Consider the following 72,089-nt stretch of genomic DNA (forward strand, 5'->3'; position numbering starts at 1 on the left):
ACTGATGCTCACATCAGATCCCTTGTGGACCACCAGACCCTTTGTCAGATTTTATCCGACAAGGTCCTTCATATTCAATAAGCTTGTGAGCCTTTCCTCGGATACATAATGCCTTTGGTAAATTGTATCCTCTGCTTTCTCAAGCATGCTCTACTATCAAGCTTGTGTTATTTATTCTTGAAATTTATGGTATATGCTCCTAAGATTCCCGATGGGTTGAACCTATGCCTTTTCCAAACCGTATGAACCCGAAAGTTTTCGCAAGTCACACTCTTTTGTTGTTTCTCCAAATAAAATTTCAACACTACAACTTTTTAGAAAACGAGAAGTGAATGAAAGGTTATGCATTGCAGAAGTGGGAGTCAACCCTGAACCTTTGTGTTCATGCCCACAGACACGGTGTTGAACTTGTCATGAAAGCTTCTTGCAAGAATATTTAATCATTTGAATAATTCTTCCGGTATCGTAAATTGGATCCCTTGTAGTTATGGTTCCAACCATGCTAACCTTATTCAATATATCTGAAAGGAAACCATTCCATTGCCTCGTCTATTCTGACAAGATTAAAGTATCTACTATCGCAAGTCTATGATACAAATCAGTTTCTACTCCGATCAACCTCTGAGTTTCACCTCTGTTATCTCGAGAATATCATCAAACTACATAATTGCTTATGAGTCTTCATCTAGTATTGCTTCTCACTGATTTCAGATTTCCCACGGGTTTTGAGTTATTAGTCACTCTAGAACACCGATAAGTGAATCAACTCTGGGCTCCAATTCAATAACTCTTAAATAATTTTTGTTGCTTACGAGTTTAATAATCCTTCAAGTCATTCCTAGCCTGATCGGCTATATCATTATTGTGCTAATTTTAACTGTGCTACCTGGTCCTTCTTCCCAGAGCACAAATTTTGATAGTGAGCTAATCTTGCGTCAATCTTCCTCGTCATATCACTTCTCCTCGAACAGCAAACTTGAATTCGAGTTTGTGTCCTACCCATGGTTCCAATAACCTTTCGCTTTCATCATTCCTTTGACTTGATGTCATCGTCAATCGATTACATCTTCTTGAAACCTCTCGACAAATTTGTCGTGATCACTGTCAACAATTTGACTTCTTCCAAGTGGTGTGTCGAATTCAGGATGAGAAATACCATCATTGCCCCTTGATGAATTGTCTTATCATCGACAACATTCTTGCCTTCTCCCAACACAAATGTGTTCATGTTTTGTGTTGTATCTTGATTTCCTTGCTATCTAGCTTATGATATGTTCTACCTTGGAGTATTACCATTTGTTATGTCGAGGATGTTGTGAGAATTGGTCCACCTCTTAATAATTCTTGGTATAGTGACGCTTCTCTTCATCACCATCCTTCTCTTGGTCCTCGTGTTCCAACTGGAATACCAATAAGTGAACTCTGTTGTGAGAATTTAATATTTCTAGCAACCCTATTGCTTCTGGTTAATGGACAACTATCCCAATTTAGTGTGTTGGTTGCTAAATCGTCATTCCAACGTTGGTCGTGCAACCCAGCCCATATTTCGGGTGCGCCTTTCAACCAATATTTAATTGTGTATGTTTTCCTCAGGCATACATCATCATATCATTTGATCTGACAAATGTTATCTCCTTGTTTACATAATTGTGGAAATCCATCCTTTTGGAAATCTCGATGAATTGTCGCTGAGTCCATCAGTCACCCCCTCATCCACTCTTGGGTTTAATGATGAACTATTATTTTAGAACTCGCTTCCATGGTTCATTTCCCGAGAATCTAACAATGTCATCTCATCAATTTGTGTCGCACCTTTTCTTCTCAGGCATCCCGAGTTTGAGGTATCTTGACACCAATCAGATATGAATCTCGATCCTATGATGGTTGGAACATATTTCCAAGAGTTATAACATTGGTCTACTATGACCCGATAAGGTGATGTCGTGCCTGGCACACCTAGCCGGAGGACCTGTTGTTATAGTTTCCTTTTTAGCAAGGTTATCTATTCTTCCATGAGGAAAATTGTAAGACTTATTCTATGAGTTGTTCCTGAATGGATCCTTTGTGTATCCAAAGTCTAACCTTCACATGATGACCATGTCAATGCTATCCCGAAGCATGTCTGTGATACTCCGATCATCAACGAGAACTTTGAGAGCACAATGCTAAATTTTCCTTATCAATTATCCAAACATCGTTGTGTGGGTAATGTCATGAAATTTCTCTCCCCTTACCTAAAAGGGTTTTCTACTTTATATCATGTCATGGATATCATGCTCTGCTTGTCCTTGGGAAGGGTATACCCCTGAAATATGTGTTTAAACACATTTTCCTTTCCATTGTTCTATTTAATCTGATGATCACCTTTTCCTTTCCATTGTTTTGTTTAACCTTTCTGGTGATCTATATGATCTAAGCAGTAATGTTCTTCAGCTTATGTAAATACCTAGGTGTACAATCGTGCCGGTAAGACCCTATTACTATTGTTGGTGACATTCTGGTAACCATCGATGAACGAGGACTTTGCCTATTGGTTCGCCTCGTTCAATGAGCAGGAAAATAGTTCTCTTCGTCCCTCGCCCTTGGTACCGATATTGTTGCCGACATAACCGACAAACTATACTCTGACATGCCTTGCTTACATGATCGTGCAAGACGTCATCGCCCTTCCTACTTTTGATCTACATGGTGGGCCCATAACCCACAGTTCCCAGGAACGAAACCTGACTCTCTTGTACACCCTTGTGGCCAAAGATATTCCTCACGCTTGGCTCCATATCTAATTCACGAGCCACCTTCCTAGTGATCTATTCTGGTATTAGACGCAATACTTATTCTTGTTGCCTTGAAACCCTTTTCACCTTCTGATTAGGCATCGAACAATTGCCTGCCTACTTGAAACTTCCCATGGTACCTTCTTACTTTACTCTCGATAAATTCTTAAGTTTCAATTCGAGAGTTACTTTCCGCCACCTTCCCAAATGTTATCTACCAGATAGACAACCTTGTAGAGGACCGTTTTTCTGAAGTTACCCCTTGCCTTTTCGTAAGTACCGTGAAGATCCGTAAGGAAGAACGACAACTTCAACATGAGGCATTGATACCAGGAAATGAAGACATCAATTCTATGGATCAACTTCTTCGAGAAGAGCAACCAAGACCGAGAAGACCCGTTAGAATTTCGTAACCAAATCCCTTCCCCCTTACTCCCACTCCTAAATCTCGGGACGAGATTTCTTGTAGTGGAGGAGAATTGTGACGCCTGGATAATTAAGCTACCGCAACCCTCTGCTAATGATGCCACGTCACTTCGATTATTGTTGCTAATCTCGCATTAGTTCAAAACCAATTCAAATTCAAATTTGAAATCCAACAAACAATAAAAGTTTTCAGATGTTAAAACTAAAATGTTCATCATGTAGAAAATAATCCCTAACTAATTTGGTGGTGAAACCAACCTTTTTCAAAATGTTTAAATGCCCTAATTTAAATAAAAACAGTGGCTAAAATATCAATTTAATTGCTTTTTAAATTATATAAATATTTAACTAACTTGTTTTGGGTCTGAACCAGGTTTGACAGTGGCCTATATTAATGACTCTAATTTAGGTGCTAACTTGGTATTTTATAAAAGTAAAAGTAAATGAACTATAATAGAAAATAGAGAAGAGAAAATAATAAATAAAAACAAAGCCAAAAAAGGAAAAGGGGGGAAGAAGCACCCCTTTGGTCCAACTGGCCCAGGTAGCCAACCGGCCCACCTGGCCCAGCCGGCCTCCCCCCACAGCCCCACTTAACCCCCCTCCCACCGAACCCTAGCGATTCCTCCCCACTACCCAGTCGCCCCCCACGATCCCCTTCTCCCCTCCCCGTGCGATCTGGATCGGGCGCACGCTCCGCCCCCAACGCGGTCGCCCCCGCCCTCGCCCGGAGCCTCTGCCGGCGCTCACCATCGCCGCCTCGTCCCACCACCACCTCGCCGGTGCCGCCTCATTGGACCACCACCTCGCCCTTGCCACCCCGCCTAGGGCTGCCTTGTCGTTGTGCCGCCGTCCCCAACGCCCCAGGACCGCCTCGCCGTCGCCGTTCGTTGGAACCGCGTCCTCGACCTCCACCTCGACAGACTCCGTCAACCCTCACCGCACGTACCCCTACATCGGGGGTGAGCTCCTCCCCCTCGCTACTTTCCTCGCCCACACATGTCATCCGTGCGTGGCCACGCGCCCGCGTTGTCCCCGCCGCGGTCACCATTCCCTCCTGGCTCTAGCGCACGCACCGCACCAGCCGTCCCCGCGCCGAACCGCTCCGCCGTGCACTGCTGCTACTGCACCCGCCCCGCGGCCACGCCGGCGCGCCGCCCTGTGCGATGTCGTCGGCCCCGCCCTCTGCTACCGCCGACTCGCTCGTAGTCGGTGCCCCTCTCCCCCACCCCCTGACCCGCGCCTTGCCTCCGTCCCGTGTGCGGCCTCGCCCCGGCCCGCCGTCGTTGCCCGCGTCAGCCACTCCGGTGACCGCCCATGCATCCCTGTGGCCTTCGCCCACGCCCCTGATGCAGCCGTCGGCGCCCGCCGCTGCTGTCGCGCCGCTCCGCCTCACCGCCACTTCTGTCGCCTGCTACGCCAGCGGCTCGCCTCGTCGCCCGATCTCCTACTTGACGTGGCCGCGCTCCGGCGAACCACCCTGCCGAGCCCCGGTGGTTTCGCCCCCCGATCGGTCTCGGCTCCCACACGGGTTGCGCCCGCACCCACCTGCCCGCGCGCCCGTTAGGTCCTCTGGGCAGCTGACCAGTGGGACCCACCCCAGAAAACGAACACATAAAATAAATAAATAATAAACTTAAGTGATTAATTAATTAATTAGCTTAATTAAGCTGCTTAACTAATTTAACTTTAATAAACCTTCTAATTAACTAATTAAACTGTAATTACGTAAATCAAAGAATGACAGGGGGGCCACCCCTGTTGACCAGTCAAACTTTGATTGGTCAATTGGGTCCCCCTAGCCCACATGTTAGCCTCGGGGTACACATTTGTGTACACGGAGCTGGGTACCCGTAACATTTTAACATCTATTTTGAATTAAAATAATTTAGAAAATGTTTAAAACTTTACAAATTAATATAAAAAATCGTAACTCGGATGAAAATACTTTGTACATGAAAGTTGCTCAAAACGACGACACGAATCCGGATACGCAGCCCATTCGTCCGCCACACATCCCTAGCATAGCGAACACGCAACTTCCCCCCTCCGGTTCATCTATCCGAAAACGCGAAACACCGGGGATACTTTCCCGGTTGTTTCCCCCCTTCGCCGGTATCACCTCCTACTGTGTTAGGGCACACCTGGCGCCGTTACTTGTCTTGTCATGCATTCATATGCATCTGTTTTGCATTGTATTCATTGTTTCTTCCCCCCCTCTTCTCTCTGGTAGACTACGAGACTGACGCCGCTGCTGGTGCCCCGATCGACTACGTTGTTGACGACCCCTCCTTGCCAGAGCAACTAGGCAAGCCCCCCCTTGATCACTGGATATCGCCTATTCCTTTTCTCTACTGCTTGCATTAGAGTAGTGTAGCATGTTACTGTTTCCGGTGAATCCTATTCTGCTTCATAGCCTGTCATTGTTGCTACAGTTGTTACCCTTACCTGCAATCCTAAATGCTTAGTATAGGATGCTAGTATTCCATCAATGCCCCTACATTCTTGTCCGTCCGCTATGCTATATTATCGGGTCGTGGTCACTTCGGGAGGTGATCACGGGCATATACTTGTATACATTTTATGATACTTATGGTGACTAAAGTCGTGTCGGCTCGTAGAGTACCCGCAAGTGATTCCGATGTGGGGGCTGAAAGGATAGGTGGTTCCATCCCGGTAGTGGTGGGCCTGGGTTCCCGACGGCCTCCGACTTTTACTTTGTGGCGAAGCGACAGGGCAGGTTGAGACCACCTAGAAGAGAGGTGGGCCTGGCCCTGGTCGGGGTTCGTGGTTACTTTAAAATAACATGTCTAACGAGATCTTGGTATTTGATCTGTGTCTGGCCACTGGCCTATACACACTAACCAACTATGCGGGAACAGTTATGGGCACTCGACATCGTGGCATCGGTCGAAGCCTTCGTGACGTCAGCGACTGAGTGGCGCGCGCCGGGTTGGACCGTGTAATGCAACTTTGTATGTAATGGAGGTTGCTAGGTCTGCTCACCGGCCGCCCTCGCAACGTACAGGTGTGCAATGGGCGATGGGCCCAGACCCCTGCGCTATAGGATTTAGACTGGCGTGCTGACCTCTTTATTGTGCCTAGGTAGGGTTGCGATGTGTTGATCTTCCGAGGCCGGGCATGACCTAGAAAAGTGTGTCCGGCCAAAGGGGATCGAGCGTGTTGGGAAATGTGGTGCATCCCTGCAAGGAAGTTTATCTATTCGAATAGTCGTGTCCCTCGATAAAAGGATGACCCAGAGTTGTACCTCGACCTTATGACAACTAGAACCGGATACTTAATAAAACACACCCTTTCAAGTACCAGATACACCCGGTGATCGCTCTCTCACAGGGCGACGAGGAGAGGATCGCTGAGTAGGATTATGCTATACAATGCTACTTGGTGAAGTTACCATCTACTCTCTTCTACATGCTTCAAGATGGAGGCTGCCAGAAGCGTAGTCTTCGATAGGACTAGCTATTCCCCACTTATTCTGGTATTCTACAGTTCAGTCCACAGATACTACCCATTTCATTGATACCAATGCATATGTAGTGTAGATTCTTACTTGCGAGTACTTTGGATGAGTACTCACGGCTGCTTTGCTACTTCTTTTTCCCTTTTCCCGGTTATTGTGATCATATGATGGAGTCCAGGAGCCAGAGGATCCCGAGGATAATTCTACGTGGAGTTCGATTTCAGGGAGTAGTTAGGAGGTCCCAGGCAGGCTTGCCTTTTCGATCGTTGCTATTTTTGTGCTAGCCTTCTTAAAAGCATACTTGTTTAACTTATGTCTGTACTCAAATATTGTTGCTTCCGCTGACTCGTCTATGATCGAGCTCTTGTATTCGAGCCCTCGAGGCCCCTGGCTTGTAATATAAAGCTTGTATTATTTTATTTGTGTCCAGAGTTGTGTTGTGATATCTTCTCGTGAGTCTTTAATCTTGATCGTACACATTTGCGTGTATAATTAGTGTACGATTGAATCGAGGGCGTCACACTAGTTTTCTTCTGTTTTAATTTTTCACGCCACCTAGTACCCAAAATGGAGCTAAGGATGTCTTGTAATTAACCATGTAATTACTGTATAGTTTGCTACTTTATTTGACCCTCGTAGTAGGAGACTTTCCTACTGTTTCACGATCAAAAAAACAATCTTCAAAACATAAGGAGTCAAATTATTGCACAACAGTTGGTGATGATGACAGTTTCGAATTCCACTTGTCGAGGTGATGTCGCGCTAACCCGGGCTCTACCCCGTTAAGCCACGTTCCAAATAACGTGTTGACTGAACTCGGTGGAGAAATATTAAAAGCAATATGGACTGTCCTCCATAAAACTTTAGCTAGTGGGCAATCAAGAAACAGGTGTTTAATCGTTTCATCCTGATCACAGAAACTACACCTAGTAGGTCCTGTCCAATTACGCTTTGTCAAGTTGTCCTTATTTAAAATAACTTGTTTGTGTAGAAACCACATAAACACTTTAATTTTTAAAGGAACTTTGACAGCCCATACATGTTTGGAACTAGGAATCGAGTTAGAATTGATCACATCAACATACATTGATTTAACTGTAAATTCTCCCGACCTAGTGAGCTTCCAGCATACATTGTCGGGTTGTTGGGAAAGTTGAACATCCATGAGTCTCCTTACTAGATGTAGCCATTCTTCCCAACGATTGCCCACTAACGTCCGTCTGAACTGAATATTAAGGGGGGTTGATTGAAATACCGTTGCAACAAAAACATCACGTCGTTGAACAATACGATACAACGACGGGTATTGGATGGCTAGGGGTACCTCTCCGAGCCAAGTATCCTCCCAGAATCTCGTACTGGCTCCGTCACCAACAATAAACTTTGTCCTATTAAACAAGGAAAGCTTTACTTTCATAAGCCCTTTCCAAAAGGGTGAATCCGTCGGTCGTACTGTGACCTGAGACAAAGTTTTGGTTTGAAGATACTTACTACGAAGGATTTGTGCCCAAGTGGCGTCACTTCCGCTAGATAACTTCCACAACCACTTGCTGAGAAGACACCTGTTCTTGACTTCAAGATTCTCAATTTCAAGACCCCCTTGGATATGGGGAATAACAACCCGTGAGGGTGCTGTTGGAGCACCTGCCAAGCTTCTCAGCGCTGCTCCGCCACCATGGCTCATGTGCTTCTACTCAACAGCACGTTGTGAACATCAAATAGTTCACCAATGGTGACTTGGGTTTGTTCATCATGTGCAATCTTATATTCTTTTATCAGCTTGGAAGAGAACGTCCTCAACATCTTCCATTATTCGACCGTGTGGTTTTATTTACAAAGTAAGGTGAAAGGCTATTTCGAGAGTATTATTCACAAATGGGGGTGGATGCTAGCTCTCAGTTCTAATGGAGAACTCGAGACAAGAGCCATCAATCCCAATTTGATAACGCACAAGTCCAGCAATCATAGGACTACCTCTGCTGACACCTCCAGTTCAGGAAGTGCAGCCCAGTGCTGCGCAGGTAAGGTGTTGGTCTCGATTACTGCTCAGTAGAAAAGCGGACATTGCGTCGGGACCTAAAGCAGGGAGGGCGAGCTTCGTCATGCGTGTGGCTGACAATGAAATTTTCATGTTCAGTCATCATGGTTTTTTTTTGCAGGTTAGTTCAATTATCCCATTGCTGACACATGAAGCAATGTGGGTCCGTAGACATCGCTGCTACGAACCTCAAAGCATTGCTCACGTCACACGGAGGATTTGATTTAGAAAAACGCTCAGATCAAAGTAGTTGGGACGACTAGGAAGTGAGCTTAACGCGAGTTACAGAGAAACTCTAGCCCTACCCTAAAATTCAACTCCCTGTTCCATCTTCCCAAATAACTCCTCTAATTTTGAAGTCAAATTTCTGTGCACCTCCTTTCCGTAAATTTAACTCCCTGTCCCCCATTCACCAAAATATTTCTCAAACTCAACCCAAATCTTTCGCCTCCTTGGTTCAGCTTTCTCTCCAACCACAACCTCAGCGGCTTGGTTTGGAGTTTCCCATCAGAATTGCCAACAACGGGACGAGAAATCACATGTATGTGCTACAAAGACTGTGCTAGACATGCTAGCACAACACAAGGGGCATCAATTATTTACGAGAAGTCTAACGCCCACACGTGTGGATGTTCCCTAACTCGCCCACACACCTGGATCGTCGTCAATGCCTCTTGCACGAATCTTGGCACGAAAAGATTGATTTTTTGTGCCACGTAGGATGGGGCTGGTGTGTGGGCGTTGGAAAGTTTGCCCACACGCCCGCACCACGCTGTTTGCCAGCTGCGTTGTGTGGGCGAACTAGTTCCTGCCCACACAGCCACCATCTAGGTCATGCGCGTGTGGGCGAACTGTTTTTTGCCCACACGACACTCCTATGTTGTGGACGGCAACTGCAGTTACGCGAACGTGGCAACTCGGTACACACACGGCAACTGTGATTCTCTGCTACACGGCAACTGCAGTTACGCGAACGTGGCAACTCGGTACACACACATGGCAACTGTGATTCTTTGCTACACGGCAACTGCAGTTGCGCGTACGTGGCAACCAGATAAACATACATGGCAACTGTGATTAACAATACATGGCAACTATAATTGGACCACACGTGGCAACTAGGTAAACACATATGACAACTACTGTTTTGATCATATATGGCAAGTAGTTAATCACACACGGCAACTACGATTTGATTACACGCGGTAACTACCATAAATTAGACATGACAACTATAGTCAACCAAAACAGACAGAGTTGCCATGCTTTTACAACTACACTTGCCATCCCGGATAGCTACATGTGGGCATTTTTGCTTTGTGCCACATGCACGGGGTGAAGTTGAGTAGTACTTGTTGGGCGTGTGGCACGAAGTAGCCGCGCCCACACGTGTGAGCAATTCCAATGTCCGCCCACACACAGCCCGTGGGCTGCCTCCTATTTACACCACACACGGTGTGTGGGCGCATGTCGTATATGCCACACGTATGGCAGTTAGTGGCGTCCATTATTTAACATGCCCTTACTTTCTTTTAGAACTAATTAAGATACCTCTACCCTCATGACATGAGGAACATTGTTTCTATTTAAGCATCGAACATATCAGGAAACATTCCGAGTTCTGATGGAGATACAGTTTAATACCAACCAATTCATAAAATACTGCACTAGTCCTAAAGTTGATGAGCTTAGATGCACTTCTGAAGAAACTGTATTAGTTTCTCTATCGGAGCACTTTTCCTCACAAGGAAGAAAGCAGACATGCATCTAAATGCCACTCCTATCAGATGGGCATTAAAATGCCGAGCGCCCTTTAGGGTCCGACGACGGATTAGTGGAGTGGCTAGACCTTTTCCTCCTGAGGGTATTCCAGGTGAAGCTACCACCCTGCTGCAAACCACCGGCGGTGACTTCATCTTCGTCATTGTCGTCTTCGTTCTCATCCTTGCTGTAGGAAGAAACTCCAGCTCTTCCTTTCTCTGGTGTCCAGGTTGAGTTGCCTGCGGCATCGGCGCTGTCAGAATATTTGAGCCTTTTTGCCCTATCATGTAAATCAACCTCCTGTATATCGGATAAATAAGCACTCCGTTTTGCTCTTGGAGTCATCTTTGGGATGTCTTCGTATACCTCGTCAGATTTCATCCATTGATCAACATAAGAGTCCGAATAGACAACCTCCTTTCTTCGCCTCTTTGTGTTTATCACAGGATTTTTGGCTTCTTCCGCAAGGAGCTTCTCAGCTAAGGTTTCACTGATATCAAAAACCCATTCTGGAACCTCAGGTCCCTGCATCAGCCTGGATTTATAGTTTTCTCGTCGTCGCCTCTCTTCATCCATCTTCTCAAATAACCAGAACTCTTCCTCAGTTCGAGCAGCCAAACGATTTATTTCACGCTCACTAGGGATGTCAGTTCCAAGTGTACTAGTTCCTCTCTTCAAGATCTCCTGTAGCAACGCTTTCCTATCCTGAGCTGCACGAGAGATCAATACAATATTTTTGTGAGTTCCACATTTGAATACATCATGGAGAAAAGAGATACAGGAACAGGACAGCCAGCAATGGCATACAAACCTGTGGAGGTGTTGTTGAACAACCCAGCCTGGATAACTTTTGCATCAATACCCATCTTCTGTTTTGCACGATCCAAGATCTCTTCTTCAATTGATCCAACACTAACAAGAACAAATACACGCACTTCATTTTTCTGTCCTATACGATGAGCACGGTCTTCAGCTTGCTGATCCATCTGAGGATTCCAATCACTATCAAAAATAATAACTGTATCTGCAGTCTGCAAGTTCAATCCAAGGCCTCCAGCTCGTGTGCTGAGAAGAAAAATGAAGTACTCTGAGTCCTTCTTATTAAAATCTGCCAATAATTTCCCTCGTTCTTCAGTTTTCGTTGATCCATCAAGCCTCATATACTTGAAATTATACATCTGCAAATATACTTCCAAAATATTAAGCAATCTTGTCATCTGAGAAAAAAGCAGAACCCTGTGACCAGCCCTATGCAGTTTTGGAAGTAGCCGATCGAGCAATTCAAACTTCCCTGATGCTCTAACAATCTCCTCGCGCTGATACATGTTATATTGCTCTACAAATAAGTAAGGATGATTGCAGCACTTCCTAAGCTGCATCGATAGGTTTGCCACAGCCTTTGGTTTGAGTCCTGCACGTGCACATAGTTGACAATAAAGAAGTGCTTCTATTCAAGAAAGATACAAGGACAATTTAAATGCAAATATGCAATACAGGCAGGAATCCCTTGCTCCACTTAAGAATATATCATCGGTCGGTTTATTATTATTTTCAAGATGCAGTACAGGCACAAGGACAATACTATGCATTATATATGCCATCAATACAAAAGAAGACCAAGTTTGCATTGACACTATAGCATGAGTTTGAAATTTTATGCACAGCTTTCTCCAAGGATCGATCAAACATTACAAATTTATTCAGTCAGAAGTACTTCCTCGAGGGAAGAAAGAATTGGAAGTAAAACGTACCAGATCCTAGGGCAACCTTTCCCTTGCTTGCGACTTGCTCGTAGTATGCTTTTTGCCAAGCTGAAAAGTCACACTTCAGTATTACTTGTGTTTTTGAAGGGAGATACTTTTCCACTTCATCTTTTTTCCTACGGAGCAAAAATGGACGCAAAACCTGGGCAAATACCAAGAGCAAATGAATAAATATAAAAATCCCAAATATCAGAAGTAATCTTCATTTCATGTGTCACACGTGCTTACACACCGGTTGGTTCCATTGAACCGAAAAGGTGTGAATGCCAGAGAAGTGGAGGTACAAATATCATTATATCAACATGTAAGCTTGTCAAAATCACTGAGTGACTGAGGGTGGATTGGGGCAAGCATTACTCACTTGATGCAAACGATGTATGATCAATAGTTCTTCCTCATCATTAATGCTAACATCACATGCAAACGGTGCATTAAACCATTCCTCAAAATTCCCAGATGAATTAAAAATATTTGGCAGAATAAAGTTGAGCAATGACCACAGCTCCTGTAGGCTATTTTGGATTGGAGTGCCAGTCAAAAGTAGTCTGCGGCGGATCAAATATCTACAAGAAAGTATCAGCAATCTATAAGTCAGATTCACAAAAGGTCGAGACAAAATTTAACACTTCAGCCAATAAGGATGAGCAAAAAGGTTAAATCACAGAAAAGATGAAGGAAAATGAGGCTTCAACAGAAAATTGGAAAGTGGGAGTAAGCAAGTAGCCATGAAGCAAAGAGATACTGAAATGTAATGGAAATTATTCATCTTGATAAGAATATTCTCAAGAAAAAAACATTTTTCATACCGAAAGATAAATATTTACTGGCCTACCTGGAGTTCACAACGATTTACACCGAACTTAATGGTTAACTTCTAAGCTTTAAATAAACAATATGGTGACTAATTTATCAATTATCAGTTGGGACCATACTGTTGATACAGATAATGAGAGCTGTTAAGAAAAATAGCCACTGGTTTTGATTTGGAGGGGTTGGGGGGGGGGGGGGGGGATCCAGATGTCTGCCCAGAAGCCATCAGATTTTCTTGTACAGTTGGATGCACTCCCATTCAATGTTATTTTCAGCCTTTAACTCACGTTGCTTAAAATAGAAGGATAAATGCGTGTACCTTAAGTTTAAAAATCGGGTGTGTTTGGTTTGAGCCCAAGCTGCCCTAGCAAAATTTGGCTAAGCAATATTGGTCAAGGAAGTTGCACATGCTTTGAACAATGTTGGCAAGAAAAATGAACTAGAATTAGCTAGGGGGGATAGGCATGCCAAAATATTGGTTATAGCCAAAATATTGGTACGGTTAGTTTTGGTGATTATCCATATTGGTACGGTTAGTTTTGGTGATTATCCAAACATACCCTTATACCCAAAGGAAATATGCCTGGTTTTTATGCGAACACGGAGAGAAGACATAATGCTTGTGTACAAAGTAACCTTTTATATTCTGTAAAGAACACGGTCACAATTTCCTTAATTGTACTGTTAGCTACTCACGTAAGACTAATAAAACACATGTTTCGGTTGTGTGCACAGGTCTAACCTGCTAAATAGACTGTCTGAAGACCACAAACTCCAGTACGTAAGTTCCACGAACTATGATATGAACTTATCTCTAAAATATGTACATTTCAAAAAGGCATGCCTATTAACTTCTGTTCTATACACATGATTATACTTTTACACAAATTTGTGCATGCGTACAACATGATTTTGTGAGAAACCTTTGAATAAGTTCAGGTCGTGTCCTAGTCATACTAAGTTTTAACTTCGCTCTTTCTTGCTGATGAAGGGAGAGATCCGTACTTATTTTAACAAACCATTTATTGTTTGAAGAGTGTAATAACTGACAGGATAAGGTGCTTTTGAGGCTCAATTTGCCAATGCCACCTTATCGGAAGAGGAATGGAAGCTTCATACTGGTCAGCAGCACCAGCCTTGGTTTCTGAGACCTAATACTACAAACAAAGCTGAAAGGTTGGAGTTTTTCAACGGCTGTGACTGATACAAACGTGGACTGAACAGAAGACAGGTTGAATAGAATGTATCGGTTGACTGGGGGAGGTTGTGGAAACAAAGTTGGGGCATGATCGGCGAAGAAGGAAAAAGAAAAGAGGAATACTGGAGGTTTATTGCTTGCATCCCTCAATAGAGTACAGGCCCTGCCTTTAATACAGCAGACTGAACATGCCGCACGAGTTCTATGTCTAATTCTATCTTGGACACTTTTAACCAGTTACTTTCCTAAACTAATCTAATCTTTCTTCTGGACTACAATATTATTCTTATTCGGACAATAATTCATCTCGTTTTTTTAGGGACGGACAATAATTCATCTTTAATCATCTTTCCGCTGTGGCTGTTCCGCAACAGATATTTTCAAGTTTTCTATAGGACAATGAGTTATGGAGTCACTAGCGCACAGAGCCATCCTCCAACAGAGGTGCAAGTGATCACATAGAAGAAGCTTCACCAGAGTAAAGAAAAAAAAAATAACTTATGACCAAAGTGTGTACCCGGAAACTAGTGTGCGAGCAAGAGCACATTCATGATTTTTCAAGCGATGTCCTTCATCAACTATCAAATAGTGCCAGTGAACCTTCTTCAGGAACTTCTTATCTTTCAGTATCAAATCATAGTGTGTGAGCAGAACATTAAATTGTCCTCCAAAATTTGTTTCCCTGAGAGATTTCCTCTCATCTGGACGACCATCATACAGAATTGTACCAATACTGCAAACGACGAGCATATCAGAGTTAGGTTACTTCAATTTATAGCAGGACAATATAGAAATACTGATCAAGCAAATTCCAGTGAGACGATACCTGGGAGCCCATGTTTTGAACTCATTAGACCAGTTTGGTAGTACTGCTTTGGGAGCTACTATTAAGTGAGGTCCTGTGACCTCCTTCTTTTCCAAAAGATAAGCGATCAAAGCTATGGTCTGAATTGTTTTCCCCAAACCCATTTCATCAGCCAGAATGCCATTCAAATTGTTGTTGAATAAAGAAAGCATCCATTGGAGACCCTCTAACTGATATGGTCTCAACTCCCCACCTACAAGGGCTGACGGTTGTTCTGTTACCTGTAAATCCAAAACAGTAGAAAGAAACATTAGTTGCCCCAGAAGTGGAAACATAACAAATTGTATTGTAAGAACAAAATGGCAAAAACAAATTACAGAACACCATAATACTGAAAATTTTCATTCGTGGACCACTGAGCAGCGAAATTAGATCCAAATAAACTGGGACCATCAGTTATTGCAAACAGGCAATAAATTCTTCTGCAGAAAAATCCCCACATTACATGATTATAACACACTGATTTATTTAAGCCAGTAGGTATCTAGTAGCAGTAGGGCACTACCCACTGTATAGCAGTAGGGCTCTACCCACTGTATTATGGACAATAATATTATCTACCATCATCACGAATCCAAGGGGGGCATAAAATGAGTGCAGCCAAAAGGTTAATTTGTATTTGATCACACAATCTTACTTGCCATGCTACCAGATTATACAACACTAGTTGCATAGCATATAGAAATCGATTAAAACTGTGAGACCGAGACAACATCTCAAGCAACAAGTTACTAAATACTCCCTCCGTCCCAAATTACTTGTCGCAGAAATGATAGATATTGATGTATTTAGAACTTTAAATACGTCTAGATACATCCATTTCTCCAACAGGTAATTCCGGACGGAGGGAGTATATGGCTAAAAGTCGAGCTTCAATCTACCTTCTCTTCGATGGAATGGACAGTAGAATCAAGCCTACGGCCAGCAGCATTAAATTTACTAGTATTTGCAGAACCGTGTGTATCTGCATCATCATCTGAAGGAGACTCCTCGGGGGATTCATCAGATTCTGAGTCTTCAGACCCTTCAGGACGACTAACATGCTCAGCATCTTTTTGTCGCTGTACAGCTTTCCCAATTCCTTCTAGAAGCTCATTTGTTTTATCAAGGAGCATCGTAAGCCGTTCATTCTTGCTCTCCTCAACCATCCGCATATACGCTTCTTGATCACCTGCTTTCAAAACTTGCAACCTACTTTTTTCAAGTCGATTGATACGCTGGCGCGCCCGGACATGCCATGCCTACATTTAACAAGTAAAGAAAAAGTTCACGCATCCTTAGATTAGCAAATCAAGGAAAGGGGTATAGATAGGGATAAATGCATAGTTTAACCTAGGAAATATAATGGGCGGAATAAACACAATGGCGTTCTAATAAAAAAACTTAAAGGGCGGAAGGGGGCGATAAACATCTTATCTTAAGGCTTGACCATGAACATCCACAAAAAGTATGATATCTCTTGGGCATTACAACATGCACAACACATTTCATCAGATATCTTTTTTATCTGTTGTACATTCTAATGATTTCATGTATGCTACTACAATGTCCATCTTTCATGTTGCAACCAGCATCAAAAATATCATTCAAAATCATGGCATGGCTAATTGAAGCAAGACAATTGCAGATAGGCCAATAGATACAGCATAAAAAAATTGTAGAGTGATGCTAGAAAAAGCATTTATCCCTATGGGAGGCTCATCACATGAAATGGTGTTGCAGACATATCAATGAATATTGGAGAAAATAGCTAAATTAAGAAAGTCCTCTAAATATAACAAGTAGAAACTTTTGATGCATTGTTCACACCTACCAGAAACTGACAATATCAGGTTATTGCTATCAGCAAATAAGGCGTGTTTCAAATAAACATCATGAGATAAAAGAGAATCATCAGCAGAGCCGAGTTTGTAAACAAATAGGATGAGCTAATAAATCCAGTGAAGACACAAAATTAGGTGATAATTGACCATCTTGTTTGCTAATTCTGAAATAAGGAAACAAATCAAACCATACCTGAACTCCATCATTACGTTGCTTTCTTCGTTTGTAAGTAGCCGATGTTTGCACTTGATATTCCCTAGCAGCATTAAGAATTTCTGTAAAAAATCTTCTCTTCCTGGTCTCAGCCTGATTTTTTTCCTCCTCTTCAAGCTTTGAGATCCTCTGAAGTTTGGGAACGCAAAAAATGAAAATCAAGATTTCAGTTGTATAAAAATTGTCAAAACTGAATATCAAATATGTGAGAAAAAACCTCGGTGAATCTCTTTTTGCGATGGATATCATCGGTATCCATTGAAAACCCATCCCCTATTCCATACATGGTAAAAGGATATCGTATCCTCATCATCCCCCAGTCAAATAATTGCCTCTCAGGATGCGCACATTTTTTGTGTAGCCAGTATTCAGCATTGACATCAGACCGTACTTTCTTCTGCAAGTCTAGTAACTGCAAGTATACAATTAAGTTAATCAATGGTCATCAATACAATAACTCAGCGCCACTATTATACTTCTATATATAGATCTATAGATGCCACGCACATGTTATACTTCACTTCACTTCATAATCACAATGATGCATTATGAAATATATATATATAAACAACATAATACACAGTTGATAGTTCATACTACTATTTAGCAAACAAGATATGGTGCACAACTACTTGCCATATTACACTACTCATTCCTATAATTGGAATAAGTATTGAAAGTTATAGATGTCCTTTGTGCCAAACAACTCAAATATTGTTCATGTGCCCCGATCAATGAGGAAATCGACAATAAAAGATCACATCTGTAATTATTTTTCTCCGTGTTGGAGCATTATCATATTAGAACGACAATAGGTACCAGCCTCCCACAGTGATGAGTACATCAATCAAATGTTTCATTCAGAAGCATGAATATACATTTACATTACCACCTGGGAAACACGGATACAGTTGGGAACCAGTGTGTCAGGGGTTGGACACGTCATGATACCCCGAGATACATATCCTCATACATATCAGCCACTTCTCTATTTTTCAAATAATAAAAATAACCCAAACGCTAGAAAGCGAGCGAGCGCAATGGAGCGCCCGCCGTCCATCGTTTCGTGAGATCGCGCCACGTGGGGAGGGGTGGGCGAAGCGGTGGCTTCTTTTGCCGTTTCCGTTTCTTTTTTTTTTCTTTTCTTTTTTTGCAAGACGCGCCGCTCACTATTTTCTTTCCAGGTCACGCACTCGCCGGCGATTCCCCTTTCTCTTCCCTACTGAAATTCTAGGGTTGCCGGCACCTAGTCACTGGCGCGACCCCGCGCAGCAGAGCGACACAGCCGCACCGTCCACCAGACGCGGCACTGCACAGTGGACCGACATCGAGCATGGTGGATCAGGGAGCGGACGGATGAGCCCGCGAGCGAGCGTGAAGAAATTGGATGGCAGTCGGCTCCCGGGGGACCTGCGATTCACGCAGTACATCGCCATCCCAAGGTTAGTTTCGTTCTGTACCCTCCTTCTAATCGCAGTAGAAGATGAGTTCGTCGACTCGCGGTGCGGGAGTGACGACTCACACGGGGCATGAGGAAGGGTGTGCGGAGGGAAGGAGGTACCAGGCTCGGGGTAGGTGCTGCAATGGGAATTGGGGGAACTCTCACAGTTTTCTGGATGATTCCGGGGGGATTGATTCGAGGTGCTGCTACGGAAACTGCTGGGGACCACATACTGGTGCGAGGTACAGGAGAGGTAGTGAATCCTCACGCACTGCTAGGAACTTTTGCCAACAATTTTTTTGTGAAGTTGCCACTACATAGATTTCTCACGTGCTGCTAGGAATTTTTCTGCCCATCATTTTGTTGTTAAGTTGCCGCTAAATTTAGGAACACTGGGTGCCAGAACGTACGAACTTCTGAGAGCTTTCTCCAAGTATTGCCTAGTTCGGGTTCTATGGTGACTAACAGCACTCTTAATTCGCCCACCGATGCTCCTCCAAGTTGCCTAAAAAATATGTAGTTTGTGAATCTGCATCGGTGCATCCCCTGGTGCCTTACAGCTGTACTTTTTGAGCCTTTTAGAAAAGTTTGAAGTAGAAAATCAGCAGTCATTATTCAGCACCAAGTTAGAATCAACAACTTAAATCAATCCAAAATCTAGTTGTTTTTTTTTTCTTAGGAATCATTGATGAAGTAATTTAAAGTGAGCAGGGAATGGCTAATATGATGCCAGCATTTTGGGGTCATATCATGTGTCGAGCTGCTAATGGCATGTCCTCAGCATGTGGCACATTATTTTGTCATGTCGATTTTGGACTGAAAATCGATGCGAACAAACACCTGTAACCATTTTTGCGCACATGTTTGATTTTTGAAGCAAAAAGAAGTGGACCTGGGCAAGGTTTCTGAGGCATGGCTGGGCTCCCGTTTCCGGACCAGGACAATCTACTGTGTTAAATTCTCAGTTTATATTATTATTCTACCGCCCCCCACCCCCCCCCCCCCCCCCCCGCCAAAAAAAAAGCTGACATAGTTATTGGTTTTGGTTTGTCCCCCTGCCGGACACGGTTACAACCCCAGCAAGCCAGCAGACCCGTAGTCGCCAAGCCCTCCAAAGTCGCTAAACCAATGAACAGAGTTCCCTAACTCTACGATTCCCTAGCTGCTAACCCCCCTCACTAATTTGCCCACCACACGTACTAAGTTGCCTAAAACCAGCCAGCATGTATAACTAAGTTGCCCGAACTCGTTCGACTTAGCAGCTAACTTAGTCATGCCCTCACATACACAAGCCTGTCTAAACCCGCGCAATAAGTCATGCTACCCTGCCAACCTAGCCGTTAGCCTTAGTCGCATCAGCATGCAAACTAAGTCGCCAAAACAGAACACTAAAAGTCGGCTAGCCTGCCAACCTAGCTACTTAGTCACGCCGCAATGCACACTAAGTAGCCAAAACTTAGAATTCTCACTCCTAATCAGCCTAACAATTTTGTGTTAAGTTGCCTGCCCATATTAATTCACCTACCTACGCCCCTAATTCGCCTGCAACATAGAGTCCTCACTCCTAGTTCGCCTACTGAACGCTCCTAAATTCGCCTACTGAAAGCTCCTAATTCGCCCACAACATAGAGTCCTCACTCCTAATTCGCCTAATGAACGCTCCTAAATTCGCCTACTGAACGCTCCTAATTCACCTACTGAATGCTTCTAATTTGCCTACTGATCACTCTTAAATTTTCCTACTGATCGCTCCTAATTCGCCTACTGAACACTCCTAATTCATCTACTGAACTCCCCTAATTCGCCTACTGAACGCTACTAAATTCACCTACCCAACTCTCATAATTTGCCTGCAACAGAGTCCTCACTCCTAATTCACCTACCAAACGTTCCTAATTTGCCTACAACACAGCTCACCCCGAATTCGCCTACCGAACATTACTAATTTGCCTGCAACATAGAGTCCTCACTCCTAGTTCGCCTGCCAAACGCTTCCCAAGTTGCCTACATATTTTTTAGAATGCATCAACACATATTGATTTGCCTACAAATATGCACCAACACATATTAATTTGCCTACCAACACCGCTAACTTGGGAACTCTCACATATTCAACGGGGAAGGGAACTTAGATCCTGTAGATATGAAGCAACCACACTAACGCTTATTGACAATTTTTTTGCCCATGGGAACACGTTTAAATTGCTTTTTCAAATCCTGATCCTGTGCATGCAACTTCTTTGAGTTTTTGCTTCACACCATCTACTTTTTCTTGTAGGGGCTAGGTGCAAGACATTAATAGACAACAAGAATGGTCAGCAAGCTTTTGATTTTGTAGGAACTTGATGAAATGTACAGCAAAACATTAGGTTTTACAGGGACAGGAACATGAAAAAAAAATACCATATTCAAAGCAAGTTTTCTGTAGTCCGGATCATGTGACAAGTTAAGAGACAGCAACCGAATTGTTTTACCCTTCTATTTTGCCTGCTCCTTCCCCCTGGTGTATAATATTGTTGCCCAGTTCTCTTTTTTGCTTGACGTATTCTTGGATAGAAGAGGTCAAGACGACCAGGGTGGGCGAAAGTGGTATTTTCCTGTAATGAGGATCCCGTGGTGCGGGGACCAGTTTGTTTTTTCTTTTGCGGCAGCTTGTAAGTGCTATGGGCAAATAACTTCCCTTTTCCGGATCTGGGAGGAGGTCACACACGCACTTACCCAAAATAGATAGGCCGCTCCATCGCGCTAGGCAGCAAGCAATTGCTGTCTAGCAGCGTCCTAAAAATAATTCTGATACAGCTGGGATGCACCCCGATACCTGTCTCATACAGGAAAACCCAACCGCTCGATTCATACCACAAACGCACCCTGCCCATTCTCGACTCGTTCTCACACGCCCATGCCTCCATCTGACCTTAGTGCCACACGACTAGTTAGACGTGCTGACCTAGCACATTAAACCACCGGCCCGTTTATTCCATTGTCCTACTAAAGGATCCCATACGTGCACAGTCAACAGAAAATCTAGGGTTCCTCCTCACGCCGCCTTTCTCCCTCTTCCTCTGTCCCTTGCTGCACTGATGGGAACCAGCCAGTGAAGCTCGATTTCTCGCGAGAGAAGCTCAATCCGTCGCCGAAATCAGTCAATTTGTCGTTGGAGGTTGAGTCCTCGTCGGGGAGGATGAATCCTCGCCGGGGAGGTTGATTTCTCGCCTGCGAGACGGGATTCCTCACCGGAGAAGGCTGATTTCTCACCACAGCTCCCTCCCCTGGTCGGAGGGCCGCCGCACTGGAGAAGAAGGATGGCTGCTGTCAGCCTCTCACCGCCAGATCCAAACCACCACCGCAGATCCCTTCGCCGTCCGGAGCTGATCTGTCTCCTTCCAAGCCGCGGGTTAGTTTCCCCTTCTCCCTTCTCCCTCTCGAGTTGTTGTGTGCCGATTACTTTTTACCCCCCTTTTAAGGTCAGAAATGGCTAGTTCATTAAGCACTGGTAGCGACTGGTGGTTCTGGAATTGGAAGCTCAAACTCAAATGCAGGCAGTGGAAGAGCCAATGCAGTCCACGGGCTGAATGCTGCTTGTGCGATTTCTCTAAATGACGATGGCACCAGTGGGAGGAAGAGAAGGGGCTCATTGGCTATTGAAGCAAGCTTCAATCAGGAAACTCACAGCAAGCTTTGCTGCTCTGATTGCTAGGATGTTCTATACTGCAGGTGGGTAATTTACAATGCAAAGTATTTAATTACCATTTTTGCTAGGATGCTTTTAATAGCTTTCTATTTCATTTGTAGGCATTCCTTTTTAATCTTGCAGAGCTAGAGGCCTTGCTTAGATAATATTGGGGCGTTTGGACACTGGAGTTGGAGAACCAATAGACTTCTAGTATAAAAATCACTAATCTCTCTATATATACGGTGGCGCTAAACCAAGCGAGCGCGCAAAGCTCTTATTCTACGCGCCGGTCGCTAATCACCGTGCCACCAAACCAGTGCAGTCTCACTCGGCTAGTTGTGTGAGAGTAAAAGGAAGTAAGAAATATAGTAATTTCTTTAATTTCCGTTACCATTCCACGCGCCCCACCTCCGTCCCGTGGCTCCGTACCAACCCGCTAATCATGATGGTAAAACCGCATGCAAGAAAAAGTAACGGAATTAAATTCATCGTCCTCGCGCCGGCGCCCAGCGGCCCCGCCCCGGCGGCCCCCAGGCTGCCCGCCTCCGCCCGCCTTGGCCCCCGCTCGGAGGTGCACCGAGTCTCGCGCGGTGCCTCGGTGGACGCCGACAGCTACCAGCAACCGCGCCGCAGGAATCGACGTCGGCCTCGCCGCGAGCCTGCGCGGAGCCCGTCGCCAGCGCAGCCCGTCCCTCGAAGAGCTTGCCGGGCTCTATTTCCGCTGCCTCGACCCCCGCCACCGCGTCCGCGACTGCACCAATGACATTCGCTGCCGGCGGTGCCTCATCTCCGGCCACGACTCCCGTGGATGTGACGACTTCAACCGCCGCGCTGGGCGCGTTCCACCCGCCGCCCCAAGGGCTGCCGAGCACCACGCCGACCGCGACCCCCCCGCCGCCCTGCGGACTGCCGCGCCCCAGACACCGGCTCCTGCTCCAGTTGTGCAGGTCGCCCCCCAACCACCGGCCCCAGCTCCGGTCGCGCACGTGAACGCTGCTGCACCAGCACGTATCATCATGTCGCGCACCGTTGAGATGGAGGAAGCGGAGGAGGTGCTCAGCCGGGCGATGGTGGCCACCATCACTGGGACTCGTCCCCAGGTGTCCGTCGACGACGTCGCTGAGCTCCTCTACTCCACGTTCGGCTTTGAAGAAGGCGACTTCACCACCCACCTCCACAAGCCGGAAGATTTCCTAATCATCTTCGGCTCCCGCGCCTCCAAGGACCGCATGAACGGCGACCACTACATCCGCTGCCCGCGCTTCTCACTGTCGCTTCGCCCATGGTGCAAACTTGCCCACGCCGGCTCCGGTGGGTTCGAATACCGCGTCGAGCTCGAGCTCCGCGGCATCCCCGCCCATGCCTGGCACTTAGCGACGGCGGAGCACATCCTCGGGACCGGTGTCTGGATTGAGCGCCTCCATCCGCAGACGCGCTCCCGCGCTGACCTGGCCACGTTCCGCCTCTCTGGTCGCACACGACCCTGCTGACATCCGCCACGCTGCGACGCTGGAGATCGTCGAGGTCACTCCGGGACGCACCGCCTCCTCCGCCCCCACGGTCACCACCCTCACGTACCCCATCGCCATCGCCCTTGCCCGATCCGACGTCGACCGAGCTCGCGCCCCCTCCAGTCATGCAGCTCGCCCAGATGGCACGGGTGACGGGCGCGCGGCGGCTGATGGAGATGCCGATGCCGGCCAAGGCCCCGGACGCGGCCATTCGTGTCGCCGCGGCCGCAAGCGCCGCCGCACTGCCGCTGCTCAGGAGGGACGTGCCGACGGCATGGCTGTCGACGCTGCCGGCTAGACGCACCTCCGTGGCCAGCACCGCGCTGACGGCCTCGCCGTCGCCGATCGCTGGTCCGGAGTCTGCACCACCGTGCGCGCAGACACACCACCGCCCGTACCGTCGCCAGCCCGATGTATGGACGCCTGGCCCACCGCCTGCACCCAGGGCCACCCCTCTCGTCACAAAGCTAAAAGAGGAAAGAGGGGAGGAAAGAAAAAGCGTGAAAGGAGACTGCGCTCGCCAAGGCTGCGGCGGCAGCAGATCCCAGGCCGACAGGATCGCCTCAGCGGGAGTCCGTGCATGTCGCTTCCCCTGCTGGCCCCCAACCACTGGTGCCAACTCCCCCGACAAGATCGCCTCAGCAGGAGGACACGCATGTCGCTGCCCCATCTGGCCCCCAACTGCTGGCGCCAACCCCCCCCCCCCACCTCTGACGTCGGGCCAGACACGGCCCCGTCACATGCGTCGCCTAAACACCCGCGCTAGGTGCACCGCCATTCGCTCGTTGATCGTGTCTACCGACGCGTCGATCGTCTGCTTTCAAGAAACCAAGATGGAGTTCATCCACATGTCCACTGTCCTCGAAACGCTTGGTTCGGACTTTGATGACTATGTTTACCTGCCGGCGATTGGCACTCGCGGCGGTATCCTGCTGGCCTGGAAGAGCAGGATGGTGACTGTTGACAATCACATGTTCAACCCCAACACGCTCACTACCCAGGTTTCGACTCCATCGAGCGTTGACGCCCCCTGGTGGCTGACCATTGTATATGGGCCGCAGCAGGACCAGGAGAAGATCGCGTTTCTTCAGGAAATCCGCGACGTCCGTGCTAATTGCGACGTCCCTTGGATGCTTTGCGGAGACTTCAACTTGATCTACCGCGACGAAGACAAGAACAACGGGAATACTAACAGACGCATGATGGGCGCTTCCGTCGTGTTATCAACGACCTCGCGCTTAAGGAGGTTTACCTCAATGGTCGACGATACACATGGTCAAATGAGCAGACCCCGCCCACGCTGGTTCACCTCAACCGAGTACTATGCACCGCGGATTGGGAGGAGCGACACGGCGAGTGCCACCTTCGCTGCCTTGCCTCGGTTGTATCTGATCACAGCCCGCTCATGCTGGACTGCTCGCCCTCGCCCCCGGTGCACCGGCGCTTCTAATTCGAGGAATACTGGACGCGCATTGCCAGCTTCCAAGACGTGGTTGCGGCTGCTTGGATTTCGATGGACGACCCGAGCCCGTTCCGCCGCATAATGCGGCGCATGAAGGCCACCGCGCGCAGACTCATGAGCTGGAGCGCTCGCGCCGTGGGCAACATCCGCGACCAGCTCACGATCTCGCACGAGCTGCTCCTGCGTCTTGACTCGGCCCAGGAGCTTCGCCAGCTCACGCCCCACGAGGACTGGCTCCGCCGACAGATCAAGCTGTCATACCTTGGCCTCGCTTCGCTCGAGCAAACTCTGGCTCAACAGCGCGCGCGCATCTCTTCTCTCAAAGACGGCGACGCCAACACATCCTTCTTCCATCGCCAGTGCACCTATCGCAAGCAGAAGAACAGGATCCACTCCCTGTCGGTTGACGGCATCGTGCTCACCGACCAGACTAACATGGCCGCGGCGGCCTTCGCGCATTACGATTCTCTGCTCGGGACCGATCGACCTCGAGATTGCGCCCTTGACCTGCGGCATCTCATCGAGCCGGCCGCCCTCGACGACCTGGAGGCCCCATTCACTGAAGATGAGATTTGGCAAGCCATCAAACGCCTGCCGGCGCGCAAGGCGCCCAGCCCTGACGGTTTTACCGCGGAGTTCCTTCGATCCTGCTGGCCCGTCGTCAAGCACGACTTCGTCTGCGCCTTCCAGCAGCTTCATTTGCTCCATGGACGAGGTTTCGGTTGTCTGAACCAGGCGCTGCTCACGCTCATCCCAAAGCGCGCCGACGCTGCCAGCCTGTTTGACTACAGGGCCATCAGCCTCATCCACCTCGTTGCCAAGATCTTCACGAAGGTGTTACCTCTCCACCTCGCGCCCAAGCTGAATGACTTGATCAGTCCCATCCAGAACACCTTCATCCCCGGACGCAGCCTCCACGACAACTTGATCGTGCGACAGTCGGCGCGCCTCCTCCACCAGCTAGGAACTCCGCGCATCCTCCTCAAGCTTGATCTCACCCGCGCCTTCGACTCCGTCTCATGGCCCTTCCTCTTCGAGGCCTTGCGTCGATATGGGTTCGGTGATCGCTTCCTCGACTGGATCGCCATCCTGCTCTCGTCGGCCAGCACCCGAGTCCTCCTAAATGGCGCGCCTAGCCTGGCGATCTGGCATCGATGTGGACTCCGCCAGGGCGACCCGATGTCACCGCAGCTCTTTGTGCTTGCTGTCGACACGTTGGGGCGCTTGTTTCGCTGGGCTGCCGAGCTCAACATCCTGCAACAGCTGCACCCCCGTCGTGTGGTCCCCATCATCTCGCTTTATGCCGACGACGTCATCCTCTTCTGCCACCCCTCGCCCAGCGACACGTTGGCGGTCAGAGAGATCCTGCAGCTTTTTGGCAGAGCTTCAGGCCTGCGGGTAAACTTCCAGAAGAGCACGGCCACAATGATTCATTGCACAAACGAGGAGGTCGCTCCGGCCATCGCGACACTGGGATGCCCCATCGCGTAGTTCCCCATCACCTATCTGGGTATCCCCCTCACCTTGCGACGCCCGACTGCCGCCCAACTACAACCCGTCGTCGACAAGACTGCCGGGAAGCTGCCCACTTGGAAGGCGCACCTCATGAACAAGACTGGACGCCTCGCTTTTGTCAAATCCGTGCTCTGTGCAATTCCCCTGCATCAACTCCTTGTGCTCGCGCCGCCAAAGAAAGTCCTCAAACTCCTCGAGAAGATCCAGAGGCTTCCTCTGGGCTGGCCGCACCGAGGCTCAAGACGGCAACTGCCACGTGAACTGGCGCCGCGTCTGCCGCCCTACACGCCTAGGCGGCCTCGGCATCCATGACCTGGAGCGCACGGGCCTTGCCTTGCGCACCAGATGGCTCTGGTTCGCGCGCATGGACGAAAACAGGGCTTGGGCTGGCCTCGATCTGCAGTTCTCCAGTGAGGAACGTGCATTCTTCTTTGCGTCCACCTCCATGGTCCTTGGCGATGGTCGGCGAGCATTGTTCTGGGAAGACCGATGGATCAACGGGCAATCCATCTCTGAGATCGCCCCCCAGCTATACGCCCTCATCCCCAAGCGCCGCCGCAAAATAAGAACAGTGGCCGATGGCCTTCAGGCGCACACATGGGCTTCAGACATTCATGGCGCCCTTGGCATTCAAGAGATTGGCCAATACTTGCTAACCTGGAGGGCCATTGAGAATATCACTCTCTCTCTGCTGATCCAGACCAGCTCCATTGGAAGTGGAATGCTGCTGGCACATACACCGCCCAGTCCGCGTACCTCGCCACCTTCCATGGCTCTACTTCCTGCCCGGCATGGAAACTTAACTGGAAAGGCTGGGCCCCCCCGCGAGTGAAGTTCTTCCATTGGCTCGCTAGCTTGGGACGCTGCTGGACAGCTGATCGTCTCGCTCGCCACGGACTGCCGCACCCTCCTCGCTGCCCGCTATGTGATCAAATGCCGAAATCGATGAACCACCTGATCATGGACTGCCCCTTCACCAAGCAGATTTGGCACAACATCCTGTCTTGGCTGCACCTTCCTTGCAGCGCGCCTAATGGTGAAAACTCCCTGTCGACCTGGTGGCACACGGCGCGGCAGACCACGCCCAAGCTGATGCGCAAAGGACTTACATCCGCGACGCTGCTGATCCCTTGGATGACCTGGAAGCATCGCAACGATTGTGTCTTCAATGCGGCCACCCCTTCGACTAGCGTCTTGGTTGCAAAGATCAAAGAAGAAGCTACGCTCTGGGCGACCGCGGGTGCTCGAGGCATGCGTGTCATCCTCCCACAGACCTGGGATGTCCACTGAAGTTACTTTGTGTTTCTCACCTGGAATGGTGCCTCCTAGGAGGATGTAACAAACTATCTCTCTCTTTTCAATATAATGAAACGCAAAAGCCTTTTTGCGTTTTCTCGAAAAAAATTGGCTACTGCTAGTCACACACAACACTCTGCTCCGCAAACCAGTCGTTCTTCTAATCCCAGTAAAATAGCCAGCAAAAATAGTAGTAGGGTTAAATCTATTAATATGAGCCATGCACAACTCTCTGTCTCACAAACAAGCCATTCTTCTAACCCTGGTAAAATAGCTGGCAAATATGGTAATGAAATTACCACAAGTTGCAAATAGAGTAATGGAATTACCACAAGATGCAACTAAAACTAAGATGGTTACTGCTAGTCACACACACACAACACTCTGCTCCGCAAACCATCCCGGTAAAATAGCCAGCAAAAATAGTAATAGAGTTGCATCTATTACTATGTGTCATGCACAACTCTCTGTCTCGCAAACCAGCCATCCTTCTAACCCTGGTAAAATAGCTGGTAAATATGGTAATGGAATCACCACAAGTTACAAATATAGTAATGGAATCACCACGAGATGCAACTAAAACTAAGATGCAAATCAAAACCACACGATTATTTAGGTGGTAATGTATTAAAGTTGTAGGTGCTAATTAATGTGTAGTGGAGCATCTAGTAAATATAGAAGATTGTAAATGACGTTGTGATGTACAAGGCTCTAGTTTTGCAAGATGGTAAATGGAACTAGTTTATATCGTAATACAAGTTCTTGTCCTCATTATTACTAGCGTTACTACTATATGTATGCATGATTACTGTTTACATGCAAAACTGTACGCTTGAACATGTTCATTTTAGGTTACCATATATGGGCTAGGTGTGACGATCAGTTGTGACATGCGGCGGGGTACACTACAGGTTGGTTTGATCTTAACCAAACTGAGGGCGCCCGCATGATGGATCTGCACGCAGAATAAGTCAGTGTACGCGCTCACACAGTTTATATATGTTTTTTGGTATTAAGTACTCCCTCCATTCCAATATCTAGTGCGCATAGTTTTTAGCACATATACCAATGAGTGTGCTGGCATCAAATTTTGGACGAGAAAGCCCCCACTCCATCTCTATCCCAGCCCAGGTCCAAGTAGTAGTACTAGTTGGTACTCCACCCATCAGCGTTGCCGATGCTAGCTAGACTCCGGTGGTGCCGTCGTCAGCCATCTCCTCCTCCAGCGCCGCCGTTCGTTAGGCGGCGGCTCCTCCAGCGCCGTCGCTCGTCAGGCGGCTCCTTTTTTTAGCTCTTCCCCATCTTCTTCCTCCTCTCCTCCCCCTCACCCTCCTTCATCCTTGAACCAGTGTCGCCGTCGCCAGCCATACACGCACGCGGTGGCCGCCGAGAAACCGGACACGGGCGCGTTGCTTCGGCTGCTGGTCGAATCTTGCTGCCGCCCATCGATTCTCGCCGCTGCCGCAGCTGCACGTGTTGAACGGGCAGGTGGCCGTGATCCCCCCCCCCCCCCCCCGTCGGTGGAGAACATGCTCTGCCCTGTTGATGCTCGCGTGCGCGTGCTCACGCTGGAGCTCCTGTGGCTGGTGAACCTGCTCTGTGCCACTGAGCTTCACGTGTTGGAGCTCGCCCTCCGTGCGGCGTACTACGACCGCGGCGCTGGAGCTCCTGCTTGCCGATTTGTGCATCACCTCGTCCATCCACCTCGGCCCTCTTGCCTAGAAGCAACTCGATCTACTGTGTTGTCGCAATGGAGGTAGGGATCAGTGGAGATGAGCAACAGAGGTGGCAGATCGGTGGCGAGACAGGTGGGAAAAGCCGCAAGACGAAGGGATAAGGAAGAGAGAGATGCGAGTGAAGCGGTGGGCTGGGGCACTGGTTGTTCGGTTTGGTGGGAGGGTAGTTTCGTCCAAAATCGCTCCAGGAGGGAGATACGCACTACATTGCGGAATATCTCTAAAAAGCTTATACGCACTATATTTAGGAACGGAGGGAGTATATATATATATAGCCCATTTCTGTGTTTTTTATAAGGTGTTGTAGCATGGTATCGGTATTTGTATTTGTATTTGCATTTGTATGTTGGAGACCAATAGACTTCTAGTATAAACATGACTAACTTCTATAATAATATATAGAGAGAGAGACACACACACAAACATAACCCATATGTGTTTTTTAAAAGGTGCCAGAGCACAGTATTGGCATTTCTATCTGTATCGCTGTAACTTGGTACAGATTTTCCCTGCATGCTTACTCATCAAGTGTATCACTAAACCAAACACTACAACTAGTTTGCAGAAGTTGCATGTATTTACAGGTATATTCCATGAAGACGTGAGGCTTGATTCACTCAAATAAGACACCAGGCATGCTTGGTTAGCTGCCAGTTTTTGGCTTGCCAATATGTTGGTATACCCAGAAAGTAGTCATCCAAATGGTTTGCTTCCAAAAGAATTGGGAAATTGGCAGCCACCTTGTCTTTGCAAAATTTTGGCAGTGCCAAACATATGGACCAAGCAATTGACAGCAAAGCAATCACTACAATTTTGCACCAAAATTTGGCAGCAGACAGTGCCAAAATCTCGACTTACCAACATAAATGTCTTGGCAAAGTCGTTCCTATCGACCAAACATGCCAATATTTTATAAATAATGAAGTTGTTCGGAAAAAAAAGGGGACAGCAATGTATTATAAAACCAGCACACTTCAGCTTATAACATTTATCAATGTATAACCATCAAGCAATTATCTACACAAATATTAGATGGTCAGGAGAAAAGAGAAACTATCACAAATAAGAAAACCATGTAGTGGGAAGTGTAAGCATGTAAAGCAGAAAAATGCAATGCCTGGAAAATCATTGGTCCCAATAGACATTGCATTTACCTTGAGCCCATATAATTCGAGTAAACACTTCATTTGCAAATCTTCACCCCTAGTAGATGGTAACCCTGGCACATAACAAGAAACGAGATTGGCATTGGTGTACATAACTTATTAAATAACTAAATAAGTTCAGAAAAGTTGAGAAGTACTCTAAAAAGCAACTGCAAAAAAATGCAAGTACAGGAAAATTGTGTTGTGGAGACATGCCCAATAGTAAGCATCCACTAGAAATCATGTTTGAGACGTGCAATTACAAGAGTGTGAACAGAGAAATGGACATACAAGATTCTAAGAAAACCAAAAACATCAATCCTACCCTTTTGCACCGTCTTAGCCATTTTCAGAAGGTCAATTGCAGAACCAACTTTTTATATGCAAATCAAGGTAAGCAAAGATACAGAACAGAAGATAAAACAGAAAGATAAGTACCAAAACAAAATAACCAAGGACCTTCGTAATACAGAAAGACAAGGTGAAAGCGGGATAAGTACTAATGCTAAAAGCCTAATACAGTATTGATTTACTACAGAAAATGGAACTCAGAAAACTAATCAGGTAACAAGACATTGAAGGAGTTGATATCTGACCTTCGAGTTCAGATAACCGATGCTGGATGCAGGTATTGAAGCGTTCTTCTTTTAGAGCAGTCAACTTTGAGGACGACATGTGTGTCGTTTGGTTTCTATATATAGAATCTTCAAGCTCTTGAATCAAGGTGGCTTCCTAAGAGTAAGAGGAAAAGGCCATTTAAAGAATATTAACAAACACTAAACCTCCAATAATAATAGAACAAAAGAGATAATATTTATGCCACTCGTTGTGTTCCTCCTTCTAGCATTACGTGTTTCTCTAGCCATTGTCATGTGGTCCAAGCCAAACAACCATCAACAGAAAGAATAAAAGAAAATTCAGAACTCTATCAAGAAAATGCCAGATAATCAAGAAAAAAAATCATGGATTGATCTGGACTGAAACTTCAGAAGAAGAAAATCAGTCTTAAACTTGTGTAGAAAAGTGACTCCAGAATTCTCCAGGTCATCCTGTATTTTTGTTTCTTATGAACTTCATGTGATTTTGTGGTGCTTTCCTTCCTGGTAATTTCTTGTCAGGACAACAGAAAACTGGCATGGCTTTTTCCTAACCCAAGGTCGGGATCACAAACAGTGGCAGAAGGAGAAGTTTCTCGAAACAAGGGGGGTGGGGGCAGAAGTATCTCAGATCAGTTATGACGGCAAACAACTTAACATATAAAGGAAGACAAGAATTTATCCCATTTTTCATCTAATTCCCCTCATTAATGAAAATCAGCCTGATGGCAAGACAAAGTTCTCAAGGAAGTCCTAGATAAATATAGTGCATTTTGGAAATGAAGCTACATGTTTCTGATTCCATCGCAACATTAGAAGACCCTATCACCCAAACAAACAACATGACACCCAATCATCAAATGTCACTCAAGTCGTTCCAGCTGAGTGGCCAGCTAAATATATCTAGCACCAATCTTGTAGCCCCGGGATAATACAAGTTGATATGCCATAATCATGCGTTCATCTAAAGAGAATCAAGAGTGTGTCAGCCAGAGAAATTTACTAACCCAAAATCCGTAGCACGAAACCACGAACCACAGTAATTAATTATTTGGGACCACAGCTAAATCTCGCCAATTCCACAAACCCTAGCCAAACCATGCACCAGACCAAACCCCGGCACCAGAGTCCCCATCGAGCTACACGACGCCAGAGCAACCAACCGAAACGCGCCGCATAGTGGAGAAGCACCGGCACGCACCTCGGCCGCATCGACGGCGTCAGCGGGATCCCCCTCTCCGCCTTCATCCCCGACCAGCGACGGGCCCTCGGCCCCTTCCTCCTCCTCCTGGTCCGCGTCTTCGCCGCCGTGGTAGATGGACGAGACCGCGCGCAGGACGGCGGGTGGAAGCGGGAGGTTGCGCGACAGAAGGTTGAGCGCCCCGATGAGGATCCTGGCCTGCTCCGCGTCGCCCCCGCCGGCCTCCTCGGGCGCGGCGACGGGCGGCGGGGGAGCAGGCGCGGCCACGGCCGCGGCCGCGTCCACGGACGCCGCCATCGCTAGGGTTTCCGCCTCCGGCCCGCGCGGCGCGGCGGAGGCGTGGCGGTGAGGCGGGGGCCTTCGTCCCCCGCTTCCCGGTTCAAATCGGAGCGCGGCAACGCCCGCTCGAAGCCTTTGCGGGGGCTGCCTTTACGACTGGAGAGGGGGGCTGTGTTATGTTTTCGCGCGGTGTTCTCAGAGGGGAGGGGGAGCTTCTTCGGCTTCGATGGATCGATCGGGGTCGGGGAGGCAGGCGGGCGGGCGGGCGCCGGGGCGAGGTGGGGTGGCTCTGCGCTTCGGATGGGGAATTTAGGTTTTCCTTTTCTCTTTCGCTTTTGTTTTACTACGTCGGGATAATATACGCCAGATCGGGTCGGTTCGGGCCGGGTTGGATTTGTGGGACCGAAATGCGGGCCTAAGCCGGGCTAAGCCCAGGTCCACACCAGCTTTGCCATTTTTTGCGTGTGCGCTAAGGTCCACACCAGCTTTGCCATTTTTTGCGTGTGCGCTAAGGAGAACGCACGTTACACTCACAGAAAAACAAAATGGAGAACGCACGTGCTCCGTCGCGTGGTGAACGCCAAAGGTACCGATTAAGTTCTTATTTCTGTTTACATAAAAATATAATCAAATAAAAAATAAAGTTATAGAACTTGAGTGAAAATGGAGATAATCAGTGGCAGGTGGGTTTTTTTGTGTTGGTCATTTTTTAGGGGGTTTTTTGTGTTGGGCGAATGGCAGGTTTTATTTATAACTTGATGATACAAAAATCAAATGCAACCAAGAAGTTAGGTGAACTTTTTGAAGGGCTTTTTTGCAGAACTATATGCAAAGCCGGATAGAGAAACTATTTATTATTATCTTCATTGCTCATAAATAGGATTGAATTGAATGTGATTGTATGGCAAAATGTTAATCGTGCTACCTGACTTTTGAAGAAGGCGTGTCAAGTACACTTGATCGGGTTCGATAAACTTGGCATCCTGGTCGGCACAGAATTGCCCTCATGAACCTAAAGTTGTCCTCGGTCTTGAGGGAGAATAATGGCCTAGCCGGCCTTTCCTAAGGAGTCGGTGCCGAGAAGGCGCAGCGCAGCATGCAGTTTCACGTGTCAGTAAACTTGTACTCCTTGGGAAGCGTGGGTGGCATGGCATATCACCCTTATTAATTCCCTACTACACTCCCTTGCTTCCAAAACTCACATTATGTATCACGGTCCCTTCCTTGCCACATATGGCAGCTGATGCTCCACCACCCTAGTGCCCAATTCCATGTCTTCTCAGTAGTAGTTTCGCCATCGTTGGCTCGCTGTCGTTACGACTGGGGATCGCGACCTCTAGGAGACGCAAAAGATGCTCAAGGTTCCTTCTCAATTTGCTTCCAGCGGCAGTCGGCCCGTAACGAACCATCATTGTTGTCGGGACGTCAACTGCATTAGCGGGGGGCTTCAGCTGTTCACGCGGCGGGGTCTTTGGCTACGTTTGGCCGCCCACTGTCGTAGCTGCGTCGAGAATTTTTAGTCCTCGCCCTATTTTTTTTCCTTTGATCCAACGGTATCCATTCTAGCCTCGGCGACATCCCTTCCACATCCGTCGGCAGTAGTCCAACCTTGACAGAACGATGTAAGTACAACTAACCTCGGGTTTGCTTCACGCATGTAAAACGATGGACGACTCGTCTGTCATAAGGGTATTTTGGGGTGGTTCACGGCTGTTGTGCCCCGGCGAAATGTTGTGTTTTTGGCTAGGGCACAATTGATGCGAGGAAGCGCGACCACGTTGTTTGCTGAGTCGTATATTAGATTGATTCGCCAATTGGATTAGATAGCACACATTTCAAATGTGCATTTTTTGGATCATAACAATGTGCATGTCTGTCCACATTGGTAGACCGTGCGCAAATAAAATTATTTATAACACACACCGTGCTTTATTGTCTTGTTATTGTGCATCTGTAGAATCAACAATGTCTTCTCACGTATGTTGCAATGTGCATGTGTACGGCAACGCACACTGGCAATGCTCATGTCTCAATTATTCATTCCCTTGGCCTTTCATGTCCATGATCATATATTCTCAGTTGATGGCTCTGTATTTACGCATTTTAGAGCTCATTTGTTGCATGTTCTCCCCATATATCATGTCACATTGAGCCAATTACATGTCCATATGCATGATTTCTTGTATTTACTCTTTTCACCACGAGCATTGCATAATATTTATTCTTTGTTAGTTTTTATTAATTTTCTTTGTCTTCTTGTGTTTTGTAGGTGATGTGGAACTCCCATGCACTTAGCACCGTGAAAGGGATTCAAATAGAGGACTTCCAGGCACCAACTTAGGCATTTTGGATAGTGAAGAAAATCATTTTCCCAAACTGCTATGTTGGGGATGTTCCCCACGACTAAGACCCGGCTAAAATTATGACCCGACCAAGAGCATGGAGGCTCTATGGGTCACTCTATTTTATGGGACATGGAAGGGAAACAAGAAAGGTCGAAAGGCCCAGTGTGAGACTAGGCAGGAGGCCTGCTCACGGAAGAGCGCAATGGGTCGGCTCAAGAAGAAGGCCTAGAAGGAAAATTGTCCAAACTTAGAGGACACGCCTAATGAGAGTTAGAGTAGGATACGGGTTAGCATTGCGACCTGAAATCTTCTATAAACCTAGGGACAACCTGTTATATAAATGAGAGCCCCTAGGACGAAAAGACTAAGTTGCAATTTCTCAAAAGTTAGGTTAGGGAATCTTCATCCTTGTAATCAAGATCATTGTTAATATCAATCAAGCAAGAGTAGGCTTTTACCTCCACCGTGAGGGGCCGAAGTTGGGTAAACACGTGTCTTTCATTCCCGGCTAACCCCGTTCAAGCAACCACCTAGTCGTGATGGTCTCAAGACTTAGTCCTTTCATGAGGACATCTTCTGTGACAAAAACCACGACAGTTGGCGCCCACCGTGGGGCCACCGCACGGTGATGTTGAGTTCTTAGAGGGAGCTCTCCCAGGGATCGAAGGAAACATGATCGGTCGGATAACGAAGAGTCATTGTGGCAAGCTCTACATTAACGACTCGGGCTGGGGTCCCAAGGCCGACTCGATCGAGTACGGGTACCGGGTCCCCTTTGGCAAGATCCACGTCTTCATCGGCACAATTAGTGAGTCTGGTCCCAAGTCGGACATCATATCCAACCCCGTTGAGTCGCCTCATCGAACTAGACCCGACCAGGCAAGACCTGGCCGAATCCACACTTTCGTTGGTTTCACTCATGGAGTCGAGTCGTCAGGTGATTCTCCAGTTGGGGATACCGAGTCAATTCTTCCGGTTTTCGCCGACGGACTGGGGGCTACTCTGGTAACGAAATCGATCCAGAGGTTTCCGAGCCGCCCCGCCACGCGGCTGTCTACTTGGCAGGGAATCAGAACCCGGTCGAGACTGGGTCGGGTCAACTCCACGACAGCTGGGGTCGCAGCGGCGACTTCTGCTACGGTCGGCTCAAGCTAGATGTCCTGGCTCAGGCGCTAGCAGAGTTGATGACTACTCTGGGCATGCTCTTGACAGATCCAATAGCCAACGCGGAAGTTACAAAGCTTCGCGAACAGATGGCCAAGATCGAGGAGGATATTAATGCAGAGAACATATGCTTGGCGGAGACACTGGCGCACATCCCTAGTGAAACCGAGCGCTTGAAAGCAGGAGCACTTCATCTTAGTTTCCGTCAAAATGAGAATTCTATGGTACACCAGAGGAGACATCAGAGTCGGCTACCAGCAAGTTTTGAGCCTACATGGTTGTTTGATACACAGCAATATGCGCCCGCCCCAGGGGCAGGCACTGGCATGCCAGGTGAAGCACCCGCCATACCCCAATTGACCCAGAACGTACCTCCAAACACAACCCAATTGCAGTCGTTGGCTCAACAAAACCAGCTGGCTCAGCAGCTCCAGCGCAGCTCGCTCAGAAGCAGTCGTCGGTCGAGTGCCCACCTCATCGTTCTCAAATGTTGGTTGTTCATTTTTTCAACCCGATTGATAACGGGCTGGCAACTCATAATATCGTTGCAATTCTGATTACTAGAAACAGCCTGATAGAAATCAAGGTCAGGAACGCTATCTAGATGTTAAAAATTGTGGTCACGCGGTAGGCAAATTACTCCCATAGCCAGCATCGGCTTCATTCCACCCCTCATCAGACCCGCTCCAGGAGTTGGCATGCTGAGTCACTAGTAGTCTCTAGTAGTGATGATGCGGAGCATCCTTCCATCATCTTCATGGAATCTACACCAATGTATCAAGCACCACGTGGACCCATGACAAGAGTTAGAGCACACACAATGGAAACCGAGGTGAACTCATTCCTACTTGACATGCATATGGACACGAGAGGAACTTGGGTGCTACCTCACCAAAACATGCTATGTGTCCTTAGGTATGAAATCCAACGCCACCATGCAGCTAAGGGACACCCCAAAGGAGAAGGAGAGGCGCCCCAAGACCTCGAGGAAGAAGAAGGATACCAAAAGGAGCAAGGCTGCAGGTCCCAGGAGACCCCATGCGCATGGGCCCCGAGACCCCGTGCCCACGGGCTACCCAGGAAGCTGGCACTGTAGCACCCCGTGCGCACGGGCATGTACCATGCACATGGGACCCCCGTGCGCACAGGCCCAACTTACCCCATGCGCACGGGCCCATCAGGATGGTCGGCTGAAGCTGTTGTTTTGGGCCTCCACTTCCCCCTTTGCCCCCATGCCTATATATTCCGTACCTAGGGTCATGTTTAGGGTTAGCAAAGACATATGTAAGATATTTTAGAGCTTTGCTCCTTCTACCCCTCCATTGGAGATCAAGGCCTCTTAGGAGAGGATCCACTTGTGGATTTCAATACCTCCTATTGGAGAAGACTATCATCATCAAGACCTCATCTCTTAGGAGTGGGAAGAACTTTACCTAGTGCTTGTTTCCTTTGATTGTGCTTGTAATCTTATGGATCTATGTGTTTGCTATTCTAGTGGATGTGTGGTTGGATTTTGTTGGACTGAATTCCTCTTTGTGTTCTTGGTGTTCATCCCTTTTCCCCCTCCAAGTGTGAAAATATCCATCTTAGGGTTTCACCCTACAACATCTTGGTATCATGAGCAATGTTGATTCACATCTTGGAGTTCCTACCTGAAAGTGCGTTATATCGACTAGAGGGGGGGGTGAATAGGCGATTTTTATAAAAGTCTTCAGAACATGGGAGTTTTGAAGACAAACGATAAAATTAAACCTATTACCATGCAGCGGAAGGTAGGCTACACTAGGCAAACCATAGTCAAGTATTCAATGAAGTGAAAGCACAAAGACTAATAGCAGCTAGGTAGTAAGGATCAGGTAGGAAGATATTGTGAAGCCAAACAGAACACGCAGTCACTCAGTGAAGACAAATGATAGAGCAAACATACAATGACTTCACAAGGAGTAACAGTAAGTAAAGTGAAGTGAAGATGAAACCAGTGACTCGTTGAAGACAATGATTTGTTGGACCAGTTCCAGTTGCTGTGCAACTGTACGTCTGGTTGGAGCGGCTAGGTATTTAAACCTTAGGACACACAGTCCCGGACACCCAGTCCTGAACACGCAGCTCAGGACACCCAGTCCTCACCGTATTCTCCTTGAGCTAAGGTCACATAGACCTCGCCCAATCACTCTGGTAAGTCTTCAAGGTAGACTCCCAAACCTTCACAGACTTTGTTCACCGGCAATCCACAATGTCTCTTGGATGCTCAGAACGCGACGCCTAACCGGCTAGAGGATGCACAGTCCTCAAGTGTAATAAGTCTTCAGATCACACAGACAAGAAGACTTAAGTGATGCCCAATTCTCTCTGGCTCTGGTGGTTAGGGCTTTATCCTCGCAGGGAATTCTCTCTCAAAGGCTTCGAGGTGGGTTGCTCTCAAACGACAAAAGCCGTACTTTCAATTTGAGCAGCCAACCGTTTATGGTTGTAGGGGGTGGGCTATTTATAGCCACTTGGCAACCCGACCTGATTTGTCCGAAATGACCCTGGGTCACTAAGGAACTAACACGTGTCCCAACGGTCAGATTTCAAACTCACACGGCAACTTTACTTGGGCTACAAGCAAAGCTGACTTGTCCGACTCTGGACAAGATTCGCTCTCATAGTCTTCACTCGAAGACATAGGTTTTTGGTTTAGGCATCACTTCGGTCATTCTGACTGGTTCTCTTGGACCCCACTCAACAGTACGGTGGTTCCTATGACTCAACACAAAAGAAAAAGAACTACGAAAGATCTAAGTCTTCGAGCTCCATAGGCTTCATATCGTGTCTTCTCTTGTCATAGTCTTCAATGTGAATATCTTCATATACCACCTTTGACTTCAATGTCTTCATGAAGTTTTAGGGGTCATCTCTGGTAGTAAAACCGAATCAATGAGGGACTTCTACCTGTGTTATCCTGCAATTCTCACAAACACATTAGTCCCTCAACTAGGTTTGTCGTCAATACTCCAAAACCAACTAGGGGTGGCACCAGATGCACTTACAATCTCCCCCTTTTTGGTGATTGATGACAAACTAGTTGAAGTTTTCAACGGGGAATATAATCTGTGAAATTGTAAAGAATAAGGAATTGTCTTCATAAGTTGCAAGGGCTCCCCCTGAAGATGTGCATATAAGTTAATTTGCTTTTGGAATGCAAATGCACATGGCAGGTTGTACTTGTGGAGATCCACTTCAACTTATGATGACAATCCACTATGCATGTGAAAGTATATGAAGATAATGACATGCATAATGGAAAATGGATGTCTGCAGAATGAGTTAAGTGCGGAATTTATCGTCGCACATGCGGAATTTATCTTCGCAAAACAAGGTGGCAAATAAGTAGCAGACGACCATCTAGTTTAAGTGTTACAACTCATAAGAACCAAATGTAGCAAAAAAACGAGAGTTGTAAGCACGAAGCAGAATATAAGGCACCCGCCCATGTGAACCCGCTTGAAGACTATCAATCTCATATGCTTCTCCCCCTTTTGTCAGTAATGACCAAAAAGGTTTGAAGACATAGAGCCTCTACTCATTCCCATGAGGAGTAGGTGAAGTAGCAGGATTGTTGGTGTTGTTTGGCGGTGCAGAAGAGCTTGGAGGTGCTGAAGGATTTGGCAGTGAAGTAGCATCGTCTTCTTCCTCAATAATTCTGGCAGTCACTGTGGCAGCAGAGGAAGAGAACTCAGAGTCTTCAAGGGATGGAGTTCCTAGCAGCACAGCCCTTTGAGGAGGTGTGGAGTCAAACTTGAATCTCTCAGTGAAGCCATCCTCTTGAAGATCCGCTTCAGAAAGCATCATCGTTAGCCCTTTCCATGTGCGGCGACAGGTTTCATGGGCAACGAAAGCATTCTTGGTGGCAAGATTTCGAGTGCGATTAACATCCACCAAGAGGCTTTTCATCTGACGCTTCAGCCAGTCATGATGCCTATCTTGTTTCTGATGTAGGGCCACAAGAAGCTCTCAGTCATTGAGAACACGAGTGCGCTTCTTGGGTCTTGAAGCAGTGGCACTGTCAGTGGCTTCAGTGGAAGCAGGGTGTGGTGCATGTGTAGTACTAGCTAAAGGATACACCCGAGAAACTGCTTCAACGCCTTCAGCGTTCTGAGTAAAACTCTGATGTTCTGCATTCTGAAGACTTAGAGGTTGCTTGGCAGGCTCAGAATATATGGCTTCAGTAGACATGTCCACGTCAGGCAAGAAGATCCGATGGTTGCGGGCTGAGGGCTGATAAGAGATGGCGGAGTGTAACTTGATCAGCCGCATGACCCAACGGGCGTAGAACTTCAAACCAAACAGGTCAATGCCTGATGCAGCAAGTTGGCGTATGAAGAAGTCCTGTGCATTGAAGCATTTGCCATGAAGTATATAGAAGACCAAAGTCTTCATTGCACCCTGAAGCTTGGCATTTGGAGAGTGCCCTTTGATAGGCCAGAGAGTTCGCCTGATGATGTGATAGATGGTTCTGGGCAGGTACTCAAGGTCTTCAACGAAGAACTCTGTGGGATACGCAGCATCTTGGGGCAATGGCTTCATCATGCTGAGCATTTGACTCATAGTAGGTTCTGGCCGCTGAAAGATGCTCTCAATAGCTTCAGCATGCAGCTGACAGCCTTGCTCGAAGAGATCGCCAGGAGTGGGCAAGCCAGTGAGCTCAATGATGTCAAATGCATTGACTTCATGATGAACGTTGCCAGTCATCCACTCCAGGACCCAAGTCTTCGGATCTCTGCTGTATCCTTTGATGTGAAGTGTGGCATAGAATTGTAGCAGCAGCTCTTCATTCCAATGCTCTTCAGCAGTAACAAATTGCAGCAGACCCACTTGCTTGAAGCAATCCAACGCTTCTTCTAGACAGGGCAGACCAGCTATAGCTTCAACGTCAAGGCGCTTGTGTGGGAAGATGGCGACCTTGTTTATAAAGAATGCAAGAGTAATAGCTTCGCTGAGGATAGCTCCAGAACCGATCAGATGATATCCGTTCCCTTGAGTAGGGGTTCCTGGAGCTATTGAAGAACGTGTTGTCTGCCCTGAAGCCATTGATGTTGAAGGAGCCAGGTGCTGATGTAGGACCTGGAAACCTTGGCAGTCTTGGGATTGGCTTCTGGACCTGAGGCCTGTGCTCAACGTGATAGTTGAATTGGGGACCGGCAGCAGATTCAGGAACAGAAGTGGCGGGATCAGTGGCTTCGCTGTCTTCTGAAGCTTTTGCTGGGGAGGGCTCAACATTAGCTTCGGTGTTGGTTGTGGCAGCCTCAAGATTTTCATCCTCCACTTGACTAGCTGGAGGGTCGATCACAGGCACGTTCTCCTGGAGAACTGCTTCTTGGTGGAGCAAGGGAATGGGATCTTGTGGTACTTCTTCTTCTACGGCTGATGTAGCCGGAATGTCTTCAGCATAGACTTGAGGCCTTGGACCTCTGCGAAGCCTGCGGAACGCAGACGACGCCTATGGAGTTGGAGTAGGCTGGGCCTCATAGTCTTCTTCCTCTTGTGTGCGATCTGCCCATGAAGCATCCTGTGCAATTGGCGTCAGTGGACGACCAATGCTGATGAGTTCGCTGTTTTCAAACTGAGGAAGGACTGCATCATCTTCTACATTGTCATGATGACCAATGTCTTCAGCAGCGATGGGATCAGCTGCTGGAATGTCTTCAGCTTCAGGAGCCTCTGTGGAAGCAGGCTCATGAACTGTCAGTTGACGTTCTGCGTCAGGATGAACCATAGAAATGGGTTCAACTATCAAGGGCTCTGTGGGAGCAGCCTGAGCTTTCTTGGTCTTTCTCTTTTTCTTGGTGGGGGCAGAAGGAGAGGCTTCAGAGTGTTTCCTCTTCCTGGCTTCAGCCTCAGCAGTTCTTGTCTTCTTGAGCTCTGAAGCTGTTGACCGGCTCTTTGGCTTCGAGCCAGTCATTCTTGTTTGGAAGACAATCGGAACTGCTTCTTGCCTTGGTGCATCAGCTTCAGCCGTAGCAGGCTTCTTATTCTTCTTTGCGGCCATCCTGGGGTCGATGCCAGGACGCCCAAGTGCCTTGCGCTTCTCAGCCTCATTATAGGCTTGCACACATCTGTCAGCCAGAGTCTTCATGCGCTCACGCGAACCCTGAGCTTCTGCACGCTTCTTCACAAAGGCTTCCTTGAGCTCGTGCATCATTGTCTTGAAGTTCTTCACTTCTTGCATGCTGAGCTTGGCCATATGCTTCTTGAACTGAGCCTTTTCATAGTCAATCTTCTGCTTCAGCTCAACAATGCGCTGGGCAATAGCAAGTTCTGAAGCAATGGCGCCTTGGAAGGCGACACTGAGGCCAATGGGTAGCTGCAGATCTTCAAAGCTGATGTTTGGCGTGTCAAACCACTCGTCAATGAAGTTGTGGATGATGGTGACATCAAAGAGAGGTAGATCATTGAAGATTTCTGCTTCTTCTTTGCTCTTGATGAGTTGCTCAAGAGCGTCATCTGCAAGATCTTCATCACTTGACAGATCAATGTCGTCGTTGCACAGAATGGCAGCAGCTGTTAGCTCTTTGCCAGTGTGAGACAGAGGCATCTTGGCCTTCTGGGGCTTGGAGACGCGTGATAAATCTTCAGACTGCACACTGTCTTCAGGAGGTGCAGTTGCCAATGGCTTCGCCCTTGAGATTTTTGGTGAAGGGGCTGGCTTTGAAGCTTTTGGCTTCTTCAACTGCTTTGGCTTCGGCACTGCAGGCGCGTCATCAGACTCAGTGTCAGCCGCAGGCTCATTCACTGCAGTCCCTTGAACCAAGATGTAGGTGATGAGGCCTTCAAGGTTGGCGAAAGGACCGATGACATTGGGTTCTGCATGTCGTGTGCCATCTGCCCTTGGAGATGAGGGACCAGGGTTGAAGTCTAACCCAAAAGTCTTCTTGTTCTGCTTCGCAGAGTTTTGAGCAAACTGGAAGTTGCGCTTGAACAGATTGTCGTCACGACACCATAGCAGTGACGACGAGTGTGCATCAGCAGGCTGTGGTCCACGGACCATGCATGGATAGAAGCCTTGAGCAATGGCTTCATCTCTGGACCTGGGTAGAAGATTCTTGAATAGGATATCTCCCCACGGTCTCTTGATGGCGTTTTTCTCAGCATACTCCTGGGTCACAAATCTGTATTTGAACCATTGTTCTGCCCAATATCTTCGAATCCATTGGATTCGGGTCTTGCGCTGACTGTAATCCTCTTCAGGATCTCTCTTGTACATTTCTGAGAGTTCATGTGGCAGATCTCTGGAGGTCTCACCACGACGCTTTCTGCCACCCTTCCTTGCTGCCTTTTCTGAAGCCATAAACTTTAACTTGAAAGGCTTCAAGACATTCAAAGGCTTCAAAGGTTTTCGTTTGCTGGACCAATAGGAACTGGCTTCGGGAGAATTGATGTGATGCTGTAAGAATTCTGCAAATGAATGCAGACTATGAGAACCAAAGGATTCTCCCACGGACATGTACCTGTGACAGCATTAAGGTGCGAGGGAAGGGGAAGAGGTCATATGCATTCTCAGAAGATTTTCAAGATAAATCAGTTTAGAAGACATTGACCTCATCATGCGAAGACATTCACTCATAGATAAGAAGTTGGTTCCAGATTTGTACGAATCCACAGATCAGTACAAGTGAGGAATCTAACTACTTTGTGAAGTACAAGTGAATATACTAGGCATGTTATGAGATGCAGTATGAGAGAGATCTAGCTTGTGTGAACAGAAACTGCTTGAGGTAGAAAGTGACGGATCAATAGGATCAACGGTGCTGTAAAAAGGGACTTTTATTTACCATACTGAGAACTGCTAGACGGAGTGGGAGATGAGGCCGAGCAGTTCACTCTTTCGTGCCCTAACTTGGCGACGGAGGACACCTACGGCGACGGCGGAGAGGACGATGTCCGCGGTCAGCGTGAAGACGGCGTCGGAGAGGTTGCGGCAGCGAAGCGCTTCGTCGCCGGCGTCGTCGAGAGCTAGCGGTGGCGCTAGGGTTCGTGCGAGGGTGGAAGAAGAGATAATGACCGCAGTGAGTGTGTACTTATAGGCACAGGGGCGACACTGTGCTATTACACAGGTGCCCCTGGCGATTCGCATCTGAGGAACACGTGGCCAGTATGCGGAATTTTGGGGTTTGTTCCACGTCCCACGCACGCCTGGATTGTCGGGCGGTCGTTCCTACTTCTCCGGATTTCATGTGGAGGAATGAGCTTTGAAAACGGACTTAATGGTTGTCTCTGTATCTTCTGCTGACAAGGACGCAGAGAAGACATTCGACAGTTTCAATAGAATGCATATGACTTGGAGAGATAGAGTTTGAGATAGAAAGCATAGAGAAGTTGGGGTCCGATCACATTCACTTAGTTCAAAAGATTCAACACGAAGACATAGCTATAAGTGAATGCTGTAGAGGACAGAACACTAGCATATATATATATATATATATATATATAATCAACATAGTGAAGATAATCATGAAAATATGTTGAGTTCGAAGCCAAACCAAATGTGAAGACATTTCAAGGTAATGCCATGAGTGAAACACTTCAAAATAGAACGTTTGGTGGTGGCGTTACCCACCGTATAGGAAGTATTAGACCCAGACACGGCGCACAATTATCGTGGCGCTCCGAAGTCAAATTCCACATTAATGTATTCACACTTAGAATGTATGTCTTCATTGATTGAAGATATACTTCACTTCGTGTGTTGCACATCTGAGTCATCAATATGCATATGGGTTAGGATGTGTGCCTGATCACAGGACATTTGAGGATTCCAGGATATTTAGCTCACACCGTAACTTGCAAAACCTCTTCTCATCCAAGGGCTTGGTGAAGATATCTGCCAATTGCTCTTCAGTGTTGACGTGTATGATATCAATGTCTTCCTTCACAACATGATCTCTGAGAAAGTGATGATGAATTTCAATGTGCTTTGTCTTCGAGTGCTGAACTGGGTTGTTGGCAATCTTGATGGCGCTTTCGTTGTCGCAGTAAAGTGGCACTTGCTTTAGATGAATGCCATAGTCCTTGAGTGTTTGCTTCATCCACAGAAGCTGAGCGCAGCAAGATCCAGCAGCAATGTATTCAGATTCAGCAGTGGAGAGAGATACACAGTTCTGCTTCTTTGAAGACCAACATACAAGTGATCGTCCCAGAAAGTGACATGTGCCTGATGTAGACTTGCGATCAACTTTGTCACCAGCATAATCAGCATCCGAGAATCCAACCAGATCAAACTCTGAGCCCTTTGGATACCATAATCCTAGAGTTGGGGTGTGAGCCAAATATCGAAGAATTCGCTTCACAGCTAAGTGATGCGACTCCTTTGGTGCCGCTTGAAATCGAGCACACATGCAAACACTAAGCATAATATCTGGCCTAGATGCACATAGATAAAGTAAAGAACCAATCATGGAGCGGTATACCTTTTGATCGAACTCTTTACCATTGTCGTCAGGACCCAGATGATGTTTGGCTGCCATTGGTGTTGTGAAGCCTTTGCAGTCTTGCATACCGAACTTCTTCAAGCAATCTTTGAGATACTTCTCTTGAGATATGAAGATGCCATTGCGTTGTTGTCGTATTTGAAGACCAAGGAAGAACTTCAGCTCCCCCATCATGGACATCTAATATTGCTCTTGCATCATATATCCAAACTCTTCACTGTACTTCTGATTGGTGCAGCCGAAGATAATGTCATCCACATATATTTGGCACACAAACAGTTCACCATCATATGTCTTCGTGAAAAGAGTGGGATCCAGGGAACCAGGTATGAAGCCTTTGCTCTTCAGGAAGTATTTGAGTGTGTCATACCAGGCCCTAGGGGCTTGTTTGAGGCCATACAGTGCCTTGTTGACCTTGTATACCATGTCAGGATGTTTTGGATTTTCAAAGCCAGGCGGTTGTGCAACATACACTTCTTCTTCAATCTTGCCATTGAGAAAGGCACTCTTCACATCCATTTGATATAGAAGTATGTTATGATGATTTGCATAGGCCAGCAGTATGCGTATGGCTTCAATTCTAGCCACAGGAGCAAATGTTTCATCGAAGTCAATGCCTTCCACTTGAGTATATCCTTGAGCAACGAGACGAGCTTTGTTTCTGACAACTTGACCATGCTCATCTTGCTTGTTGCAGTATATCCATTTGTTGCCTATTATATTGTGCTTCCGTGGATCAGGACGCTTAACCAGTTCCCATACATTATTCAGCTCAAACTGTTGAAGCTCTTCTTGCATAGCTTGAATCCATTCAGGTTCCATGAAGGCTTCTTCAACTTTCTTGGGTTCTGATATTGAGACGAATGCGAAGTGCCCACAGAAATTTGCTAGCTAAGTTGCCCTTGAACGAGTGAGTGGACCAGGTGCATTGATGCTATCAATTATTCTTTCAATCTGCACTTCATTGGCAACGCGAGGATGTATAGGGCGAAGACTTTGCTCTTGCTGTTCATTGTCGTTGTTGGAAGGAATGTCTTCAGGATGAGCATTGTCTTCATGTTGATCAGGTGCTGAAATGATAAGTTCTTCTTCAGGATGAGCTTCAGAAGGTATAATTTCTCCAGTTCCCATTAGCTTGATTGATTCACTGGATGAAACTTCATCTAGCACACTTGGCAGCTGCTCTCTTTGTGAACCGTTGGTCTCATCGAACCGCACATCCACTGTTTCAACCACTTTGTAATGAAAGAGATTGAAGACTCTATAGGAGTGCGAATCCTTTCCATATCCAAGCATAAAGCCCTCATGTGCTTTTGGTGCAAATTTTGAGGTGTGATGTGGGTCCTTGATCCAGCACCTTGCGCCAAATACTCTGAAGTAACTGACATTTGGCTTTTTGCCAGTAAGGAGCTCATAAGATGTCTTATTCAGTAGCTTGTGAACATAAACACGGTTGATTGTATGGCATGCAGTATCAATGGCTTCGGGCCAGAATTTTCTTGGGGTCTTGTATTCATCTAGCATCGTTCTGGCCATCTCAATTAGTGTTCTGTTCTTGCGTTCGACGACGCCATTCTGCTGTGGCGTGTACGGGGCTGAGAATTCATATGTGATGCCCAAGGTATCAAGATATGTATCAAGGCCAGTGTTCTTGAATTCAGTGCCATTGTCACTTCTGATGTGCTTTATCTTGGCACCAAAATTGTTCATAGCTCGATTGGCGAAGCGTCTGAAGACATCCTGCACTTCAGTCTTGTAAAGGATTATGTGCACCCAAGTATATCTAGAATAATCATCAACAATAACGAAGCCATAGAGGCAAGCAGTAGTAGTTAGAGTTGAGTAATGAGTGGGACCGAAAAGATCCATGTGAAGCAGTTCGAAGGGTTGAGTAGTAGTCATGATTGTCTTCGAGGGATGTTTGGCCCTCGTCATCTTCCCTGCTTCACAGGCACTGCATAAGTGGTCTTTCTTGAACTTGACGCCCTCGATGCCTATGACATGCTTCTTCTTCGCAAGGGTGTAGAGGTTCCTCATGCCAGCATGTCCAAGCCTCCGATGCCAGAGCCAGCATTCTGAAGCCTTTGCTAGAAGACATACTGCAAGCTGTGGCCCTGCCGAGAAATCTACCACGTACAAATCATCTTTTCGATATCCTTCAAACACTAGAGACTTGTCAGATTCCATTAGTACAAGGCAACGATATTTTCCAAACATTATGATCATGTTCAAATCGCAAAGCATTGAGACAGACATTAAGTTGAAGCCAAGGGATTCAACAAGCATGACTTTATCCATGTGTTGATCCCTTGAGATTGCAACTCTACCTAGACCCAATACCTTACTTTTACCAGTGTCAGCAAATGTGATGTGGCTCTTGTCGGATGGACGTAAGGTTGAGTCCATAAGAAGACTTCTTTTACCAGTCATGTGATTTGTACACCCACTGTCAATAATCCATTCTGAAGACGCTGGTGTCGTACCCTACAGTGCAGTTAGGGGGATAGGCTTCACCAAGAGCATTGTGAAGCAAAAACATTTGACGAACCAGTGGGTTATGAAAGCTTAGATCCAGGTTAGGACTAATAGGGAGAGTAGCAAGCGATTCAGGTACGAAGTACATAGTAAGACCATTTGGGCACTTGATCTTGCGCCCTACAAGATGTTTAAGGTCCCCGGCAATAGCGTCAGACGATTTTGGTTTTCTGCTGGAGACCTTTCCCTGCAAAAGAGAGTTAAGCCTTCTTAACCACCCACATCTTCAAGGGTGGCTTAGAAGCAATAAGTCTAAGTGCAGCATCTGAGAATTTTGGCTTTGAAGCCTTAGCTAACAGTCTTGCAGGCGGACAATAGTACTCATAAGAATAAGCAGAATAGTTCTTAGTCTTATGAACATGGCGGTTTGATGAACCGCTCTCATATTCATATGCCTGAGTATGATTTTCCTGCAAAACATTTGCGTTAGTGCGACTCAGGTGAGTCCTCTGTCTGTATGAAGCCTTTGGACCGTATGAAGCCTTTGGTCTGAGGTTTGTCTTCTTCACGTGAGGTGTCATGATGACATTCACAGGAAGACTCTCCAAACACCTTTTCGGAACCCAGATCTTCTTCATAGGCGGTCCATTCCTGCAGTTAGTACCAATGTACCTGGCAAACACTTCACCATTCTGATTCTTAAACAGTATATAGTTTGCATCAAAGGATTCATCAATGATAATGGGGTTAGCACAAGTGAAGCCAGATAGATTGGATGGATCTGCTGAAGGTTCCTTTGCAGCAACCCACATGGTTTTGGGGTACTGCTCAGGTTTCCAGTAAGATCCATCTGCATTCATTTTGCTTACGAACCCTACACCCTCTTTCCTAGGGTTACGGTTCAGAATCTGCTTTTTCAGGACATCACATAGCGTCTGATGCCCTTTAAGACTTTTGTACATCCCTGTTTCAAGCAATGTCTTCAACCTAGCATTCTCATCAGCAATAGCGGTGGTATCCTCAGCAGAGGGGTTAATTACCGCATCAACAATTGAAGATATTGCAACAGTAGTAGCAGTAGAACATTCAGCAACAGAAGTAGCATTATCACGCTCAATGCATTTAAGACATGGTGGTTCAAATCCTTCCTGAGCGGGACTGATCTGTTTAGCGCGAAGTGACTCGTTTTCCGTTTGAAGATCTTCATGAACCGCTCTCAATTTCTCAAGATCTTGCTTCCTTTGAAGATAATCATAGGAAAGCTTTTCATGAGTTGTTGAGAGAGTTTCATGACGACTTTCAAGTTCCTGATACTTAACGTGAAGATTTTTTATGTCTTCAATTAAGGATTCAGATCGAGTCATTTCAGCACCTAACAGATCATCGCTTCTGTCTAACAGTTTTTGAATATGTTCCATAGCTTTCTGTTGTTCAGTTGCAATTTTAGGAAGTGTTTTGTAGCTAGGTTTTGAACCACAATCAGAGTCATCGTCACTAGATGTTTGATAGTAAGTAGTGCGTGTGTTTACCTTGGCACCGCGTGCCATGAAGCAGTAGGTAGAAGCGGAGTAGTCCTTGTCATTTGCATCGGTGTCGGTGATGAAGTCATTGTCTTCAGTGTTGAAGATGGACTTGGCAACGTATGCTGTAGCCAGACTTGCGACGCCTGAGTCGGATTCCTCCTCAGACTCCACCTCCGCCTCCTCAGAAGCAGACTCCTCCTATGAATCCATTTCCTTGCCGACAAACGCACGTGCCTTGCCAGATGAGCTCTTCTTGTGTGATGAAGACTTTGAGGAAGACTTGGAAGAAGACTTTGAGTATTTCTTCTTCATCTTCTTGTCGTCAGAGTCATATTCCTTGCTCTTCTTCTTCTTTTTGTTCTCATTGTCCCACTGTGGACACTCAGAGATGAAGTGGCCAAATTTCTTGCACTTGTGACATGTTTTCTTCTTGTAGTCATGAGCAGGAGCTTCATCATTCCTTGAACTTGATCGGGAAGACTTTCTGAAGCCTTTCTTCTTGGTGAATTTTTGGAACTTCTTGACAAGCATAGCAAGTTCCCTTCCAATGTCTTCAGGGTCATCAGAACTGCTTTCAGATTCTTCTTCAGATGAGGAAATAGCTTTTGCCTTCAAGGCACGAGTTCGCCCATAGTTTGGACCGTAGATCTCTTTTTTCTCCGAAAGCTGAAACTCATGTGTGTTGAGCCTCTCAAGTATGTCAGACGGATCGAGTGTCTTGAAATCAAGACGTTCTTGAATCATCAGGGCCAGGATGTCAAACGAACTATCAAGTGATCTCAGCAGCGTCTTGACGACTTCGTGTTTGGTAATCTCAGTGGCGCCGAGGGCTTGAAGCTCATTTGTGATGTCAGTGAGTCGGTCAAATGTGTGCTAGACATTCTCATTGTCATTTCGCTTGAAGCGATTGAAGAGGTTGCGAAGGACACTGATTCTCTGATCTCTCTGGGTTGAGATGCCTTCATTGACCTTGGAGAGCCAGTCCCAGACCAGCTTGGATGTCTTCAAAGCACTAACACGGCCATACTGTCCTTTGGTCAGATGACCACAGATGATATTCTTGGCAGTAGAGTCCAGTTGAATGAATTTCTTGACATCAGCAGCAGTGACACCTTCTCCAGCCTTGGGAATGCCGTTCTCGACGACATACCATAGGTCGACGTCAATGGCTTCAAGATGTATACGCATCTTATTCTTCCAGTAGGGATATTCAGTTCCATCGAAGACGGGGCACGCAGCGGAGACTTTAATTATCCCTGCAGTCAACATAGCTAAAACTCCAGGTGGTTAAACCGAATCACACAGAACAAGGGAGCACCTTGCTCTGATACCAATTGAAAGTGCGTTATATCGACTAGAGGGGGGGTGAATAGGCGATTTTTATAAAAGTCTTCAGAACATGGGAGTTTTGAAGACAAACGATAAAATTAAACCTATTACCATGCAGCGGAAGGTAGGCTACACTAGGCAAACCATAGTCAAGTATTCAATGAAGTGAAAGCACAAAGACTAATAGCAGCTAGGTAGTAAGGATCAGGTAGGAAGATATTGTGAAGCCAAACAGAACACGCGGTCACTCAGTAAAGACAAATGATAGAGCAAACATATAATGACTTCACAAGGAGTAACAGTAAGTAAAGTGAAGTGAAGATGAAACCAGTGACTCGTTGAAGACAATGATTTGTTGGACCAGTTCCAGTTGCTGTGACAACTGTACGTCTGGTTAGAGCGGCTAGGTATTTAAACCTTAGGACACACAGTCCCGGACACCCAGTCCTGAACACGCAGCTCAGGACACCCAGTCCTCACCGTATTCTCCTTGAGCTAAGGTCACATAGACCTCGCCCAATCACTCTGGTAAGTCTTCAAGGTAGACTCCCAAACCTTCACAGACTTCATTCACCGGCAATCCACAATGTCTCTTGGATGCTCAGAACGCGACGCCTAACCGGCTGGAGGATGCACAGTCCTCAAGTGTAATAAGTCTTCAGATCACACAGACAAGAAGACTTAAGTGATGCCCAATTCTCTCTGGCTCTGGTGGTTAGGGCTTTATACTCGCAGGGAATTCTCTCTCAAAGGCTTCAAGGTGGGTTGCTCTCAAATGACAAAAGCCGTACTTTCAATCTGAGCAGCCAACCGTTTATGGTTGTAGGGGGTGGGCTATTTATAGCCACTTGGCAACCTGACCTGATTTGTCCGAAATGACCCTGGGTCACTAAGGAACTGACACGTGTCCCAACGGTCAGATTTCAAACTCACACGGCAACTTTACTTGGGCTACAAGCAAAGCTAACTTGTCCGACTCTGGACAAGATTCGCTCTCATAGTCTTCACTCGAAGACATAGGTTTTTGGTTTAGGCATCACTTCAGTCATTCTGACTGGTTCTCTTGGACCCCACTTAACAGTACGGTGGTTCCTATGACTCAACACAAAAGAAAAAGAACTACGAAAGATCTAAGTCTTCGAGCTCCATAGGCTTCATATCGTGTCTTCTCTTGTCATAGTTTTCAATGTGAATATCTTCATATACCACCTTTGACTTCAATGTCTTCATGAAGTTTTAGGGGTCATCTCTGGTAGTAAAACCGAATCAATGAGGGACTTCTACCTGTCTTATCCTGCAATTCTCACAAACACATTAGTCCCTCAACTAGGTTTGTCGTCAATACTCCAAAACCAACTAGGGGTGGCACTAGATGCACTTACACTACCCCCATTTACTAGCTTGATTTTGTTGTTTTTCATCCTAATTCGAAAATCCCCACCAAAAATAGCCCCAAAAAATTTCTTGCAATTTGTTAGATCTTGTGAGATTTGGTTTATATTTGATCCACGAATTTGGTGTTTGACAAGTGGATCTACCCCTTACCACCATTACCCAAACTCCCACTATCGATTTTGGCCAGAAATTTGAAAAACTCCACGGTCCGAAGGTGTTCTTCCGCTACAGAACATCCCTGTGTGCATGGGCCATCGAAACCCCATGCACACGAGCACCACTTACCCCCGCGCACGGGCCATACAGAGCAGTTCGGCCATCCCCATCTTTCCACCATTTTGCCTTTCCACCACTACACTTGATCTTCCGCAATATTTCTCATGAGTGTTTGAGCTTTGGAGTTGCGGTTCTCATGTGTGCTAAGGTGTTTCGGCTACTTAGGTGCGATTTTTCTTCATCATCACCGCCACTCGTCGCCAGCTTGGACTACACTTCGACATCGACCACTCCGTCTTCATACCAACTGTAAGAAAGGACGGTAACCTCGGCGACACCTTTATAGTACCCTTGCCATTACCTTGATAGCCTCGAGCCTCTTTTGCATTACTTACCCATCGACACTAGCAAGTTGATAATTTCCTAGACACGCTTTTAGTGCACCTTTAATGTTACGTCTCTCTCGTCCATATGCTACTTGTTATCTCGCATTGCGGATCGCATATCAAGCATTTTGGCATAGTCAAAAAAAGCTTTTAAGAAAAAGAAAAGAGAAGCAAGAGCTTGTAAGCAATAGCATTGAGCCACCTTGCCTAGTTCATCATCTCGGTTCTGAAAGTGCTAGTTATCGACTAGAGGGGGTGAATAGGCGATTTTTATGAAAGTCTTCAAAACATGGATGTTTCGAAGACAAACGATAGAAATGAACCTATAAACATGCAGCGGAAGGTAGACTACACTAGGCAAGCCATAGTCTAGTATACAATGAAATGAAAGCATGAAGACTAATAGCAACTAGGCAGTATGGATCAGGATGGAAGATAGTATGAAGCCAATCAGAATAAACAGTCACACAGTGAAGATAAACAGATAATGCAGACAGACAATGACTTCACAAGTACCAACTGTAAATAAAGATAAGGGATGGATAGAACTAGTTGCTTGTTGAAGACAATGATTTGTTGGACCAGTTTCAGTTGTTGTGACAACTGTACGTCTGGTTAGGGAGGCTGAGATTTAACTCAGAAGACCGTGTCTTCACCTTATTCCCCTTGAGCTAAGGACACACAGTCCTCGCCCAATCACTCAGGTAAGTCTTCAAGGTAGACTTCCAAACCTTCACAGACTTCGTTCACCGACGATCCACAATGACTCTTGGATGCTCAGAACGCGATGCCTAACCGGCTGGAGGATTCACAGTTCTCAAGTGTAACAAGTCTTCAGATCACACAAACAGGAAGACTTCAGTGATGCCTAACACTCTTTGGCTCTGGGTGTTTAGGGCTTTGTCCTCGCAAGGATTTCTCTCTCAAAGGCTTCGGAGGTGGGTTTCTCTCAAGCGACAAAAGTCGTGCACTAACTCTGAGCAGCTGCCAATTTATGGTGTAGGGGGTGGGCTATTTATAGCCACTAGGCAACCCGACCTGATTTGTCCGAAATGACCCTGGGTCACTAAGGAACTGACACGTGTTCCAACGGTCAAATTTCAAACACACGCGTTAGCTTGACTTGGGCTACAAGTAAAGCTGACTTATCCAACTCTGGATAAGATTTGCTCTCATTGTCTTCGCTCAAAGACTTAGGATTTGGTTGAGCATCACTTTAGTCATTCTGACTATGTTCACTTGGACCCCACTTAACAGTACGGTGGTTCCTATGACTCAACAAAGAAGAAGATGAAACTACGAAACAACTATGTCTTCATGCGATGTCTTCTCATGTCATAGTCTTCAATGTGAATATCTTCACATACCACCATTGTCATCAATGTCTTCACACATTTTTAGGGGTCATCTCCGGTAGGTAAACCGAATCAATGAGGGACTATTACCCGTGTTATCCTGCAATTCTCACAAACACATTAGTCCCTCAACCAGGTTTGTCGTCAATACTCCAAAACCAACTAGGGGTGGCACTAGATGCACTTACAATCTCCCCCTTTTTGGTGATTGATGACAAACTGGTTGAAGTTTTCAACGGGGATAAAAGTATGTGAAATTGTGAAGGATTGAGGTATTGTCTTCGTAAGTAGCAGAAAGGCTCCCCCTGAAGATGTGCATATAAGTATTTTACTTTTGAATGCAAATGCACATGGTAGGTTGTACTTGCGGAGCTCCTCTTCTACTTATGAAGACAATTCATCATGCATGAAGGGATATAACGAAGATAGTGACATGCATAATGAAAAATGGACGTCTGCAAAATGACTTCATGCGGAATTTATCGTCGCACATGCGGAATTTATCATCGCATCACATAGTTGATGAAAAGGTGAAAGCACAAGTGCTCCCTGGGTGGTTTTAGTAATTAATGTCAACATATCTCTTGTTGGACTAACACTTTCACCTAGTATGTTCCAGATAAGTTCAACAATGGAGTGGCATGGACTAGAGGATGTGGAACCCCTTCAAGATGCTAAGGACAAGGATTGGCTCAAGATTCAAGATCAAGACTCTACATTTTCTATTTTAGTGATCCAAGATCACATTGAGTCTATAGGAAAAGCCAATGCTATCAAGAGGGGATGAGGTGTTGCTTAATGGCTTGCTTGCTCAAAGTGCTTAGTGATATGCTCCAAAACCCTCAACTACCTTCCCACATCCACATATGACCTAAACCAAAAGTCAAACTCGGCCCCACCGATTCTTTCTATCCGGAGCCACCGAGTTCAGTTAACATAGCCACTGCCAGAAACCCTAATCAGTTCGATCTCACCGATGGGATCTCGGTCTCACCGAGATGGGCTTACAAACTCTCTGTTACCTGTTGCAATATTTTCGGTCCCACCGAGATATGCAATCGGCCCCACCGAGTTTGCTTGGCCAACTCTCTATTTCGCTTATTACCCAAATCGGTCCCACCAAGTTTGAGTAATCGGTCAAACCGAGTTTTGGTTTTACCCTAACCGTAGCACATCGGTTCCACCGAGTTGAACTAGTCGGTCCCACCGAAAACCCTAACGGTCACTAGGTTTACTAAATCGGTCCGACCGAGTTTTTCCCTTCGGTCTTACCGAGATTGGTAAATTGAGTGTAACGGTTAGATTTTGTGTGGAGGCTATATATACCCCTCCACCCACTCTTCATTCGTGGAGAGAGCCATCAGAACATACCTACACTTCCAATACACATTTTCTGAGAGAGAACCACCTACACTTGTGTTGAGGTCAAGATATTCCATTCCAACCATATGAATCTTGATCTCTAGCCTTCCCCAAGTTGCTTTCCACTCAAATCTTCTTTCCACCAAATCCAAATCCTGTGAGAGAGAGTTGAGTGTTGGGGAGACTATCATTTGAAGCACAAGAGCAAGGAGTTCATCATCAACACACCATTTGTTACCTCTTGGAGAGTGGTGTCTCCTAGATTGGCTAGGTGTCACTTGGGAGCCTCCAACAAGATTGTGGAGTTGAACCAAGGAGTTTGTAAGGGCAAGGAGATCGCCTAATTTGTGAAGATCTACCGCTAGTGAGGCAAGTCCTTCGTGGGCGACGGCCGTGATGGAATAGACAAGGTTGCTTCTTTGTGGACCCTTCGTGGGTGGAGCCCTCCATGGACTCGCGCAACCGTTACCCTCCGTGGGTTGAAGTCTCCATCAACGTGGATGTACGATAGCACCACCTATCGGAACCACAACAAAAACATCCGTGTCTCCAATTGCATTTGAATACTCCAAACCCTTCTCCTTACATTCTTGCAAGTTGCATGCTTTACTTTCCGCTGCTCATATACTCATTGCATGCTTGCTTGATATGTATTGTGTTTGTTAAACTTGTTCTTAAACTCCACTTAAACTTAAGAATATTAAAAACTGCAACTTTTGGCACTTAGTGTCTAATCACCCCCTCTAGACACCTCTTCTCGATCCTTTCAATTGGTATCAGAGCTTTGGTCTCCATTGCCTTGGTTTAAACACCGTTGGAGGAAGATGGATGTGTCTACTTTGGGGAGTCTTAGACATAGAGTGCCCATTCTTGATGGAGAGTATTTTCATGAGTGGAAAAATGAAATGCTTGAGATTTTCAATGAATATCATTTGAACAAGTACATTACTAGCCCTTGTGCACCTCATGTTGATCCTTTGCATCCTACCCTTGATGAGTCAATTGACATGATTTTCAATCTTAGAACTATTAATCTTATCACTAGAGGCTTGCCTAGAAACTTGATTGGATGTTTGCCTACTCTTAAGTGTGCCTACACCATATGGAAATTTCTTGAGGAACTCTTTCCAAATTATTCCTTGAAAGATCTAGATGAAATCCTCCATAAGTCTATTGCCTTAATTAAGATGAGTTCCAATGATCCCAAATTTGGTGACTGCTTATTTGAGCTTACTAATCTTACGAGTGCCAAAGGAGATATTGGAATCATTAGCAATATCATTTCCAGAGCTATTAGAGTTCATAAAGATAACTATAGAAATGATCATTTATCTAATGAATTGCCCTCTCTAGGAATTGATCAATCACAAGATGATGTTGAACATGAATACTCGGATGAGGATGAGGATGATGATGATGATAGTGACTATGATCTCGATGATGCGATGAGACACTTTGGTCTTATGGCAAATCTTCGCGGCTACATGGCTGGAGGAAAGGAATGGGTCCTTGATAGTGGATGTACTGATCATATGACCGGAGATAAAGACATGTTCCGTGAGCTTGCTGAAAATGACAGCCCTCGAAAGTATGTCACTTTTGGTGATAATTCAAAGGGTAAGGTGGTTGGCCTTGGTAAGGTGGCCATCTCACATGATAGCTCCATACAAAATGTCATGCTCGTTGAATCTCTTGGCTACAACTTACTTTCAGTATCTAGACTTGCTGATTTCGGTTTCAATGTCCTATTTACTGAAGTAGACTGCCAAGTGTTTCGTAGAGATAATCATAAAATGGTCTTTACTGGTATACATAGAGGAGATCTTTACATTGTTGGTTTCACTAAAAAGGCTCAACCTAAAACTTGCTTAATTGCCAAATCTTCTAAAGGTTGGTTGTGGCATAGAAGACTAGGTCATGTTGGTATGCAAAATCTTGATAAGCTTATTAAAGGTGATCATATCCTTGGAATAAAAGATGTCATATTTGACAAGGATAGACTTTGTAGTGCTTGTCAAGTAGGGAAACAAGCTGGAGGAAGTCATCGCGCGAAGAACATCATGACCACAAGAAGACCACTCGAGCTACTTCACATGGATCTTTTTGGTCCAAATGCCTACAAGAGTCTCGGTGGTAACTCATTTGGTCTAGCCATAGTTGATGATTTTTCAAGATTTACGTGGGTGTTCTTTCTTGATGACAAATCGCAGGTCCAAAAGATCTTCAAAAACTTCGCTAGGAAGGCCCAAAATTAGTTTGACGTGAAGATCAAGAAGGTTCAGAGCGACAACGGAACGGAGTTCAAGAACGCAAATGTGGACACCTTTCTTGACGAAGAAGGGATTTCACACGAGTTCTCGGCTACGTACACACCTCAACAAAATGGAGTTGTTGAAAGGAAGAACCGGACTCTTATCGAGATGGCAAGAACGATGCTTGATGAGTACAAAACGCCAAAGCACTTTTGGGCGGAAGCGGTTGAGACAGCTTGTCATGCAACAAATCGCTTGTATCTTCACAAGCTACTCGACAAGACGACATACGAGCTCCTCACTGGTAACAAACCCCAAGTTGGATACTTTCGAGTATTCGGCTCAAAGTGCTACATTCTTGATAAGCATCATCGTTCTAAATTTGCTCCTAAATCTCATGAAGGTTTCCTACTTGGTTATGGCTCAAACTCTCACACTTACCGTGTTTACAACAATTTCACCTGAAAGGTTGAAGAGATGGTAGATGTGAAGTTTGATGAATCTAACGGCTCGCAAGTAGAGCAATTTCCAATTGATGTAGGAGACAAAGACCCTTCGGAAGCAATTCAAGACTTGTCCATTGGCAAGATTCGTCCAACAGAAGTGAAGGAGAGTACCTCGTCCGTCCAAGTGGAAGCTTCTACCTCACGACAAGGTGAACCAAGAGTTGATATGAAAGCATCCACAAGTGGGACACGCCAAGATGAAGAAAACGAGGAAGTTCACCAAGATGAACATCAACAACCTCCTTCTCCACCACGACATGAGAACGACAACGTCAACAATGAAGAAGGCCAAGAAGAAGCACATGATGAAGAGGATGTTCCACCCCGACCCAAGAAAAAGCTTTCACGAGTTCGAGCAAGAATTGCTAAGGATCATCCCGTCGAGCAAATCTACAATGATATCCAAACCGGGAGAATCACTCGCTCTAAAACTCGTTTAGCTAACTTTTGTGAACATTACTCATTCATCTCTAGCATTGAACCTATGAAGGTTGAAGAAGCATTGGAGGATCCGGACTGGATAAACGCTATGCATGAAGAGCTACACAACTTTGAGAGAAATCAAGTGTGGACATTAGTCGAGAAACCCGACAACAACCACAACATCATTGGTACCAAATGGGTGTTTCGCAACAAGTAAGATGAAGATGGACAAGTGGTTCGCAACAAAGCATGTCTCGTCGCCCAAGGCTACACACAAGTTGAAGGTATGGACTATGGTGAGACATATGCTCCCGTTGCTAGACTTGAGTCCATTCGCATCTTACTTGCTTATGCTAATCACCATGATATCACCTTGTACCAAATGGACATTAAAAGTGCTTTTCTAAATGGCAAAATCGAAGAGGAAGTTTATGTTAAGCAACCTCCCGGCTTCGTCAATCCTAAGAAACCTAATCATGTTTACAAACTTCACAAAGCCCTTTATGGTCTTAAACAAGCTCCTAGAGCATGGTATAAATGCTTGACCAAGTTCCTTATTGAAAAAGGCTTTGAAATTGGTAAAATTGATTCTACCCTTTTTACTAAAAGGGTTAACGGAGAATTATTTGTGTGCCAAATTTATGTTGATGATATCATATTTGGTTCAACTAACCCTCATTTTAGTAAGAAGTTTGGAAAGCTAATGTCGGAGAAGTTTGAGATGTCTATGATGAGTGAACTCAAATTCTTTCTCGGTTTGCAAATCAAGCAAACTAAGGAAGGTACCTTTGTCTCTCAAACGAAGTACACCAATGACTTATTCAAGAAGTTCAATATGCAAGAATGCAAAGGTATGACTACACCCATGCCTACTAGTGGACATCTTGACATGACCAAAGATGGTGAACCGGATGATCAAAAGGTTTATCGCTCTATGATTGGTTCATTGTTATATCTATGTGCCTCTCGTCCCGATATTATGCTAAGTGTGTGAATGTGTGCACGATATCAAGCTGCTCCTAAAGAATGTCATCTTAAGGCTGTGAAAAGGATAGTGAGATACCTAATTCATACACCAAATTTTGGCATCTGGTATCCTAAGAGGTCCTCTTTTGATCTTGTTGGCTACTCCGATTCGGACTATGCCGGAGACAAGGTTGATAGAAAGTCCACTTCGGGTACTTGTCAATTCCTTGGTAGATCTCTTGTGTCTTGGTCTTCCAAGAAACAAAACTCGGTATCCTTATCCACCGCCGAAGCGGAATACATTGCCGCTGGTTCATGTTGCGCTCAATTACTTTGGATGACCCAAACTCTTAAAGATTATGGGATATATGTGAAACATGTTCCATTTCTATGTGACAATGAAAGTGCTATTAAGATTGCTCACAATCCCGTGCAACATTCTTGAACTAAGCATATTGAAGTTCGTCATCATTTCATTCGAGATCATGTTGCAAAAGGGGACATTAACCTTAAGCATGTTTGCACCGATAAGCAATTGGCGGATATATTCACTAAACCACTTGATGAGAAAGTGTTTTGCAGGTTGAGAGGTGAATTGAACATCATTGATGCTTCAAACTTGGATTAGAAACTCCATTTTATACATGCGGGGCATGAGCCTATGACTAATCCTCGATATTTCTCTTATGATGCTATTCATATGTCTTGGATATATTTGTACCTTGCATGTTATCTAACCCGTGTAGGTACTTGGTTGAATATAAATCTATGAGATTGCAACTCACTCACATCTTGAGCAATCTCTACATCACCAAGTCTCTACACAATGGTGGTTGAAGACAAGGAAGCACGAAACCATTCAAACATATCCTTTGGCAAATTCCATGATGAGTCTCATGATTGTCATTTTGGATACACAAGTGCTCTTCCTTGCAAAGCTAACCCATGTAGGTAGATGAACTCAAACTCCAAGTGGTGATCCCAACCCTTGATGAACTACATCAACCTTGAGCAACCCACACAAGTTCAACTACATGAACAAGATCAACACCACCACCCAAGGTATGTTATTCCATCTTAGAGAAGCTTTACTCCAAGTCATGAGTCAAAGCAACTCGACAAGATGTCAATACATCAAAAGGCTTAAACAAAAAATGGTAACCCCATTTTGAGCTTAAACGATGAGTATGACCTATGATCAAGTGCTCTCACTTGACTCCTAAGTCAATATACTCTAACATAGGTGACTTTGTCACCGACCATTTCTAGATGAAGTTCTCTAGTGTTTCTCCGTGCTTTTGCATCTGCATATTTGTTTCCCCTTTCAAAAAAACTTCATCTAGAACTTTTAGTTTCTTTTCTTTCCTTTTTGTTCTGCATTTTCTGCATCCAATTCATTGCAAATCTTTCAGTTAATTCCTTGCATATCCTTGTGAGATCTTACTGGTCTAGTGAGTTGAGGTGACAAGTGGTTTCACTCTGATGAACTCGGTAACACCGGTTTGTTCTCTTCGGCCCAACCGAAATCTTTCGGTGCAACCGAAGCCCACAACTCGGAGTCACCGATTCCATCACAGGAAAACCAACTTGCCACTTATTCCTGATTTCTGTTTGCTCCAGCTCCACTCAATGATTCTTGTCCTCTACCAGCATCATATTAGACATGCTGCTTTGCTCTGTGACTCGAGGACCAACCCATTTATATCACATGTCCAGAAGAGCCCTTCTTGGAAATTGATGCCAAAGGGGGGGAGAGAGATCACATCAAAGCTTAATCCTTCCTATAGGGGGAGAAAGAGAGAATACTCAGGGGGAGAGAGTTTCTCAACTAGGAGAAAGTAATATCATCAAAGACCCCAGATGCTTGGTGTTCAAGAGGAGAGATGTCGCATGTCTTTAAGAGGGGAAAGCCATGTTTGGTTGCTTGCTTTAGCTCAAGCTCTATTATTTCCTTTTTTGTTGCTCTGATTTTCTGTTCCTTATCTTCTCCCAATATCCCATGAAGATTCAGGGGGAGCAAGACATCTAAGGGAAGGAAATCTCTGATTTTATCGCATATCTTTACCTTTGGGGACATGTCTATATCCAATGTGGTACTTAGTACTCACTCTACATGTCATCCCAGTCTTGGTTCTCTTGTGGTTTCTCTTATTTTGCTCTGGTCAGTAGGTGTATCTGTGTTACTTAACCTTGTTTGCGCAGGTTCATCCCATCCTAAGCCAACTCAAGACCACAAGGTAAGTATATGCATCTGAGTCATGTGAATGAGAAATCCTTGCTGATGTACATATTGTTTGCAAGAAGGACTCATGAGCATGAAGGTACATTTCTCACATTCACATCATTTGCTCTGATGCATATAGCCAATATACATGTAACACATTCCTTACTCTGTCATGTTTACACATTCACATGCTCCTATATTCAATATTCACATGATTGCGTACATGTAGGGGGAGCCTATGCATGTTACATGTCTTTCCAAAGCTTTACTTGCTATTCTCTATATCTTTATCTAAAACTTTGATGTATGTTGTCATCAATTACCAAAAAGGGGGAGATTGAAAGCACAAGTGCTCCCTGGGTGGTTTTGGTAATTAATGTCAACATATCTCTTGTTGGACTAACACTTTTACCTAGTATGTTCCAGATAAGTTCAACAATGGAGTGGCATGGACTAGAGGATGTGGAACCCCTTCAAGATGCTAAGGACAAGGATTGGCTCAAGCTTCAAGATCAAGACTCTACATTTTCTATTTTAGTGATCCAAGATCACATTGAGTCTATAGGAAAAGCCAATACTATCAAGAGGGGATGAGGTGTTGCTTAATGGCTTGCTTGCTCAAAGTGCTTAGTGATATGCTCCAAAACCCTCAACTACCTTCCCACATCCACATATGACCTAAACCAAAAGTCAAACTCGGCCCCACCGATTCTTTCTATCCGGAGCCACCGAGTTCAGTTAACATAGCCACTGCCAGAAACCCTAATCAGTTCGATCTCACCGATGGGATCTCGGTCTCACCGAGATGGGCTTACAAACTCTCTGTTACCTGTTGCAATATTTTCGGTCCCACCGAGATATGCAATCGGCCCCACCGAGTTTGCTTGGCCAACTCTCTATTTCGCTTATTACCCAAATCGGTCCCACCAAGTTTGAGTAATCGGTCAAACCGAGTTTTGGTTTTACCCTAACCGTAGCACATCGGTTCCACCGAGTTGAACTAGTCGGTCCCACCGAAAACCCTAACGGTCACTAGGTTTAATAAATCGGTCCAACCGAGTTTTTCCCTTCGGTCTTACCAAGATTGGTAAATTGAGTGTAACGGTTAGATTTTGTGTGGAGGCTATATATACCCCTCCACCCACTCTTCATTCGTGGAGAGAGCCATCAGAACATACCTACACTTCCAATACACATTTTCTGAGAGAGAACCACCTACACTTGTGTTGAGGTCAAGATATTCCATTCCAACCATATGAATCTTGATCTCTAGCCTTCCCCAAGTTGCTTTCCACTCAAATCTTCTTTCCACCAAATCCAAATCCTGTGAGAGAGAGTTGAGTGTTGGGGAGACTATCATTTGAAGCACAAGAGCAAGGAGTTCATCATCAACACACCATTTGTTACCTCTTGGAGAGTGGTGTCTCCTAGATTGGCTAGGTGTCACTTGGGAGCCTCCACAAGATTGTGGAGTTGAACCAAGGAGTTTGTAAGGGCAAGGAGATCGCCTACTTTGTGAAGATCTACCGCTAGTGAGGCAAGTCCTTCATGGGCGACGGCCGTGATGGAATAGACAAGGTTGCTTCTTTGTGGACCCTTCGTGGGTGGAGCCCTCCGTGGACTCGCGCAACCGTTACCCTCCGTGGGTTGAAGTCTCCATCAACGTGGATGTACGATAGCACCACCTATCGGAACCACGACAAAAACATCTGTGTCTCCAATTGCATTTGAATACTCCAAACCCTTCTCCTTACATTCTTGCAAGTTGCATGCTTTACTTTCCGCTGCTCATATACTCATTGCATGCTTGCTTGATATGTATTGTGTTTGTTAAACTTGTTCTTAAACTCCACTTAAACTTAAGAATATTAAAAACTGCAACTTTTGGCACTTAGTGTCTAATCACCCCCCTCTAGACACCTCTTCTCGATCCTTTCAAAAGGTAGCAAATTACCATCAAGTTTAAGTGTTACAACTCAAAAGAACCAAATGTATCAAAAGCGAGAGTTGTAAGCACTTGGCAAATTGTAGCAAAAGTATAGCAACCACCCATATGGACCCGCTTGAAGACTATCAACTCATATGCTTCTCCCCCTTTTGTTAGTAATGACCAAAAAGGTTTGAAGACATAGAGCTTGCTACTCGTTCCCATGAGGAGTAGGCAAAGCAGCAGGGTCGTTGTTGAGGTTTGGTGGTGCAGACGAACTTGGTGCAGTGTCGATACACGCCAAAGTTGGAGGTGGTGAGGTAGCATCATCTTGGTCATCAATGACTCTGGCATTAACAGTTGCAGTTGACGAATAATAGTTAGAGTCTTCGAGTGAGGGAGTCCGATGCAAGTGAGCGTTCCAGGGAGGAGTTGAATCAAACTTGAATCTCTCAGCGAAGCCATCCTGGTGAAGATCATCTTCAGAGCTCAGCAGAGTCAGACTCTTCCACGATCAGCGTCAAGTTTCATGTGTAACAAAGGCATTCTTGGTGGCAAGGTTGCGAAGGCGATTGACATCCACCAAGAGGCTTTGCATTTGACGCTTAAGCCAGTCATGATGCTTATCATGTTTCTGATGTAGAGCGACGAGAAGCTCTTGGTCATTGAGAACACGAGGTCGCTTCCGAGGCCTTCGGGCAATGGTGCTTTCAGTGGCTTCAGTTTGGGTGCGAGGGGCACGTGTATTGCCAGCCAAGGGATAAACACGAGAAATGGCCTGAACTCCTTCAATGGGCTGTGAGAAGCTTTGGTAATCATCATTGTGAAGAGTAACATGCTCTTTGGCAGGCTCTGGGTAGATGGCTTCAACAGACAGATCAACCTCTGGCAAGAATATGCGATGATTGCATGCAGAAGGCTGATAGTTGATTGCAGAGTGAAGCTTTATAAGGTGCATTACCCATGGAGCATAGAATTTCAGACCAAAGATGTCGGAGCCAGATGCAGCCAACTACCTGATGAAAAAGTCTTGAGCATTGAAGCTGATGCCATTGAAGATATAGAAAACCAAAGTCTTCATTGCTCCTTCAAGCTTCACTGCAGAGGAATGTCCTTTGACAGGCCATAGAGTTCGCCTGATGATGTGATAAATGGTGCGGGGCAGATACTCTAGGTCTTCAACAAAGAATTCCGTTGGGTATTCAGCGTCACATGGTAGAGGCTTCATCATGCTCAGCATTTGGCTCAAATTAGGCTCTGGCTTCTAGAATATGCTCTCCAAAGCATTCTGGTGTAGTTGACAACCTGGTTCATAATGTTCGCCAGGAGTGGGCAGGGCTCTAAGCTCAATGATGTCTTGGGCTTTAGCTTCATGATGTACATCGCCCGTCATCCACTCAAGGATCCATGTCTTCGGATCCCTATTGTAGCCACGAATGTGGAGGGTAGCATATAATTGAAGCAGAAGTTCTTCATTCCAATGTTCTTTTGTAGTCACAAATGGGAGAAGACCAACATCTTTGAAGCAGTCAAGGGCTTCTTCTAGGCAACGCAGGCCAGCCATGGCTTCGCTGTCTAGACGCATATGAGGGAAAATGCGCCCCTGATTGTATAAGATGTAGGAATAGTAACTGCGTTGTTGATAACTCCAGAATCAATCTGATGAAATTCTTGGCCTTGTGTAGGGGTTCTTGGCACTGTCAAAGAATGTGTTGTGTGCCTTGAAGCCATTGACATTAAAGGATCCTGGTGAAGTTGCGGTACCGGGGAACCTTGGCAGTCTTGGCTTAGACTTCTGGACCTGAGGCATGTGCTCTACATGATAATCAAATTGCGGACCAGCAGCAGGCGGAGGAAACAGAATGGGCCATCTAACAGTAACCAGCCGACCACGATCAAATGCTTGCTCAATGGTGTGTGGCCTTGGAGGCGGTACAGGAGCAGTGGCAGTGCCAGTGGTATTGACTTCAGGCTGCAGATTTGCATCAGGTGCAGCATTGGCTTCAGGTTCAGGAACTTCTGGTACCTCATTAGCTTCAGGAGCCACATTAGCTTCAGCCATGACGACGTCATTGGCTTCAGTTGAGTTGTTTGTGGCCGCCTCAGTATTGTTAACCTCCACTTGAGTAGCTGGAGGGCTCGGACACGTTCTCCGCTAGAACAACTTCAGGGTTGGTTGGGGGTGTAGCAACATGTTCTTCTTATTCATCAGCTGATGCACACGGAATGTCTTCAGCAGCTTTGGCTTCAGACTCGTGGATGTTCGCAGTAGGAGAGGCTTCAGGAAATACTTGGCGTGATACTGAGTGGTGTTCTTCTCCTTCTGGAACGCTTGACAGAGGGACTTGCGGCCTTGGTCCTTTGCGAAGCCTGCGGAGTGCGGGCGACGCCTTTGGAGAGGGAGTTGGCTGGGCCACAAAGTCATCGTCTTCAAGCACCGAAGTTGTGACTTGAGGTGGGGGAGTACTTGGTGATTCTTCTTGGCGGGGGGAGTCTTGAGGGTGATCAGCCCATGAATCATCCTGAGCAATTGGCGTCAAAGGACGAGCAATGCTGATGAGTTCGTTGTTCGTCAGAACAGGCGACGATACCATATTGAGCTCGATCTGAGGAAGGACGTCATCATCTTCAACATTGTTGTGGTGACCAATGTCTTCAGCTACGCTGGGGTCAACAGCTGGATCTTCTTCAGCTTCAGTAGACTCATTGGTAGTAGGCTCATGAACTATCAACTGACGCTCATGTTGTTCAGACGTAGGACGAGCCACTGAGATCGGCTCAACGACAAGGGGCTCTTTGGGAGTAGCCCGATCTTTCTTCTTGGTTTTTCTCTTTTTCGTTGGTGGAGCGTCATTAGTGGTGTGCTTGGTCTTGCGCTTGCGGGCTTCGGCTTCATCTGCCCTTGTTTTCTTGAGCTCCGAAGCCACTGTGGGGACTTTAGGCTTTGAGCCTGTCATACTGGCAGGGAAGACAATGCAAGGTTCCTCCTGCCTAGATGCTTCAGCTTGGGCCACAATAGGCTTCTTCTTCTTCTTGGCAGCCATTCCGGGGTCAATGCCAGGTCGCCCCAGAGCCTTGCGCTTTTCAGCTTCATTGTAGCCTTGAACACATTTGGCAGCCAGGTGTTTCATGCGCTCTCGAGAACCTTTAGTTTCTTCATGTTTCTTGTGAAACGCCTCCTTGAGCTCATGCATCATTTGCTTGAAGTTTTGGACGTCTGTCACGCTGAGCTGGGCCATGTGCTTCTTGAACTGAGCCTTTTCATAGTCAATCTTGTGCTCCAGCTCAACAATTCTCTGTGCAAGAGCCAGCTCAGGAGCAATGGCTCCATGGAAGGAGACGCTGAGGCCAATTGGGAGTTGAAGATCATCAAAACTAAGGTCTGGGCTGTCGAACCACTCATCAATGAACTTGTACAGGATCTCCACATCAAAGAGGGGAAGATCATTGAAGATTTCCGCCTCTTGCTTGCTCTTTATAAGCACCTCGAGAGCATCATCGCCAAGATCGTCATCGCTAGACAGATCAATGGCTTCGTTCTCATTCCTTAGAACAACAGCAGGGGTCAATGCCTGACCAGTAGGTTGCACGGGCTTCTTTATCTTGTCAAACTTGGAGATGCGAGAGAGATCTTTAGACTGCACACTAGCTTCAGGAGGTGCAGTGGCCAGAGGCTTCGCACGCGAAACTTTTGGTGCATAGGAGGGCTTTGAAGCCTTTGGTTTCTTCTGCTTCACAGGCTTCGGTGGTGCAGGCGCTTCGTCAGAATCAGCGTCATCTGCAGAGTGATCCACGGCTGCCCCTTGAACTTGAATGTGAGTGATGAGACCTTCAAGGTTGTAGAAGGCCCCAACAATATTGGGTTCAACATCGCGTGTGCCGTCGGCACGAGGAGTAGAGGGACCGGGGTTGAAGTCTAACCCAAGCGACTTCTTGTTCTCTTTGGCAGAAGTTTTGGCAAACTGGAAGTTGCGCTTAAAGAGATTGTCTTCACGACACCATAACAAAGAGGATGGGTCGGCATTAACAGGCTAAGGTCCACGGATCATGCACGGGTAGAAGCCTTGAGCAATGGCTTCGGACTTCGACTTGGGCTGAAGACCTTTGTATATAATATCTCCCCAGGGGCCCTTGATGGCATTCTTTTCAGCATATTCGTCAATGACAAATTTGTACTTGAACCATTCCTCTGCCCAATGTCTTCGAATCCATTGGATTCGGTTCTTGCATTCTCCATAGGTCTCTTCTGGATCTAGCTTGTATAGCTCATAGAGATCCGGTGGTAGGTCCATAGCAGTGTTTTCACGGTGTTGTCTGCCGCCCTTCCTGACTGATTTTTCTGTCACCATGAAGTTCAGACTGAATGGCTTCAGAACTTGCAAAGGCTTCCGTCTGCTGGTCAGACAGGAACTGGCTTCGGGAGAATTGATGTGACGCTGTAAGAATTCTGCAAATGAATGCAGACTATGAGAACCAAGGGATTCTCCCACGAACATGTACCTGTGACAGCATTAGAGATGCGAGGGAAGGGGAAGAGGTCATATGCATTCTCATAAGATTTTGAAGATAAATCAGTTTAGAAGACATGGACCTCATAGTGCGAAGACATTCACTGATATGTTGAGAGTTGGTTCTAGATTTGTACGAATCCAAGAATAAGTACAAGTGAGGAATCTAACTACTTTGTGAAGCATAAGTGAACATACTAGGCATGTTATGAGATGCAGAACATGATAGATTCAATTTGTTGGGACAGAAACCACTTGTGGTTGAGAAGGATGAATCTATTGGATCAAAAGGACTGTAAAAAGAGCTTTTATTTAACACTTGAGGAACTGCTAGACGGAGTAGAAGATGAGGCCGAGCAGTTCGATCTTCCGTGCCCTAACTTGGCGACGGAGGATACCTACGGCGACGATGGAGAAGACGATGTCTGCGGTCGGCGTGAGGACGGCGTCGGTGAGGTCACAACAGCTAAACGCTTCGTTGCCGTCGTCGTCGAGGGCTAGCGGTGGCGCTAGGGTTTGTGCGAGAAGGAGAAGTGGAAGAGGAGATAATGACTGATCACAGGACATTTGAGGATTCCAAGATATTTAGCTCACACCGCAACTTGCAAAACCTTTTCTCATCCAAGGGCTTTGTGAAGATATCTGCCAGTTGCTCTTCAGTGTTGACGTGAATGATATCAATATCTTCCTTCATGACATGATCTCTGAGAAAGTGATGACGGATGTGAATGTGCTTTGTCTTCAAGTGCTGAACTGGGTTGTTGGCAATCTTGATGGCGCTTTCATTGTCGCAGTAGAGTGGCACTTGCTTCAGATGGACGCCATAGTCTTTGAGTGTTTGCTTCATCCATAGAAGCTGAGCGCAGCAAGATCCAGCAGCAATGTATTCAGATTCAGCAATGGAGAGAGATACACAGTTCTGCTTCTTTGAAGACCAACAAACAAGTGATCGTCCCAAGATATTAGGATGTGTGCCTGATCACAGGACATTTGAGGATTCCAAGATATTTAGCTCACACCGCAACTTGCAAAACCTTTTCTCATCCAAGGGCTTTGCGAAGATATCTGCCAGTTGCTCTTCAGTGTTGACGTGAATGATATCAATATCATTCACCTTGTCACCAGAAAGTGACATGTGCCTGATGTAGACTTGCGATCCACCTTGTCACCAGCATAGTCAGCATCCGAGAATCCAACTAGATCAAACTCTGAGCCCTTTGGATACCATAATCCTAGTGTTGGGGTGTAAGACAAATATCGAAGAATTCACTTCACAGCTAAGTGATGCGATTCCTTTGGTGCCGCTTGGAATCGGGCACACATGCAAACACTAAGCATGATATCTGGCCTAGATGCACATAAATAAAGTAAAGAACCAATCATGGAGCGGTATACCTTTTGATCGAACTCTTTACCATTGGCGTCAGGACCCAGATGACTTTTGGTTGGCATTGGCGTCGTGTAACCTTTGCAGTCTTGCATTCCAAACTTCTTCAGGCAGTCTTTGAGGTATTTCTCTTGAGATATGAAGATGCCGTTGCGTTGCTGCCGTATTTGAAGACCAAGGAAGAACTTCAGCTCACCCATCATGGACATCTGATATTGCTCTTGCATCATGTGTCCAAACTCATCCCTGTATTTTTGATTAGTGCAGCTGAAGATAATGTCATCCATATATTTGGCACACAAACAGTTCACCATCATATGTCTTCATGAAGAGTGTGGGATCTAGGGAACTAGGTTTGAAGCCTTTGCTTTTCAGGAAGTCTTTGAGTGTGTCATACCAAGCACGAGGGGCTTGTTTGAGGCCATACAGTGCCTTGTTGAGCTTGTATACCATATCAGGGTGTTTTGGATTTTTAAAACCAGGCGGTTGTGCAACATACACTTCTTCTTCAATCTTGCCATTGAGAAAGGCACTCTTCACATCCATTTGATACAGAAGGATGTTATGATGATTTGCGTAGGCTAGTAGTATGCGAATGGCTTCAAGCCTAGCCACGGGAGAAAATGTTTCATCGAAGTCAATTCCTTCAACTTGAGTGTATCCTTGAGCAACGAGACGGGCCTTGTTTCTGACAACTTGACCATGCTCATCTTGCTTGTTGCGATATATCCATTTAGTGCCTATGATATTGTGTTTACGAGGATCAGGACGCTTGACCAGTTCCCATACATTATTCAGCTCAAACTGTTGAAGATCTTCTTGCATAGCTTGAATCCATTCAGGTTCCATGAAGGCTTCATCAACTTTCTTGGGTTCAGATATTGAGACAAATGCAAAGTGCCCACAGAAATTTGCTAGTTGTGTTGCCCTTGAACGAGTGAGTGGACCAGGTGCATTGATGCTATTAATTATCTTCTCAATCTATACTTCATTTGCAACACGAGGATGGGCTGGACGAAGATTTTGCCCTTGCTGATCATTGTCATCATTAGGAGGATTGTCTTCAGGTTGAGCATTGTCTTCAGGTTGATTAGGTGCATAAATGATAAGTTCCTCTTCAGCCTGAGCTTCACACGGTATGATTTCTCCAGTTCCCATAAGCTTGATGGATTCACTAGGTGGAATTTCATCTAGCACATTTGGCAGGTGCTCTCTTTGCGAGCCGTTAGTCTCATCGAACTGCACATCCACAGTTTCAACCACTTTATAGTGAAAGAGGTTGAAGACTCTTTAGGAGTGCGAATGCTTTCCGTAACCAAGCAGAAAACCTTCATGTGCTTTCGGTGCAAATTTTGAAGTGTGATGTGGATCCTTGATCCAGCACCTAGCACCAAATACTCTGAAGTAACTGACATTTGGCTTCTTACCAATAAGGAGTTCATAGGATGTCTTCTTTAGAAGCTTGTGAAGATAAACACGGTTGATGACATGGCAGGTAGTATCAATGGCTTCGGGCCAGAACTTTCTTGGGGTTTTATATTCATCAAGCATCGTTCTTGCCATCTCAATGAGTGTTCTATTCTTGCGTTCCACGATGCCATTCTGCTACGGCGTGTATGGAGCTGAGAACTCATGAGTGATACCCAAGGTGTCAAGATAAGTGCCGAGACTGGTGTTCTTGAATTCTGTGTCATTGTCACTTCTGATGTGCTTGATCTTGACGCCATAGTTGTTCATGGCTCGATTGGCGAAGCGTCTGAAGACATCCTGCACTCCAGTCTTGTAGAGGATTATGTGTACCCATGTATATCTTGAATAATCATCAACAATGACGAAGCCATAGAGACAAGCAGTAGTAGTTAGAGTAGAGT

The 72,089-nt window shown here is 46.1% G+C and overlaps 1 protein-coding gene across 1 annotated transcript; it reads right to left on the bottom strand.

Moving 5' to 3' along the window:
• Positions 1-10,286: 10,286 nt before the first annotated feature.
• LOC125548811 (putative ATP-dependent DNA helicase CHR719) lies at positions 10,287-33,281 on the bottom strand. Its single transcript, XM_048712352.2, has 12 exons — positions 32,730-33,281; positions 31,529-31,664; positions 30,942-31,006; positions 17,371-17,565; positions 17,133-17,282; positions 15,998-16,357; positions 15,078-15,337; positions 14,769-14,984; positions 12,605-12,806; positions 12,232-12,385; positions 11,292-11,891; positions 10,287-11,190 (listed from the first exon to the last, which is right to left on the bottom strand). Exons 1-12 carry the CDS (start codon positions 33,024-33,026, stop codon positions 10,514-10,516), a joined length of 3,312 nt encoding a protein of 1,103 aa, XP_048568309.2. The 5' UTR covers positions 33,027-33,281; the 3' UTR covers positions 10,287-10,513.
• Positions 33,282-72,089: the final 38,808 nt, after the last annotated feature.

This window comes from Triticum urartu, chromosome 1A, assembly GCF_056163025.1.
Source record: "Triticum urartu cultivar PI428250 chromosome 1A, HENAU_Tu73, whole genome shotgun sequence".
NCBI classification, from domain to species: domain Eukaryota; kingdom Viridiplantae; phylum Streptophyta; class Magnoliopsida; order Poales; family Poaceae; genus Triticum; species Triticum urartu.

What these genes read in the sequence shown, in the direction of transcription:
- LOC125548811 (XM_048712352.2), bottom strand. Translation starts at nt 33,026, where the DNA reads ATGGCGGCGTCCGTGGACGCGGCCGCGGCCGTGGCCGCGCCTGCTCCC. An exon ending in TCGGTTATCTGAACTCGAAG is followed by an intron (nt 31,007 to 31,528) that starts GTCAGATATCAA and finishes GTTATGTGCCAG; the next exon opens with GGTTACCATCTACTAGGGGT. An exon ending in GCTCGCACACTAGTTTCCGG is followed by an intron (nt 12,807 to 14,768) that starts GTACACACTTTG and finishes ACTTTCTTGTAG; the next exon opens with ATATTTGATCCGCCGCAGAC.